At 42.4% G+C, this 72089-nt stretch overlaps 2 protein-coding genes across 2 annotated transcripts; both read right to left on the bottom strand.

Annotated features, from left to right (window-relative positions):
- Positions 1-52492: 52492 nt before the first annotated feature.
- LOC110737954 lies at positions 52493-53827 on the bottom strand. Its single transcript, XM_021918299.1, has 2 exons — positions 53093-53827; positions 52493-52936 (listed from the first exon to the last, which is right to left on the bottom strand). The coding sequence occupies exons 1-2, from the start codon at positions 53825-53827 to the stop codon at positions 52493-52495; spliced, it is 1179 nt and encodes a 392-aa protein (XP_021773991.1).
- A 1680-nt stretch (positions 53828-55507) lies between these two features.
- Positions 55508-56512, bottom strand: LOC110737953. The gene has a single exon (XM_021918298.1). It carries the CDS (start codon positions 56510-56512, stop codon positions 55508-55510), a length of 1005 nt encoding a protein of 334 aa, XP_021773990.1.
- Between the last annotated feature and the right edge of the window lie 15577 nt (positions 56513-72089).

Here is a 72089-nt window from a genome sequence, read left to right as displayed (position 1 = left end):
ATATGGGAGCAAGTGTGTAAGGACATGTGGCACAAGGAGAGTATTGAGTGGGGAGCAAGTATGGTCCCCTACTCTCCATGTGGTCCTCACCAACCCATTTCACATGGTAATGCCACTTGTAGATTTATTATTAGTTTGCAATTTTAATTTATTTTAGCTTTAAATTAATTTTTGGAATTTCATGATCCCTCATTGATGGGATAGAAATTCCCACTCATACTTTCCTCTATAAATACCAACCTTGGGATTTGGAGTAAAGTGCTTGAGTGGGAGTTAGAAAGAGCATTCCATATTTTGGAAAAACTCTTAAACGCCATTAACACTTGGGTTTTGGTCAGACCTTGCTAACTCCAAGGTAGCGGACTTAAAAAGTCGTGTTCGTCCTTTGTGGGTGGATATCTTTGGAGGCACGAAATTTGCGGTGCTCAAGGCTTTCAAGTAAGAGCCCGTTTTGAGAGGGCGAAGCTCGCTTCAAGGGTATGATTCGTTCTTCCTTTTCTTGTGTTTATTTATTTATGCTTCATGGTTTTATTAATTACGAGTGGTTCCTTGGGTCAGGGTTGTTTCCGCGGTGAGTCGGACTCACCAAACCCCAACAACCTGGCCGAAAGCCGCAATAGGCTGCTCCTCAGGAGAAGCACCTTGTGCCACTAACGCCTCAGATTCTGAAGCTGCTATTTGCGGGGCAGATCGAGTCTCGCGTCTACTCCAAACAGTGGAGTATGAAGGCTCAACTTCAGCACGGCTAGATGAAAGGGTAAAGTCGTATCCCCTAATCAAAAATAAATTTACCTAAGTCCTCTAACTAAAGTAGATAGGGAAGTAGGGTCGAACTCCACAGGGAAACAGGTCTTTTTATTCTTAATTAATTATTATGGTCTAAATTATCTAAGTAACCAATATTTTTGTGAATAAAATCTAAACTACGGAGAATAAGGTTGAAAGGAATAAAGTAGGGAGAAAATCAAATATTAAAAGGCCTAGGGCATAGGTTCACTAATAAAAAATATTCCAGGGAAAATCCTAATAAGCAATCATCAAGCATTGGTTAATCAGATTATAAAGGGCTTTCGCTACGTATTATAATCACAGAGTTAATTTACCGGTATTAAATCTCATCTGTCGAATCTCGACTTAACCATTTATAAATTAATCCGCCTATTGAAACTAAGCCTAAACATCAATTCTCATCTGTCGAATCTCGAATTAATATTGCTAAACTCATATAATTAAATCTGGCCAAATCTAATTGAATAGCATTAAATCAATCAATAGGAAATCAACCAAGCATTGATAATTAACAATCACAAAACTTACCCTTTCATATCATTTATTAGATCCCCATAAACCCTTGAAATAAAACTACTCACACATCATCATAACTAAACTAATCAAATAAATCAATAAAAGCATAAACAAAGAAGTAAGTAAAATAGCTTAAATTAAAAGAGAAGAAATTGTTACCAAAAAGAAATCTGGAATTAATGGAAATAATTAAGAACAAAAGTTGAGAGAGAATTCAAGAGTGAGAAAATATTCTAAGTAGAGAGAGAAAGTCTAAGAAAGAAGGTCCACTAAAATTCCGTACAAAATCGTACTTAAACGTTTTCTAAAACAAAAATTAAAACTAAACTAATCAGGCCTCATAAAAACACGCGCCCGATCAGGCGCGGGGCCGCCCGATCGGGCCGGCCTTTTTCTTCGTGTCCCTTCTCCGCAGCATCGCCCGATCGTGCTAGACGCTCGCAAGATCGGGCGCGCTATAAGCACGTATAGCACCAACGCCGCGCCACGCCCGATCGTGTAACCTCTTGCCCGATCGGGCCCTTGCTCCACTTTGAGGCTCAGACTTCGATTAGGCTTGATTTCTTGGCCCAATCCGGATTTCCTCTTCAGGTGTTGAATACTCGGTCCAAATGCCTCGGGATCCCAATTACCAAGCCCTTAATTACCGGCCTTGGGCTTCAAAGACGGTCGTGCACTTCTAATTCCCGTAGTCGCTCCATGAAAATCCCGAGAAATTGCTTCAAAGGCGCAATTTCCTACAAAACTCAATAAAGAATACGAAAACACTAGAAAACACAAATTAGTAATAAAAGTGGCTCGAAAGAGCCAAAAACACTACTAATTATGACCAAGGGACGGGGGTAAATTACTATATAAAATGGATACATCAAACTCCCCCAAGCCAAACCTTTGCTTGTCCCTAAGCAAAGAGCTCATCAATGAACATATAAAACATACATCACCCCAATAATCAAACCAAGTACCAACGATTCAAGGCCAATCTAAGGAACAGGCTTCAACATCAATCAATCTTATTCATCTAATCACCCTTCCTCTCCAAAAATTGTCAAGTAGGGCAAACCACAAGAGCATATAGAATTCAAGACTAGTGCTCACACACTCAACTCTCATTTATGTGGCATGTAAAAGATGTACTTGATCTCTCTCCAATCAACCCCTTTAATGTGAACAATGGCCTCCCAACTCACACTCTCGTGTGTATAAGTACAATGGACGCTCAACCTACTAGTCGACTCGAAATATGCCAAGTCATAACTTGCATTGATAAACAACACTTTCACATTTACATAACTTCTATGCACAAGGTCGGAAGGTCTTTAAAGCTTGTAATGTAAGGCTAGGGTAAAGGGTAGGATAAATTTGGGATTATGTGAGAGAAAAGCTATGCATTAAGGGAGCCAAATCCTAATAAACCCATGATCAAAATAAATGATGATCATACATCTCTAACACAACCAACTCTAACAAAAATCACCAAATACAACTCTAATCATCATAAACAATCCCAACACTTACAATATCACTCATAAGAAATAATAATGAAGAACTCGAGTGACAAAACAAATTTTGAACTCATTCTTTTTTTTTTCTTTTTCAACTTGAATTTTTTTTTCTTTTTTTTCCTTTGAACAACCTTCCAATAGAACATTTGAACATTAAATTTTTTTTCTTTTGCTCTTTTTTTTTTCTTTTTAACTCATATTGGAAAATTCAACTTTGAAACACAACATCAATATTTTCCAATCAAAAATCAAAGAACAATAACTCTTCTTTTATTCCCACATTGTGCAAATAATGTGCACACCACAACTCCCTCACCTCACCAACTAATAGCTCTCCCAAGCCAAGCTTGGGACTAGTAACCAATGGGGCTCATATAGGCTTGTAATGTGGCTAAATAAACAATAAAAGGGCACAAGCAACAACATGGGTAACAAGAAGGGAACAAATGTATCTAAATACTCTGAAGGCTACCTAAAAGAATGAACGCTTTCGTCCTCCACATGTGCATAATAATAAGTCATGAAACACTACTCATAGTTGCAAATCAATACTCAAATTCATTGACATACCAGGAATTATGTAACTATCACACATTTCCTAACCAAATCAACTAGTCAAGCACTATATTCACAAATAGTTGGCAAAATTGACTCATGTTTAGGAATCTAAGCAATTAAACTTCAAATCATGACCAACAAATCCACAATGCTCACTAACAATAACCAAGAATCAAAAAAAAATTTCTCATGTATGGGGCACAGGGAAGCATGATTTACAATTCATTGGAACGTATTTTTGAATTTTTGAATTTTTTTATTTTTCAATTTTTTTGTATTTTTCATACATAACAAAGCAATAAAAACTACACTAGGAAAGCAATAAAAACTATACTAGAAAGCAAATAAAAAGAGAAAAGGAAGAGAATTACCAAGCGAAAGAACACCCCCCCCAAGCCAAATAAAGCAATGCCCTCATTGACTTGGTAGTGTAGCCTACTCCTCATCCTCATCCATCCTCGAATAGCCCCCTCCGTGGCTAGAACCGGCCCCTCCATGGCTAGAGCCACCACCTCCTTAACCCGAACCACCTGCAAAGTAGTTAGGGTCCACATTCCCCCCAAGCCCACCAAAAGGTACATTAGTCCCATAACCATGGACCGATGAGTAGTCGACATAGGTACCGTAGGCACTTGGGTTTGTATATCCACCTTGCGGATATTGGAACCAATCGGGAAGAAGTGAATCGGGGGAATAGCCCCCCGACGGGCATAATCATCATACATGGGTTATAAACCCCTCCCTAGGTTCCTCTCCACATACCCCACCCTTCTATCTAGAGACCCTACTCTAGTGTCCAAGTTCCTAACCATACCCTCAACTTTCCCTTTCCCCCTCTCAATCCTATCTAATTGACTCCTAAAATCCGAGAAGTCATAAGGGGCATTGGGGTTAATGTTGTAGTTGGTTTAGGAAGGGGGAATATCATATGTAAAGGGTGGAGGTGGTGGATAGTGTGGTGAATGGTGATGAGGTAAGTGGTCTATGGGAGATTGGTGGGATTGAGGTGAAGGGTGAGGTGGTTGAACCTCACCTTGACCATTAATCTCGAAAGTGTAAGAAGGCTTTCCCTTCTCAAATTTGGTCTAGGTGGGGTTGGGTAAAGTGAAAGCATTATCCCTCCTACCCGATTCCCGTTGAATAACCCACCAAGTCTCCCCTCCCATGACATTAACCCAATTAAGGCCACCTAAATAGGGTAGGTCCATAATAGTTGGGCCAGCTACCTTACCGTTGTCGTTAGGGACAAAGCGAAGGTGTTTGATCGCTATGTGTGTAACTAGGCCACCGAAATAAATGGGTACCCTAGACCTACCCGCCGCGACCGCATTGGCCACCCATTGGAAGTGGTTGGCCATTTTGTGGACTATATTGAGATTTTCACTCCTAGGGATCATGTACGACCCTAGTAATTCAAGCTCATCCCGCCTAACATTGGCGGGTTCATGCCTTCCAAAAATGGTAAGGCCAACAAATCGTTGCCAAATCTTTGGCATGGGATGTTGTATCCAAGTGCCCTTGGCATGTTGGAGGTTCAAATTCAGATCCCCCGTAAGGGATTGATAGACAACGGCAATGTTGTCTTGGGGCAGTTCAAGGGGCCTATCCGATTTTAACTCAAAAAGTTTACCAAATTCTTTCAATGTCAATCTAACATCATTATTGAATAATCGAAATTGAACATGAGAAATTAAAGCATTAGACTTTATGACATTAAAACTAGAAACGAATTCTAAGGTTAAGTAATCATAAGTATCGTAATGCATGTTAAAGAAACCACTCATGCCAACTCCCTTGAACAACTTTTCTACATGCTTATCAATTCCTAATCTAATAAGGGTGGGGTGATGAATAAAACGAGTGGGAATTATCAGCCTCGAAGTGAGGTTGATCATCCTTTGTTTTTGCTCTTGTGTGGTGATAACCACCCTCTCCCATCCCGGAACTTGCAAATCCGGGTCAATTCTGGCCTCTTGGTGCCTTAAGCTTTCCCCCCTTACAGTTCTTGATCTCTTGAGAGCCATCTGTGAGCAGAAAAGATAGGATTTGAAGACTTTCTCTCTCTCAGAGTTTAGAGAAAATTGAGAGAAAGTGGTAGAAATTAGGTGTAGATTGTAGAGAAAGATGAAAGGATTAAAAATATGCAAAAAATTTTGAGTTTGGATGGAAGGATTGGAGAAGATCTTGAAAATAAGTGAGTTTGAAGGTGTAAAAATAGAGGTTTTAGAGAGAGAAAGTAATGGTGAAAAATATGAAAGAAGAAGAAAGTGAGGAAAGAAAGAAGAGAAAAGAATTAAAAGAGGACGGCTAAATAGGCGCGCCTGATCGGGCGAGCCTCGCCCGATCGGGCGGATAATGCTCACATCCTGAACCTTAGTTGCGCGCCCGATCGGGCGAGCTCTGCCCGATCGGGCGCGAACACGAACGAAGATTTTTGCCCTTTCAATCGCCTGATCGGCCGAGCTTCGCCCGACATTTCTTTTCCTTCACTCGATTTGCGCCTGATCGGGCAGCCTCGCCTGATCTGGCGAAATATGCTCGAGTTTCTGACTGCACTTGCGCGCCCGATCAGGCGAAATTTGCTCGACTTCCAGCTCTCCTTTCGCGCCCGATCGGGTAGCCACGCCTGATCGGGCGAAATTAAAGCTGAAAAATTCCCTTGGTTGCGCGCCCGATCGGGCCCGTGCCCAGTCAGATGTCCTAGCTTTTTCTTCGTCTTTAAAATTTTCTAAGTCTTTTTACCTCTTAAACCTATACCTGTACAAAAACACTTAAAAACGTTAAAATTTCACTGTCCTCGCCTCTCTAAAATTAAAAATAAAAATAAATAAAAAGGAAAACTAGTCTCGAAAGTAAGAAATACGGGTTGCCTCCCGCAAAGTGCTGGTTTATCAAGGTCCCGCACGACCCTCTTACCATAGTGAAACTTAGAGTGAATCGTAACCACTTAGGTGAAGTACATCAACTGCACCAATTGTAGCCCCCTCATGATATAGCTTGAGTCTTTGGCCATTAACCTTGAACTCGTTACCATGTTCATCGAAAACCTCCACAGAACCAAATTTGTTGGCCCTTTTTACGATAAAAGGACCCGACCACCTTGACCTTAACTTTCCTGGGAAAAGTTTAAGTCGTGAGTTGAATAGTAACACTTTATCACCCTCCTTGAATTCTCTCAGAAGGATCATCTTGTCGTGCCACTTCTTCGTCTTGTCTTTGTAGACTTGAGCACTATCATAGGCCGTCAACCTAAACTCATCGAGTTGATTAAGTTGAAGTAACCTCTTTTCTCCCGCTAGTTTGGCATCTAGATTGAGCTTCTTAATAACCCAATATGCCTTATATTCCAATTCGATCGGGAGATGACATGCTTTACCGTACACGAGTCTATACGAAGTAGTACCTATAGGGGTCTTGAATGCAGTTCTGTATGCCCAAAGAGTGTCGTCCAACTAGTCGCTCCAATCTTTCCTTGACTTTGCCACAACCTTTTCTATAATGGCCTTAATCTCACGGTTGGAAACCTCAACTTGGCCACTAGTTTGGGGGTGGTAGGATAAACCTGTCCTATGGTAGACACCATACTTTTTGAGGAAGGTGTCCAACTTCCGTTCATGAAAGTGAGATCCTCCGTCACTTATTATAGCTCTGGGTACACCAAATCTTGGAAAGATGATCTTCTTGAAAAGCTTGTGGGCGACCTTGGCGTCATTGGTAGGAGTGGCGATGGCCTCGACCCACTTGGATACATAATCTACGGCGACAAGAATATAACGGTTCCCTTTTGAAGAAGGGAACGGTCCCATGTAATCAACGCCCCAAACGTAAAAAATCTCAACTTCTAAAATTCCTGTTTGGGGCATCTCATGCCTCCGCGAGATGTTGCCAGTCCTCTGGCAAGAGTCACAAGCCTGCACAAAAATGTTAGCATCCTTAAACATCGTAGGCCAATGAAAACCTGACTCATTAATCTTGGCCACCGTTTTAGTGGGGCTATGATGTCCTCCATATGGTGAGGAGTGGAAACTAGTAAGCACACCGTGGACTTCCCATTCGGGAACACACCTGCGAAATAATCCATCTGCACACTCACGAAAAAAAAGGGTCATCCCAAAAATAATGTTTAACATCAGAAAGGAATTTCTTTTTTTGTTGGTAGGACAAGTCAAGAGGTAGAGTACCACCCACTAAATAATTAGCAAAATCCGCATACCATGGGTGTTACTCTACAACTGCATAAAGGTTGTCATCAGGGAAAGAATCATCTATAGGTAGAGAATCCTTACCCTCATCATACCTGATACGTGACAAGTGGTATGCCACTACGTTCTCTGCTCCCTTTTTATCTTTTATTTATATGTTGAAGTTTTGGAGCAAAAGAACCCATTGGAGTAGCCTTGGCTTTGATTCCGCCTTAGCTATCAAATACTTCAATGTTGCATGGTAAGTAAAAACAATGACTTTAGAACCAATAAGATATGATCTAGATTTTTATAAATAATAAATAACAGCAAGGAACTTGTTTAGGGTAATTTTAACCTGCCACGTGGTCCAATCAGAAGGTGACACGTGTCAGCCCCAGATTGGTCTAAAATGGACCAATCCCTGCTCGACACGTGTCATTCTCGAAATCAAGGGAAAAGGCGGCCTTCAGGCCCTAATCCCGAGAATGCCGCCAAACGGCGCAGCCCACCAATGATTAGGGTTCAGTAACCTAATCAGGGGCACAATTCCCAAAGACCCTATAAATAGGGAGATGTCCCTCATTTTGAGGGCACGTTTTATCATTTATTACACATTTACTCTTTGATAGAGACATCCTGAGCTTGGAATTCGAGCAGATCCCTACCTAAATTTCCGCACCTTTTTTCTCCCTTCAAGTTTCTAACTTGTGCGTCGGAGGCGGAGCACCACCCAACTGGTGTCTCCGTTTGTTTTGCAGGTACAGCTCACCCCGGATCAGTCTTCGTGTTGTAACTCTCCCAAGGGACAAAAACACCCAAAACATTTGGCGCCGTCTGTGGAGTGAGTACCTCGAAGATGGTTCAAGAGTTTTTACCCCCTAGCTGTCTGGGCGAAGACCCAGAAGTCTTTACAGACCATGAGGAGGATGAGGATCCTCAGGTCGAAACCTCCACAGCCGAAGACGGCTCTCTCAGAGTCAAGCGCATCCGGCCCAGAGAGACTCCGGAATGGGGCACCTCATAGGCTGGTCCGAGAAGACCCACTGGGCAGTCGGAAGCGGCAACCCAAACGGCAGCTGGATCAGCCCCTTTCACCCGAGACGAACTCATGAGGTTCATGACGAGTTTCAAGTGTGAAATTATAGAGCTAATCACCAAAAGCAGGGCTGGCCCAAGTAAAGGTCAGTCGGCGAAGTAGACTCCTCCAAAGAAGGGGAAGTCAGTCAGAAACTGGCAGCCCACTCCCCATCCAAAGGAGAAGACAGCCGGGACCATTGATTGGTCAAAAATTCTCATTCCTGGGAGGAACACCAATAATACTCGCCGGCCTCAGCAGCCGGTGAGAAAAAAAAAATCAACTCTTGATGCCCAGGAGATTATTAACCGGAAGAGAAACCAATCGATGTCTGAGTCTGCTTCAACGTCGAACTTTCCAGACAGCTTCAACATCTCTGCAGGGAGTGCACCCTCCTTGCATGAGAGCCAGACAGGCGGTAATACCGTCCATTCTGGCCCTCATATGATTGGAGTCGTCTCGTATGTGCCTACTTAGGCTTACTGGCGGTATCCTCCTCACTTCATGTAGCCGGCCTTCTTTGGGGGTCATGCGGCATATCCAAATGTCCAGCCATTGGACTGGCAGCTTCGTTTGCTGCGCCTGGGTGAACAACCTTCTACGTTCACTCGGGAGATAACCGAGGCGGCACAGCCGGCCAAGGTTAAGAATGTGTTGGTTGGTACCTATGATGGTACCACCAATCCGGAAGATCACCTCATGGCTTACACCAACCTCATATATCTGCAGGGTTTGGACGATGCCACTTGGTGTCGATGCTTCCCGGCTACATTGAAGGGCATTGCCCAATAATGGTTTGGCAATCTGCCAGCCGGGTCCATAGATAGCTTCAGGAAGCTTGCCTTCCTGTTTGCTTCCAACTTCTCAATGAACATCCCTGCTAAGAAAACAAGCCTTGATTTGAGCACTGTTAAGCAGGGAGAGAGAGAAGGGTTGCGCTCATATGTCAGGCGGTTCAACCTGATTAGAATTCAAATTCAGGGGTTGTTTGATGAGGTAGCCTTTACAGACTTTTTTAAAGGTCTTAGAGACGGGTCGACCTTTAAGTTCGACCTAGTCAAAAAAGGGGCTTTCATCCTACAGGCGGCCCTGAGGGAGGCGGAAAACTACATTCAAGCTACCGACCTCTGCTCGCCTGGTAGCCAGTCGGACTCCAAGAAGTCTGACAAATAGAAAGACAGCCGGTCAGCTCAGCCGGCTAAAAACAAAGAAGAGAGCAAGAAAAGAAAAGAAGTCTGGGCGGTTACTAACTCTGACCAGCTGTCCCAAAAGAAAAAGGAAGAATTTAAACCGTTCGTCCCCAAGTACGAATTTAATAAAGACTGCAACTCCATCCTCATGGAGGTAAAGGACCGGCTGTCCATTGAGAAGCCGAATCCTATGAAGAGTTCTGTCCAGTAACGGAACAAGAATAAATTCTGTCATTTCCATGAGGAGGTCGGACATGACACCAACGACTGCTTTAGTCTTCAGCATGCGTTGGACCGTTTGGATAACAAAGGGTTGTTGAAGTCCTACATTTCTAAGTCCCCAGCCAGGGAAAAAAAGAAAAACAAGGGTCAGTCCTCCAAGACTACCCCCAGCCTGCTAGTAGCTTGGATAACGATAAGGAGCCGGTCTACACTATAGCAGGCGGGTTCTCATGTGGTGGCCCTACCATCCGAGGCACCAAGAGCCATCTTCGAAAGATGGACAAAGACGATGATAAACAGGCGGAAGCTAGCTCCTCCTTCCCAGACGTCTTGATCACTGAGAAGGATAGGGGCAGCGTTCGCAGCCCGCATGATGACCCGGTGGTCATTGAATGTAAGGTTGCCAATCACCTGGTTGGACGGATTCTTATAGACACCGGCAGCTCATCAGACATCATCATTCTTCGGTGCCTGCAAAAGCTGAAATACAACGTCAGCAGCATGCATCCGGTCACCCACCCCTTGGTTGGTATTGGGGGTGGGATGGTCTACCCTGCCGGGAAAATTGAATTACCCATCCGGCTGGGAGAGAAAGGCCAGGGACGACATATTGTCGTCAGATTCTTTGTCGTTGAGGAGTTGACCGCCTATAACATCATTCTTGGCAGGCCAACCCTCAACGTAGCCAAGGCAGTAATCATCCCGTCCCTCATGCTCATCAAGTATGAGAGGGATGATGGCTTTGTTGGTTCCTTGAATGGGGATCAGAAGACGGCCCGAGAGTGCTATCTCTCAGCCGTCCAAGATACCGTGGCCCCAGGCGGTCAGGAACCAATAGACCTTGACAATGTCAAGGATGTCGACCCAGCTCCTGCCCCACCAGCAGCCGAAAAGAAAAGAAAGGCTCCTCTGCTGGTGGAGGTGAAAAAAGAGAAAAAATAGCAATCACTGACCGGTGAACGGTCAGATGAGCTCCGTCCCCAACCGGCTGGCAAAAGCATTGATCTCGTTCTAGACGACAGCCGTCCAGAACATACTGTTAAGGTTAGGACGGTTGCTCATGCTACCTTGGACGACAGGCGTCAGCCCGGATCTTGTTGTCCACAAGCTCGCCGTGGACCCCAAAAAGAAGCCCATCTGGTAAAAGAAAAGATATCACGGCGAGGAAAGAAGTCAGGCGGCAGCTGCCGAAGTCAAAAAGCTGCTAGACGCCAGGTTCATTAGGCCTTGTAATTTCCCCGACTGGGTGGCCAATGTGGTCCTTGTTAAGAAACCGAATGGGACCTGGCGCATGTGTGTTGATTACACAGACCTCAACAAGGCGTGTCCAAGGGAGAGTTATCCTGTTCCAAAGATCGACAGTCTGGTCGGTTCTACAGCCGGTCACGCCTTGATGAGTTTTATGGATGCCTACTCCGGCTTCCATCAGAAACCCCTGTGGAAAAAGGATCAAGAGAAGACGACCTTCGTCACTGATCAGGGGTTATTCTGTTATACGGTGATGCCGTTTGGCTTGAAAAATGCGCCTGCCACTTTCCAACGGATGATTAATACGGTCTTCATCAATCAGAGTGGGAGGAATGTGGAGGCGTACATTGATGACATGATAGTCAAATCCAAGCTACAGATTGATCACCTGGCTGATCTCCAAGAAACATTCACCACCCTCAGACGGCATAAGGTTATGTTAAATCCTAAGAAATGCGTCTTTGGTGTTGAGTCTGGGAAGTTTCTCGGATTTCTGATTGATCAAAGGGGGATTGAGGCTAACCCCGAAAAGATACAGGCGCTGATTGACATGAAGTCACCCTGCTCTGGCAAGGAAGTTCAGAGACTCACCGGTTGTCTGGCCACCCTGGGGGGTTCCTCAGCCGGTCAGGTGACAAATGCCTCTACTTCTTCCAAGAAATCAGGAAGAAGACCAGATTTGAATGGGGGGATGATGCTGAGGCGGGGTTCCAGAGGTTGAAAGAGCATTTACATTCTCTTCCTAGGTTGGTCAGTCCTTTGCCTAGGGAGATGTTGTACATGTATTTAGCCGTCTCAGACCATGCCCTCAGTGTTGTTCTCCTTGCTGAGCGAGACGGCGTGCAACTCCCGGTTTACTTCATTAGCCATGTTCTTAAAAATGCTGAACTCCGGTACCCCATGGTTGAAAAATTTGGCCTTGCTTTGTATATGGCATTCAAAAAATTGAAGCCTTACTTTTTGGCACATCCGGTGGTGATTTACACGAACCAGCCACTCAAGCGGCCAATGTCTACCTTGGACTCATCCGGGAGAATGTTGAAATAGGCTATTGAAATGCAGAGACTTGAAATCACTTACGAACCAAGAAAGGCAGTGAAAGGTCAGGCGTTTGCCGACTTCATTGTGGAAATGAATCGTCCGGTGGCTCCGGATAATCTTGATTAGGTTTGGAAAGTGTACGTAGACGGGAGCTCTACAAAGAACGGCTGTGGTGCAGGCGTAATTTATGAGTCTCCTGAAGGAGACAGATTTGAATATGCACTGCGCTTCAACTTTCAGGCCTCTAACAATAAGGCGGAATATGAAGCCCTGCTAGCCGGCATACGCATGTGTAAGGCGGCAGGGGCCATGAAAATTGACGCCTACTCTGATTCTCAATTGGTTGTTAGCCAGTATGAGGGAAGTTATGAGGCTACCCATCCGGCTATGATTAAATATCTTTAGGAAGTCAAAGAAGAGACCAAGGCACTTGAGGAATTCTGGCTGAATCAGGTGCCTAGGTCGGAAAACAACCAGGCGGATGCATTGTCAAAGCTGGCATCTTCCGCCTGCCATGATACGCCTCGGTCAGTCTTCTGGGAAGTTCTTGAAAAGAGAAGCATCTTTGAGGATCCCGTTGGAATTCTAGACAGAAGCTCTACCTGGATGGATGTCATCCGAACCTATCTCTCAGACGGCACACTTCCTGATTTTCCACAGGAAGCAGCCGTCCTAAAAAAGCAAGCTGCAAGATTCGAGTTGAAAAATGGAGAACTCTTCAAGGCGGGGTTTATGAAGCCTTTTTTGAAGTGTGTCACCCTAGAAAAGGGGAAAGAAGTTCTCGAAGACTTGCACTCGAGATTCTGCGCTTCTCACATAGGCGGCAGGTCCCTAGCCGTCAGAGCCAGACGACATTACTTTTGGCCCACTCTTGAGGCAGACGCCAAGGAGTTGGTGAAGAAATGTGACAAGTGCCAAAAATTTGGCAAACTCATTCACCGTCCGGCTACTGATCTGACGACCATCCACAGCCCAATCCCGTTTGCAAAATAGGGCATGGACATTCTAGGTTAGGCAAAAAATCGCCGCATGCTATTCATAAGATAGGCAAAATTCAAATGCAAAATGATCAAAACCGACTCAGTCGGTGCAATTCATAAAAGTCCATCCAACCAAACGGTTGTAATGGATCCATACAAATACTCAGCACGCAGGCCGGAAAAAGCAAGTTTTGGCATACAGCCGCTGAATAAAAAGGAATTAAAAAAGCAAAAACTGGCATACTGCCGCTTAGGGGTCACTTCTGGCTTACAGACGGAGCCTCCTGGTTCTCCCCCTTCTCCTCATCATCTGAGGGAATTTGGTGCGCTTCGCCGGGACCAGGATGCTCAGGCGCGGTTGGCTCATTGTTGCTGAGCCAGGCTTCATACACAAAGTACACCTGTCACGGTTGGCTCACCTTGCTCTCTCATGTACACCACGTACTCGGCATAGCTGTGTGCCATTGCCCAGATGCTATAATCAGCGTCTGGGTACAAGGAAGCCCAAGCAATCTTCATACGGGCGTCGTTGTCAGCATCACTCTCAGCAACAAGGCGGTTTTGCTCCGCCTCCAGGGTTGCTGCAAAGTTTTTCTGAACTTGAGCAGCATCCTTCTCCAGCCTCTCAACCTTGGATTTCAGTTTGCCAAGGTCCGCCTGGGTCTTCTTGAGCCCCTCTTCAGCCTGTTTGGCGCTCTCGTCTTCTTTCTTCTTGGCCTCCTCCGCCCCCTTCTTGGCCGTCTCAACATCCGTTACCCGCTGGTCGGCCGCCTTCAGATCTAGCTCCAGCTGATGGATTTTAGACGCCTATGTCATAATTATTGCTTTAGTTTCAAGTTCATTTACGATAGTTGAGTGGAAAGCAATATTATTAGCGTCTATGGCGGACTTCTTGGCCCTTTTTACCTCTTCCCGTTTGCGGAAATAAGGACGTTTGCGCCCGTCCACCCGCAGCATGGCCTGCAAAAAGCAGGCGGGATAATTACTTTGAAAAAATAACATTGAATTGACAAGTTTCTTACCTCAGCCAGAAGGGATAGAATGCGTTCAAGATTGAACGTCTCTATCCCAGGGATATTGTCCTTATCCTTCTTTCGGACGGCATCCAGCATGGCCTTGGCGTGCATCTGGACGTTTGGCCAGCGGGGAGATTGATATGCACCACAATCAATACGTGATGAGTGCGAAACTAAGGCAGCACCTATCTGTTGCCGACCGTTTGAGGATGACGTCTGTTGGGAGTGAGATTTCACCCGTAAAGGCCACGCCAGCTCAAGCGGGGATTCAAAAGGGTTCTTACCTTCATAGCCGGCCAAGCAGGAAACGTTTGCAGGCGTGGTGAACCCCGCGGCTGCTGAGGGGTTGGCAAGATTAAGGCACAGGCTGCCGCCTACCTTCTTGAGTCGCCCCGCTATCCGCATCGTCTTAGCCCCAGCTGAGGCGCCAGGAGTTGACGCAGAGACAGACTTTTTTATTTTATTGAGAACGGTTGGGGCCTCCTCTCTAGCCCGTTTGAGATTCCTCTTAAACGATTTCCCAACTTCTCCCCCCTGTGAAAATAAACAAGTAAAGGTTAGTATCCGGGCAAGACAGTTTATAAAATAAACTTAAGAAAGGGTCAGGCGCTTAATACCTTGGCCCTGAGCTCGGCCGCAGCTTTCTCCGCTAGATCTTTGCGGATGGTCGCAGAAGACCGCTTGGGAGTTTTCTCCGACTGCAACATGTTTAGCGCTTCTTCTGCAAAAAGAAAGAAATTGATCAGAATCATAAATCAATTCCGATAGAAAAACACTACAGACGGTGTGAACCCAGGCGCATACGTTTATTAAACATGTGCTCTAGCCCACAGGCAGCTAGGAAACATTCATCCCTGGACCAGGCGCTCTTGGGAATCCAATTCTTAGTGACTTTTATTGTCTCCCCGGTTGACAGAGTTGCGTCTGTGAGGCCGATTATTTTGTCAAAGTCTTCCTCTGGGATCCGGGGAAGAGCGCACTTCCTGCCCAACAAGTCGGGCTTCTTATTGTACAGACGGAATTCGTAATTTTCCCGTCTGGTTGGGGCTAACATCAGGTAGAACCTGTGCTTCCAGCCATCGAACTTGGAGACCTTGTACAAGGTCATCATGTATTGCGGCTGTGTGGTTAGAGTATACCACGCCCTCCAGCCGCCTGGGTTCCTGCTGAGGTAATGCATGCTTGCAAAGGCCTCCCAGCCGGGGTTAAGCCCTTGGAACTCGCAGGCGGCAACATACCCCAGAATGTTGGTCCAGGAGTTGGGGGTAAGTTGCCAGACCCCAAGGCCGTAGCCTCTCAAAATTGCCTTCACTGCCCGGTGAAAGGGGAAGCGAAGGTCGGCTTTGAACGCCGCCTCATATCAGCCAAAATAGCTGTAGGCGTTCTCTTGATCATCCCCCCAAGCGATGGTACCCAGCTCAGGCGGCACCCGGATCTTATACCCGTCTCCAAGCGGGTGCATTTTCTTAAAGTTCTCTAAGTTCTCCCCAATCTTGATTCGGTCCTTGGAGGAGACGTGGATGCTGAAGGGATCGTCCTTCTCACTCCACTTTTTCCTTTCTTCCACCTCGCTATCCGGAAGAGGGGGCAAGTCATCGCTGCTCTCGGAGGTAGAGGTGGAGCTGTCGCTCTCTGTCTCCCCCTCGCTTTGGTCCATGGGGGCAGAGGCGGCCTCGTCGCCTCCTTGGTCACACGCTTCCAAGAAAGAGTTAGCAGGGGTTGAAGGGGCGCGCGGAGGGGATCTCTCTAGAGCCGTCTGGTCTCCCTGACCAGACGATTCTCCCTAAGGCGTTTGGCCGCCTGAGCCTTCGCTTCTATAATTTGGATCGGTGGCCGTCTGCATTGTCTGAGCCATGGTGTCTTGCACAGACACATAACTGGTCGGAATCCATGGAAAAGGGTGGTCCCAACACCCCCAGCCGGCACTCCCAGTCCTAGACTCAGCCGTCCCTGGTGACCGGCTGGACTCTAACCTAGGTTGTGTCGTGTGTGTTGGTGATGCATCCATTTATTGCAAGAAATATGTACAAGCGGTGAAAAAAGAAAAGAGTTGAGAGAGACAGAGACGGTACCTTTTGATTTGGTATCTGAACGTAGGCGGGACCGGCTGTATTGCTGAAGAACAAACTTTCTTGCTCACGTCTGACTCAAACAAGTGACTTCTGCACTCTCAAAGTTTTTCTCTCCAAGAAATTTTTGTAAACGTAGAAAATTATGAGGGTAAAACGGCTATATATAGAAGGTAAATATGGTGGCATTTCCGTAATTTACCCAGAAGGTGAACGGTTACTCTGTAACGGTAAAATTACCTCCAACCGGAGCGTGACATGTGTCACAGATGCCATGTGGCGTGCCACGTCACATTTGTGAGGGGCAAATGTTTAGGGTAATTTTACCCTGCCACGTGGTCCAATCAGAAGGTGACACGTGTCAGCCCCAGATTGGTCTAAAATGGACCAATCCCTGCTCGACACGTGTCATTCTCGAAATCAAGGGAAAAGGCGGCCTTCAGGCCCTAATCCCGAGAATGCCGCCAAACGGCGCAGCCCACCAACGATTAGGGTTCAGTAACCTAATCAGGGGCACAATTCCCAAAGACCCTATAAATAGGGAGATGTCCCTCATTTTGAGGGCACGTTTTATCATTTATTACACATTTACTCTTTGATAGAGACATCCTGAGCTTGGAATTCGAGCAGATCCCTACCTAAATTTCCGCTCCTTTTTTCTCCCTTCAAATTTCTAACTTGTGCGTCGGAGGCGGAGCACCACCCAACTGGTGTCTCCGTTTGTTTTGTAGGTACATCTCACCCCGGATCAGTCTTCGTGTTGTAACTCTCCCGAGGGACAAAAACACCCAAAACAGAACTCCTTTTCCGTAGTGGCATAGTTAACTTGAGCTTCATCCAAGGTTTTGATTGCATAATAAATAGCATGCAAAACCTTGTTCTTCCTCTGTCCGAGCACGGCTCCTAGCGCAAAGTCACTTGCATCACACATAATCTCGAAAGGAAGGTTCCAATTGGGAGCACATATGATGGGTGCTAATATCAAAGCCTGCTTAATCCAGTTGAAAGCCTCAAGACACTCGTAAGTAAAAATAAAGGGGGCATCCTGAGCAAAAGTTGTGTCAGTGGTTTAGCAATTTTAGAAAAATCTTTGACAAACGGCGATAAAACCCCGCATGACCCAAGAAACTTCTCACTCCCTTAACATTAACTGGGGGAGGTAATTGCTCAATCACTGATATTTTATCTTTGTCTACTTGTATGCCCTTATCAGATACAATATGACCTAGGATCACTCCCTCTGTCACCATAAAGTGAAATTTTTCCCAATTAAGAACTAAGTTGCACTCTTCACATCTTTTCAAAATTTTAGCGAGATTAATTAAGCATGAATCATATGAAGAACCATATACTCTAAAATCATCCATAAAGACCTCCATAATAGACTCTATGAAATCAGAAAAAATGTTCATCATATAACGTTGAAAGGTAGCGGGTGCATTACATAAACCAAAGGGTATTCTACGGTATGCAAAAGTGCCATAAGGGCATGTAAAAGTAGTCTTTTCCTGATCTTCAGGTTGTATCGGAATTCGGAAAAACCTCGAATACCCATCCAAATAGCAAAAAAATTTATGATTGGCTAACATCTCAAGCATTTGATCTATAAAGGGAAGAGGGAAGTGGTCCTTTTTAGTGGCGATATTTAATCTACGATAGTCTATGGACATACGCCACCCTGTTACAATTCTAGTGGGAATTAATTCATTCTTTTCATTTGTTATCACAGTCATCCCACTCTTCTTTGGCACTACCTGCACAGGACTTACCCATTTGGATTCAGAAATAGGATAGATAATACCTGCATCAAGTAATTTCATAACCTCCTTATTGACTACTTCCTGCATGTTGGGATTTAATCTTCATTGGGGTTGAATGCAGGGCTTGTAATTTTCGTCTAGATGTATCCTGTGCATATAAAAGTCAGGGCTAATACCCTTGAGATCATAAATACTGTACCCAATATCCTTCTTATGGGTTTTGAGAACCCCTAGAAGTTGGGAAGTTTGTAGGTCAGTAAATGCAGTAATGATGATCACGGGGTGTAGTTCCTGTTCATCCAGAAAAATATATTTCAATTGAGAAGGGAGAGGTTTTAGCTCAGGTTTCTTGACCTCTGCAGGTTTTGATTCCTGAACTAAATTTACTACCTTCATTGTTTCCTTGGGGCTTAACTCTTTTAAGGAAAGAGCTTTTTCAATATCTTGTACCTCATTACCCCAAACGCTTGCATTGTCTCTAGATAAATTCCCGCAGAGAACTTCCTCTAGGGGATCCTTCGCTAGAACCTGTGGCAAGCTATCATCACAAATATCATCCATTATATCAATTAGATCAATGTAGCAACAATTTTCCTCTAGCATAGGCCCTTTCAAAACCTTCCCTAAATTAAAAAGTAACATTATCGTCACCTACAGAAAGGGTTAGTTTACCCTTTTTAACATCAATGATTGCTCCTGCAGTATGGAGAAAAGGCCTACCTAATATAATGGGTATTTATGTGTCCTCTTCCATGTCTAGAACAACAAAATCAACAGGAATAAAAAATTTACCAACTCTGACAGGTACTTCCTCTAAAATACCTAAGGGGTATTTTACCGAACGATCTGCCATTTTCAAAGTTATATTAGTAACTTTTAATTCTCCCACATTAAGTTTAGCGCAGACAGACGATGGCATGACACTGACACTAGCACCCAAATCACAGAAAGCTTTATCAATAAAAATTTCCCAATATGACAAGGTATAGAAAAACTACCGGGATCCTTTAATTTAGGAGGGGATTTGTTTTACAATAAAGCGCTACACTCCTCTCTGAAAGCTACAGTTTCTACTTCATTAAAGGCCCTTTTCCTAGTCAGAAAGTCTTTCATAAATTTAGCATAAGCAGGAACTTGAGTGATTAAGTCAGTAAAAGGAACTGTTACCTGCAGGTTTTTCACAACCTCTAAAAACTTACCGAATTGTTTATCAAACTTACTCTTCAGTTGTCTATTAGGTAATGGAAGGTTGATAACCGAGCTCTTCACATCTCCTCCCTTATATTGCGATTTACCCTACACGGAAACATTAGTAGGGTTAGTATTTATTTATAGCCCTGCAGGGCTAACAGAATTAACGTTTGGTATAGAGGAATCTAGATCAGGAACTTGTCTATCTTCCTTTGGCATAGGAGGTCCATCATAGTGTGAACCACTCCTTAGAGTGATTGCATTGGCATGATGATCGGCCCCCTAGGTGTCGTTAGTTCCTAAAGGTCGAGTCAAGAATAAAAAGAAAACCCACGTCCTAAACTAACCAAAGGTAGCATAGTGGAAGAGGGGTCGAATCCTCAGGGAAGGTCAAACGTCTCTTGCTTAGATCACTTATAAGTCAATTGAAAAGGGAGAAATAAATTTTTGATGGATTTATCTATAGCTACTAGGGAAACAAATAAACTAAGAACTAAATTAACAAGCAACAAGCAGAGGTATAAAACTTCGAAAATCAAGGAATAGCAAACACTAGGGGATAGGGGAGAATTCCTAACTAACAATGATTTCAACAATTAGAGGCAACAAGAATGGTTCAATCGGTCAACCAAACAATTGGGGCCTATGGTCCAACATCTAGGATTCCCTCTCGGGCTCACCTAAACACCGCCTACCCAACCCCGCCTCGGTGGTCGAGGTCATCCCTAACCTAGTCATCATCACATACAAGCTCACTCTCGCGCAACTAGCATGCAACACAAAATAGGGTCTTAGAGGTGATCAATCTCTAATTCCTAACAACTAAAACCTAGGTTGGAATCAATTGCAAAACTTCTCAATCTACCCAATCTTGCACCACATATCATTCATTTCATCATTAGTTCATCATTTCCCCCTCCCCTAGCTAGAAACCTAGCCTAGAGAAGGAAGGGTCATACCAAAGCACACAAGAACATTAACAAAAGCAAAAACTAAGTTTAATGAGAGAAACATGGCTAAAACCAGAAAATAGGATGATTAAACTTTACTAAAGAAGTTAACTTTGAAGAGAATATGTTAAGTCTACTTGTAATCTATTCTAAATAGCATGAAATCTAAGCAAATAAGGATAATATTATACTAATAGCAAGAAAATAAAGGATCAAAACCAGAAATTGCAAGTTTAAACAAGGAGGCAACTAAGACATTAAACTATTCTATTGACTTGAAATAACAACTAAAGATAAGCTAAAACTAATTAAAATAGATAAATAAAGCAATAAATAAAGAGTAGGGATAGAAATAATACCAAAAGATTTAATCTTGGATTGAAAATGAAAGAGAGTAACAAAGAGTAGTGTTTTAGATCTAATGAGGAACTAAACCCTAACTAATCTAAAGTGCAAAAGAAAGAAAGAAAAACAATAAGCTGAAATCTGATTTTCTAATATTTCTCTCTCTACATACCTCCCTCCAATTACAAGGAAGAGAGGTATTTATACCCTCCTCTAAAACCTAACCCAAATCAAGGCCCAAAATTTTAGGCATCACGTGCAGAGTAAAATAATTAGAGCCGTCGGCCTACGCGTGTAGCAGAGTTCAAATCGGTCAGGGGAACACGGAGCGCCCGCTCTAAAGCCAGAGCGCCCGCTCTGAAGTCTCGCAAAAAATGCTCTGATTATTCTGGGAGCAAGAGCGCCCGCTTCAACATTAGAGCGCCCGCTCTGAGGGTTGGGTACTTGGTTTTTCTGCAGCAAGGAATACAGAGCGCCCGCTCCATATCTAGAGCGCCCGCTCTGAACTCTTCTTTCCTTCATATTTTGGGCTCCAATGCTCCAATCCCTTTGACTCCAAAGCATGCCTAATCCTTGCATCCAATCCTTGCTTTCTTAGCCACGGGAGGACCTGTAAGATGGAAAACACAAATCATAGGAAAGGTTCTAATAGGAGCAAATTGAAATGGGTTAAAGGAGAGGGAATAAAACCTTAGGAAATGAGCCAAAAATGACTCAAAACAACTCCAAGTAACAAATATGCTCAATATTAACAAAACTAAGCTAAAATAGAGGAAAAAGGGCAAACAAAGGGCTCAATCGGGGAAGAAACGAAGTAGAAAAGTGGGCCAAATGGCCACTGATCAAATTCCCCCCAACTAAGTCCTTTGCTCGTCCTCGAGCGAAGTAAAATAAGCAAACAAAAATAACCAAAAGCATAAGTCTATACACTAACTCACTTTCGTAGGAATCACGGTTGTTTTTAGCGTAAACGACAAGCCATTTAAACCCCCAAGTCACTTAGGAGGACGAGTATGCTCTCGTGAGGGTTTTCGAGAGAGATTGACCCACAACTTCGCACTAAATCAAGGCAAGGTTTTTAGAGACAAATAGAAAAATAGAAAAATAGAAAAATAAAAAAGGAAAGAAACACAAACATGAATGGTTGAACTTTCACTACAATGCAATCACAAGGATGCGCAAGCTTCTTGACAGGATAGGTGGACAAGCTAGCTAATGCTCCTGGTTGAAGGCCACATAGCTCATGCTCAAAAGCTTGGACTATAAAGATCCTATCCTCCAATTGTCCCTCACCAAGGCAACCTTCCTCATCTCGATCATGTACACTAGGCGGCTAGTCGTCTCGAATTCCACAAGAGAATTAGGAGAACAACAAGGAGGTGGGCAAGGTAGGATTGCCCTAACTTAGTAAATGCAAATCCAATCTAAAAGCTCGACCCATGACTCTCTCCACCGACATTGACTCAATCACTCAAGGTCCAAAGGGCTTTTAAGGTGCAATGAAATGGCTTGGGGTAAGGGTTGGAATAAATTTGGCTAGTGGTGTAAGCTCCTAAGAGTGAAACATTAATGAACCGAGCAAAACCATGGCCAACTAACCTTAGTTGGTGGGTATTACACCCCCAACTAACTCTAAACTATATACAAGATCGATGCCTTACTTATGCATTCTTATTCCAACTTTTTTTTTTTTTTTTTTTTTTTTTTTTTTTTTTTTTATACCAAAAGATTTAATTGGGGAAACAAACACGTCCCTTGCAATTTACATTATAGACATCCACTATGCCAAACTTTTAACTTAGATACAAAGCCAAGCTCGAGTTTCACTCATTTCTATAAAGGTGAAAATAAAATTAGGTTCATAAGGCTTGTAATGCGGGTAGACAAAAAGTGGAAGGCTCAAGGGGGTACGCAAAAGGTGAATGTAAACCCAAAAACCTGAAATTTGAAAGTAAAGGTGTCCTAGGAAATAAAAAAAAGATCTAAAAAGAACGAAAAATTATGCCCTTATCCCGAAATGAATGCCTTTATCATCCTATGAGTCGATTCGGTCGCGGTCTCAAGAGTCAAATGGAGCGAGTTTTAGATCAAGTAGCAAAACACTAAGTCTCCAAATTTCTAGCCACCTAGCTTTCATTCACAAGATGAGCTACGCCCACAACCACAAACCGAGGACAAAAGGGATCAAGGCCTAAATAGCCCAAGATATGTCCAATAGGAGTCATTTGAGCAATGAAGCTATGTGATTTTCAACCAAAACATTAAAGACCTTGTAAACCTATCAAACCAAGGAACCAACTCATATATGTTCATACATTGTAGCTACTAATTCAGCCAAACACAAAACAAAGTTTTAACACTTGCCTTGGATAACACTAAGAGAAAGAAAAAGAAAAAGAAAACATTGAAGAGCAACAAGAGAAGTAGGACTTCGTTTGGAATAAATTCCATAAGTGGGGGCGGTAGAAGGTACGTGAATTGAATGCACGTCCTCCTAGGCATAAAGCCGGGCGCCTTTCACGAGGTGTGAACCTCGCCCCGTTGCTACTCTTCAACAAAAATAGAAAGGAAGGGATAGAAGGATAGAAGAGGAACTCAAGAATGAAAGCATCAATTCACACAATTCTCAGTACACAATTCCAAGTATGCAAACATCCATGAATCAATCAACTTAATCCTAACTCCGCTCCTAGGAACTAAGCAAGATAAAATAAATAGAAGAGAGTTTGGAAAGATCTCACCGGAGCCATGCCAATCCAAAACATAAAAAGAATGATGGGTTCCAAGTCAACCAACCTTGGCTCCTTCCAAAAGTAGTATACAACCTGCCAAAAAGTGAGAAATACCAGAACTCCAAAGCAAAAAGATTAGAAAACAAAATAAAGAAGAAAAAGGAAAAGTGATCATGTATAATACAAACCAACAGATACAAGCCAACAGATTATTAAGCACAAGCAAGCATAGGAAAGGCTGCTCATCCCCAAAATGATCTTTTCATTTGCCCCTAGATATGAAAATGCTAAGGCACCCCCCCAACTAAAACCAGGCACCGTCTCGGTGCGATAAAACATGTAATAGTCAAGGGTGGGGGGGGGGGGTCAAAAGAAATGATCATCTATTCCTCAGAGTCTTCCTCTTCCTCTCCCTCTACAACTACAGGGGGCGCCCAATCATAATCAACATCGCATGGCGGCCCATATGGCTCCCACCCACCGTAATAACCGGGGGGAAAGCCGTCGCCCTGATAAGGATAGGCGGGATCACCGAGGTAATCACACCCACCTGGGCGCTGGTAGTTGTAGGGGGGGAAGGAGTGGGGAGGGTCATGCAGGGTACCGGGGCCTTGCCAATAGGGGTATTGGCCGCCGGTACGAGGAATGGGGTTCCCATTGTCATCTACCTGAGGGGGCTCCCAATTCGGGACAGGCCCGTGTTGCGGAGGGTAGTAAAGGTAGTTGACACATGGGCTAAAATGTCCCTGGTCCACATGGTAATCATAAATATGGTTTTGATAAATATCAAAAGTGGGACCAGGAGACTGAGCAGGGGCCTCCTCTCTTTCCCTAGGCCGGGTTTGAGCAAGGTTCCTAACCTCCAGAGTGAGGCTAGCGAAAGCTTGCTCAATATTAAATGCAGAAGAGGAAGAGAACTCACCTCCCCCCGGAAACTGGGGGGGCTGCTGAAGATGCTGCTGTGCCTGAGAAATAAATTGTTGAAATTGCTCTTGTTGCTGCTGCTAAAACTGTTGCTGCTGTTGCTCTTGATGTTGCTGGAATTGTTGTTGTTGCCGCCTCGCTTGCCTTCTTTCAACAACAATATAGAAATTTTCCAAAGCAACACACCACAACAACCCAACAATTTCCAACAATTCTACACAATGACCACAAAAACAAAACTCTCCAAAACTTTGCACAACCACCAATTCTAAAATCAAAACTTTCTACAAACCAAAACCTAGCAAAAATCCACAATAATTTTCCCTTGCCAAAGCACCACAACAAACAACACACTACAATTCACAACAAATTTTCACCACATAAAACACAAAACCCATTCATTCACCATCAATTCTCCAATTAAGCCAACCTTAATAAGCAAATATCCAAAGAAATAGGGAAAATTAACTTAGTAAGAGTAGGATTATACCAACAATTGGAGACAAATTAGCCTAGAGTTGAAATTGAAGAAGAACCCGACTTGGCCCGACGCGAACCCGGTAGAACCCGCTTCAATTCTTGATGAAATCCGGACTAGGTGCTGAATTCTTGATGGAGATGTATGATTTTTGGAGATAGGGGATGAATAATTTGTGAATTTTAGAGGAATTCGTAGTTGGAAGGTGGAGATTTGGAGGAGATGAAGGTTTGGTTATGGAGGAAGAAGTTGAGGGAGTTTGAGGTGAGAGTTTGGGTGCTCAAAATTAAAAGGGGATAAAACGCAAAGTCTGAAATGAGGGTCGGAGCGGGCGCTCTAAGGGTAGAGCGGCCGCTCTAACATTTCGCTGAAAAATCAGGTTTCTGGGTTGAGAATCAAAGCGCCCGCTCTAAGACCAGGGCGCCCGCTCTAAAGCTGCGCAATTTTCCCACGCTTAGTCAATTTTTCACCCAAAACTCAGAGCTCCCGCTCTCTGACCAGAGCGCCCGCTCTAGCTTCTCGGATTTTAGCACCAAAAATGTAGAATTTCTGAGGGACCTTCAAAGCGCCCGCTCTACACACAGAGCGCCCGCTCTAAATTCTCGAAATTTTGGCCTCAAGTATTCTGAATAATTCCCAATGATGCAGAGCGCCCGCCCTCTGTTTAGAGCGCCCGCTCTAGACTGTCGGATTTTTGGCTTTAAAAGCATTATTTCCCAAACCTGCAAACACTCAAATATCACTCAAACCAAAATCGTTAGTACTTCTATAGGATGCGACCTAAGTACCCGACTCAACCATTGATTGGTTGATCCAAGAGGTCGTGCCCTTCGGTTTGTAGCATTTTGGCTAACGATAACCAACATAAACCATCCCCTCTTTGGGGAAAAATCCTCCGGATTTTTGCAAAGTACTTAAAACAAAAAGTAACTAAAGAGATAGTTCAAATACAAATATTCACAATATACTACAAAGCATGCTAGTTTAACGTCCCTAGCTTGACGTTACCTCACGAGCAATAAAGTTAAGGAGGGGGAACGGTGTGGACCGTCTCAAGCATTAGGCAACCGATCTTTCCAATATCTCCTTCATCATAGTATCTTTTGATCCGTTGCCCATTCACCATGAACCGGCTCCCATCTTCATGATTTTCCAATTCCAACATTTGATCGATAAATGGCAAGGGGAAATGATCTTTTCTAGTGGCTTTATTAAGCCTCCTATAGTCAATGCACATTCTCCACCCCGTGACAGTGCGGGTGGAGATATCATTCCCCTTGTCATCTTGTATGATGGTCATGCCTCCCTTTTTGGGAACCACATGAACCGGGCTCACCCATTTGCTATCGGAGATAGCATAAATGATCCCCGCTTCACGTAGTTTGAGGATTTCCTTCTTAACCACTTCTTTCAAAGTCGGATTCAACCGCCTTTGAGGTTCAATGGAAGAGGCATGATCATCCTCAAGATGAATGCGATGCATACACAAGCTAGGGCTAATCCCCTTAATATCATCAATGCTATACCCGATAACACTCCTATATTTTTTTAAAATCTCAATTAATTTTTGCAATGAGGTGTCATCGAGGTTAGCATTGACAATAATAGGATATAAGCAATCATCATCCAAATAAGCATATTTGAGAGAAGGAGGGAGGGGTTTTAGTTCTACCTTGGGAGGAGGCGTGGAACTCTCCTCCTTAGACTCACTTTGGATCGATGGGAGCTCATCCACGGCTCCTTGAGTCTCGGGATGAGTTTCACCTTCAAGGCTTTCAACTTCCAAGGCACACAAAGATTCTCCTTCACCCACCTCCTCACATGGGAGGTCTTCATCACCCTCGTACTTAATTAGCTCATGAGACTTCACCATTTCATCAAGTTCGGAGTCCACCAAGTCCACCCGCCAAATCTTCTCTACCATAGGTTGCTTCAAAGTCTTTGAGAATTCAAACTTGTACTTCTCATTGGCCACCTCACATGTAATGGTATTATCTTTGCAATTGACGACCGCTCCCATGGTCTTGAGTGCCTCTCTTCCAAGGATAAGAGGAGTATGAGGGTCCTCCTCCATATCCATCACCACAAAATCGCAAGGCACAAACAAATTCCCAATCTTGATAGGAACGTCTTCTAACTCACCGCATGGGAATTTTGTGGACCGGTCGGCTAATTGAATCACCTTTCTTGAAGGTATCATCTCAAACTTGAGCTTCTTTGCAATGGATAGTGGCATGAGGCTCACACTTGCCCCAAGATCGGCTAGTGCACCCGTGGTCTCCATATCACCAATCTTGACCGGAAGAATGAAGCTTCCCGGATCACATTGCTTGGTAGGCAAGGTTCTTTGCACTAGGGCACTAACTTGATGAGGAAGAGTGATACACTCATCACTTAGCTTCTTTTTGTTGGAGAGGAGTTCCTTGAGGAATTTTGCATAGGATGGCATTTGAGTCATGGCTTCAAGGAACGGAATGTTGATGTGAAGGGACTTGAGCATGGCCATAAACTTGTTGTACTTGTCATTCAATCTCCTCTCAACAATCCTCTCGGGATAAGGCGGTGGTGGTTCAAACCTTGATGGTTGATAAGATGATGATGGTTGCTTGTCTCTCCCAACTTCCTTGCTTTTTTCACTACCTTCACCCTTCTTCTTCTCAATGCCTCCTTCAACACTATTCTCAATTCTTTGACCTTGGTTATCTCCATGGACCTCCTCAACCTCTTGCTCTTCACCCTCCTTGTTGTGCTCCGATTGATCACTCCTAGGCCCCTCATAAGACTTTCCGGACCTAAGAGAGATAGCTTTGATATGATGGGTGGTAGCCGGGTTGGTAGTAGGTTGGCCCGGGAGCTTCTCATTGGCTAGATTGGTCACCCTCTCGGCGAGTTGAGCCACTTGATTATCCATCATCTTTTGATGTGCGGTGACCTCTTGATGCCTTTGATCCGCTTTTCGCTCACTATTGGTTATTCTTTGATCCATGGCGGATAGGCTTGATTGGATTCTATTGAGAGTTTCCATGAGCATTTGTTGATTAGGATCATTTTGCATGGAAGGGTTGGGTTGGAAATTCTGAAATTGGTTGGGTGGTCCTTGCTTGAATGGTGCTCTAGGGTGATTGCTAGCATTTGGATTTGGAAAGGGAGCCATTTGACCCGTGTTGTGGCTTGGGCCACTTGCATCTTGAAATCTATTACCATAATTGGCATTGGGGGCTCTCCAATTATCACGTTGATTGTTCATGTACCCCATTGCCGCTACATGTTCGGGGTCTCGACCACCACAATATGATATATCATGGTTGGTACCCCCACAATTCTCACAAGAGAAAGAGTGTACTTGATTGGTGGAGGAAGATGAAGACCCTTGGCTATTTCCCAGCTTCTTGTCAATGACTTGTTCCATAAGAGCCTTGAGTGAACCTTGATCAAGCTCGAATTTGCCCGAAGCTCTCTCTTCACCTCTTCTTCTTCCACCACTCGTAGAATAGTACCTCACAACTTCCTCTATGGTGTCCTCCAATTGAGCTTGAGGCACCTTGCTAATATGTCCACCACATCCGGAATTCAAATTTTGCTTGGGTATGTCGTCAAGACCATCATAGAAGAACTTGATGAGAAGTTGCTTGTCAAACTCATGGTGTGGGCAAGCTCTCACATACTCTTTAAACCGGTCCCAAGCTTCCCCCAAAGATTCATACCTTTCTTGCCTAAATGATGAAATTTTCTGCCTCAATTCGGTTGATTTGTCTTCGGGAATGAACTTGTTCAAGAAAGCTTTGGCCGTGTCTCTCCATGTGGCCAACGAGCCGGGCTTTAGGTTTTTGAGCCACCTATAAGCTTTGCCCGTGAGCGAATACCGAAAAAGGTGCATCCGGATGTGTTCTTGAGTGACTTGGTTGGTTTGGATTAAAGCACATGTCTCGAGAAATTTGTCCAAATGCTCTATCGGATCTTCATGAGCTGCTCCAGAAAATTGATCTCCACGCACCATTTGAGTGTAGTGCGGGTGGATAGTGAAATTTGTTTCCGTTGTAGGAAGTAGAATCCCAGATTGCAATTCATGACTACCCGGATTACCAAAGTCACCAAAAAGAGCGCCATTGGCATCCCCCATGTCTGAAGAAATATCACTAGAAGAATCAAAGAACTCCTCCTCCTCACCCGTTTGTTCAACAAATAGTCTCCTCACTCGCCTTAGAGTGCGGTCAATGTCGAGATCGAGGTCGTGAGTAGGTGGTCCCTGTGATCTTCTAAGCATTCAACACAGCTAAGCAGACAATTAGCGAATGACAACAACGGAGAAATAAATGAAAAATAGAAGGATAGAAGTAGAAAACAATTGAAAAACAAGATAACTAAGCAATAAACAATGTTGCCACTTCCCCGGCAACGGCGCCAAAACTTGATCGGCCCCCTAGGTGTCGTTAGTTCCTAAAGGTCGAGTCAAGAATAAAAAGAAAACCCACGTCCTAAACTAACCAAAGGTAGCATAGTGGAAGAGGGGTCGAATCCTCAGGGAAGGTCAAACGTCTCTTGCTTAGATCACTTATAAGTCAATTGAAAAGGGAGAAATAAATTTTTGATGGATTTATCTATAGCTACTAGGGAAACAAATAAACTAAGAACTAAATTAACAAGCAACAAGCAGAGGTATAAAACTTCGAAAATCAAGGAATAGCAAACACTAGGGGATAGGGGAGAATTCCTAACTAACAATGATTTCAACAATTAGAGGCAACAAGAATGATTCAATCGGTCAACCAAACAATTGGGGCCTATGGTCCAACATCTAGGATTCCCTCTCGGGCTCACCTAAACACCGCCTACCCAACCCCGCCTCGGTGGTCGAGGTCATCCCTAACCTAGTCATCATCACATACAAGCTCACTCTCGCGCAACTAGCATGCAACACAAAATAGGGTCTTAGAGGTGATCAATCTCTAATTCCTAACAACTAAAACCTAGGTTGGAATCAATTGCAAAACTTCTCAATCTACCCAATCTTGCACCACATATCATTCATTTCATCATTAGTTCATCATTTCCCCCTCCCCTAGCTAGAAACCTAGCCTAGAGAAGGAAGGGTCATACCAAAGCACACAAGAACATTAACAAAAGCAAAAACTAAGTTTAATGAGAGAAACATGGCTAAAACCAGAAAATAGGATGATTAAACTTTACTAAAGAAGTTAACTTTGAAGAGAATATGTTAAGTCTACTTGTAATCTATTCTAAATAGCATGAAATCTAAGCAAATAAGGATAATATTATACTAATAGCAAGAAAATAAAGGATCAAAACCAGAAATTGCAAGTTTAAACAAGGAGGCAACTAAGACATTAAACTATTCTATTGACTTGAAATAACAACTAAAGATAAGCTAAAACTAATTAAAATAGATAAATAAAGCAATAAATAAAGAGTAGGGATAGAAATAATACCAAAAGATTTAATCTTGGATTGAAAATGAAAGAGAGTAACAAAGAGTAGTGTTTTAGATCTAATGAGGAACTAAACCCTAACTAATCTAAAGTGCAAAAGAAAGAAAGAAAAACAATAAGCTGAAATCTGATTTTCTAATATTTCTCTCTCTACATACCTCCCTCCAATTACAAGGAAGAGAGGTATTTATACCCTCCTCTAAAACCTAACCCAAATCAAGGCCCAAAATTTTAGGCATCACGTGCAGAGTAAAATAATTAGAGCCGTCGGCCTACGCGTGTAGCAGAGTTCAAATCGGTCAGGGGAACACGGAGCGCCCGCTCTAAAGCCAGAGCGCCCGCTCTGAAGTCTCGCAAAAAATGCTCTGATTATTCTGGGAGCTAGAGCGCCCGCTTCAACATTAGAGCGCCCGCTCTGAGGGTTGGGTACTTGGTTTTTCTGCAGCAAGGAATACAGAGCGCCCGCTCCATATCTAGAGCGCCCGCTCTGAACTCTTCTTTCCTTCATATTTTGGGCTCCAATGCTCCAATCCCTTTGACTCCAAAGCATGCCTAATCCTTGCATCCAATCCTTGCTTTCTTAGCCACGGGAGGACCTGTAAGATGGAAAACACAAATCATAGGAAAGGTTCTAATAGGAGCAAATTGAAATGGGTTAAAGGAGAGGGAATAAAACCTTAGGAAATGAGCCAAAAATGACTCAAAACAACTCCAAGTAACAAATATGCTCAATAATAACAAAACTAAGCTAAAATAGAGGAAAAAGGGCAAACAAAGGGCTCAATCGGGGAAGAAACGAAGTAGAAAAGTGGGCCAAATGGCCACTGGCATGACCTGTAGGATGGATAGGTTGTGATGGTAGAGCCCCCTGCTGACGCGATTGTAGGGTAGATGAAAGTTGTGCAATTTGATTGTCCATGATTTTATTATGGGCTAGGATAGAATCAATTTGCGCGTCCCTACTCTCCATGTGCTTTTGCATATTTGCAAGTATTGCTCTAACTTCTGTCATGGCAGGGTCGGAAGATGATGAGGGTGATACTTGGCTTTTCTGGCCGGAATTAGGATGATAATATTTTTGCTGTGGTGGGGTTTTCTATTGTGGTTGTTGTGGAGGTTGAGGGTTTTGTACATTGGTGTTCCGGTATGAAAGATAAGGATTATTTTTATAACCGGCAATGTAAGAATTGGAATAGGGGTTATCTGCCTATAGGTTTGAAAAGCATTAACTTGTTCCATAGAGCTCCTACAATCTTGCTCCGAATGACCTACAATTCCACAATTTTCACAAAAAGCTTCATTGTTAGTAACAGCAGAAACATTAGCTACAGAGTTAGGAGTAGCAGTAAGATTATCCAATTTTTGACAAATAGATGTTAATTGAGCTTGCAAAAAGGATACATAATCGACATTATGTTTTCCTTTATTTGCAAACCCTCTCGGATTCCCATATTTTGGGAAATGTGTATTTCCATGTCTTTGATAACCTGTCCTGCATCGTCCACATTTAAATTCATGAACCTCCCACTAGCTGCCGAATCTAGCACTGATCTAGAAGAATTTCCAAGACCATTATAGAATGCTTGGATTAATAGCCATTTTGCTAGATTGTGGTGGGGGAACTTTCTCTGTAGATCCTTGAACCTGTACCAAGCCTCATATAACGTTTCGTCAGCTTCTTGAGCGAAGTTTTGAAAATCACTCTTTAGCACCACTGTTCTCTCTGCAGGATAGTATTTATTATAGAATTCAAAGCAAGAGTTTCCCAGTCAATAATACCAAGTGCAGTTCTATTCAAACCATTAAAAGATAATTTAACTTTGCCACACAATGAAAAAGGAAAAAGAATCTCCCTGATTTGGTCTTGCGTGACCCCGGCTTGTCTAATGGTGTTACAATATTGGCAGAAGTCTGCGATGTGAAGATTAGGATCTTCGCCCTTAGCTCTACTGAATTGCTTCCTCTCTATCATAGTGATAAATTGGGGCTTGATCTCAAATTGAACTCCATCTAGAGTCGAGTGGGAGTAAGGTGCGGGAAATATGTGAGCTTCGGTTGCGAGTAGTCACTGAGTTTCTTTTGGGCCATCATCTCTGATTCTGAATTTGAAGGAATATTTGTATCACTAGAATCAGAGGGAGGATATCTTTGACTGTTGTCCTCCTCAGAACCCGCCAGAATTTGTCTATAGAGTTTCCTTTGCCTATGAAAAGAGCGCTTGATCTTAGGGTCGAATGGGATGTAACCTTATCTGGAACACCTAGGCATAAACAAAGAACTAAAAGACAAATATGAGAATTGCCTCAAAGAACTAACGAAAAGGGGATAATCTAGACTACAAAAATAAAATCAGAAAACAAAAATAGAACCGTTTCCCCGGCAACGGCGCCAAATTTTGACAGGGTAAAGTCGTATCCCCTAATAAAAAATAATTACCTAAGTCCTCTAACTAAAGTAGATAGGGAAGTAGGGTCGAACTCCACAGGGAAACAGGTCTTTCTATTACTAATCAATTATTATAGTCTAAATTATCTAAGTAACCAATATTTTTGTGAATAAAATCTAAACTACGAAGAATAAGGTTGAAAGGAATAAAGTAGGGAGAAAATCAAATATTAAAAGGCCTAGGGCATAGGTTCACTAATAAACAATATTTTAGGGAAAATCATAATAAGCAATCATCAAGCATTGGTTAATCAGATTATAAAGGACTCTCGCTACGTATTATAATCACAGAGTTAATTTACCGGTATTAAATCTCATCTGTCGAATCTCGACTTAACCATTTATAAATTAATCAACCTATTGAAACTAAGCCAAAACATCAATTCTCATTTGTCGAATCTCGAATTAATATTGCTAAACTCATATAATTAAATCTGGCCAAATCTAATTTCATAGCATTAAATCAATCAATAGGAAATCAACCAAGCATTGATAATTAACAATCACAAAATTACCCTTTTATATCATTTATTAGATCCCCATAAACCCTAGAAATAAAACTACTCACACATCGTCATAACTAAACCAATCAAATAAATCAATAAAAGCATAAACAAAGAAGTAAGTAAAATAGCTGAAATTAAAAGAGAAGAAATTGTTACCAAAAAGAAATCTGGAATTAATGGAAATAATTAAGAACAAAAGTTGAGAGAAAATTTAAAAGAGAGAAAATATTCTAAGTAGAGAGAGAAAGTCTAAGAAAGAAGGTCCACTAAAATTTCGTACAAAATCGTACTTACACGTTTTCTAAAACAAAAATTAAAACTAAACTAATCAGGCCTCATAAAAACACGCGCCCGATCGGGCCCGCCTTTTTCTTCGCGTCCCTTCTCCGCAGCATCGCCCGATCGTGCTAGACGCTCGTAAGATCGGGCACGCTATAAGCACGCACAACACCAACGCCGCGCCACGCCCGATCGTGCAACCTCTTGCCCGATCGGGCCCTTCCTCCTCTTTGAGGCTCGGACTTCGATTGGGCTTGATTTCTCGGCCCAATCTGGATTTCCTTTTCGGGTCTTGAATACTCGGTCCAAATACCTCGGGATCCCAATTACCAAGCCCTTAATCACCGGCTCGATGACTCTAACCGGTCTTCGGCTTCAAAGATGGTCGTGCACTTCTTATTCCCGTAGTCGCTCCATGAAAATCCCGAGAAATTGCTCCAAAGGCGCAATTTCCTACAAAACTCAACAAAGACTACGAAAATACTAGAAAACACAAATTAGTAATAAAAGTGGCTCGAAAGAGCCAAAAACACTACTAATTATGACCAAGGGACGGGGGTAAATTACTATATAGAATGGATACATCACTAGACCTTGCGCGGTCAGAAGCCGTCGTGGTGCCAAAAACAACCCACAGCTCAGCCGGAGCCAAACACACCTCATTCTTCAAGGAGCCAGCATACACCTCTAGTGTGTCGAAGAGCTCAGGGGGATTGTTAGGAATATCAGTTAAAGGGTCCATCCAATTATCAGCCAGCCCAAGGATGCACTTGTCCAACTTGTCATAACCTGAAAAGGAGAAGACAAGAAAATAAAACAACATAAGGACCAAGGCATCGGAGGATAAAGAGAAAGGAAAAATGAAAGAAGGCCAAAACTTACAAGACTCATGCTTATAGCACAAACGCATGGTAGAGAGCTGCTCGTTGCCCACAATGTATATGGAATTGGGCAGCCAGATCTTGGGAAACTTGGAGTCACCAGCCCCGCTCCCTGCAGAGCATCAAAAGCCTCTGTCTCACGGGCAAACTCGAAGGGGAGATAGTAACTCCAGCCATGTTAGTACGAATCTCCCTGAAGTTGCACGGTGCAACTAAAGTAGAGGACACCTTCACCCAGAAAAACGTGTCAGTCTAGTCCCTAAAGCGACCAAGCTTTAAGTAAGACAGAACCCTACCCTCCTTGGCAGCAACATAGTACCACCGAGACTCAGTCCTAGAAGCAGACCTCTTTAGGCTCATTAAGGACTTGAACAGTTGTAGAGACTCAGGGTACCTCCAAAACCACAGTAACCATAGCAGGAAAATCAATGTATAAAGAGAAGTGGAATGTAGCAAGGATATGCAAATATTGAAGGCACGGAACACCTTCTCCAGGGTAGGGTCAAGGGGAAACCTCATACCCAAATCAAGCAGAGACGCAAACATGGCAATATGCCCATCAGGGGAGCAGATAGTTTGCACCATCAGCGACCAAGACCAACTCATAGCCCTCACCAAAACCGTAAAACTTCTGCCCAAAAGAAGCAAGGTTCAACTTTTTGGCGTCCTTGCGCGAACTGGAATCCAGCACGTAGTTCTTGGGCCCAAAACACTTGTCATCCAAAAAGAACTCAATCTTGCCTTCGTCTACAAGCTCCGCAACATAAGTAGGCTAACAGTCGAAAAGAGAGCGATCACCTAGTGACTCAGTCATCCTGCCCGATTGGACAGCTGGAGAGGGAGAGGGTGATGAAGTCTCAACACTGCCACCCTACACTGCATAATGATCAAACCTATTCATATCAGCCATGTCATCAAGCCAAGCAAAACTGTTTAAGGGCTGAACATGGGGAATGCAGCTAACAAGAGACACGTCAGGGGGATTAGCCTTAACGGCATCAGCTAACATCTTATGGAGCATTGCGCGCAGCCTTAAACGGGTGAGGTGGGACAAAGGAATCTCATCCTTAACAAGAACCCGCTCGTAGTAGGGATCAAAGAAATCAAGGCGAGGCTTGCGCCGAAAAGGGCGAAAGGCACTACCCTCAACGGGACGACTACTGCCTGACCTAGATGCAGCAGTAGGTGTCACAACAGTACCCGTCCCGTTTGTAGCGGGGGGACAGTCAAAAGTCATAACCATTTATACAAGAGTGGGTGAAGAAGAACGAGAAACAGGAGGAGTGTGCGCAGGGCGCTCACCTGAAGAAGATGATCGGGAAGGAGAATCCGATTCAGTGGCCACATGAGCCTCACTTATGTTCTGACTATCTGAAACGTCAGATATTATGAAATCTACAAAGACAAAAAGCCCACAAAGAGAACAAAAAGCAATATGGCACCGAAAATCAAAGATCAGTTTAGGGAGACAAGAACAATGAAGGAATAAAGGAAAAGAACCATGAACGCAATTACAATAACAAAAAAGGGGGGAACAATTGGACAATGACAATTAGGATGAATCAAAAGATACAATCTAAGGAAAAAATACGCAAAAAGAAGCAAAATTGGGAAAATACGTACTATAAAAAAAGTACAAAGTAAGTACCTTTAAGAGAAAAAGTTGCAGAAGCAACAAAGTACAACAATAATGGCGAACGCAAGAACTTGAATAGAACAAAGTTCAAAACTACAGTCAATAAAGAAAAAAAGAAAAAGCAATTAGTAAGGAAATTTGAGGCAAAAATAAAGTCGAAGAAAGCTGAAACTTACCATAACAATGGAAGAACACAGACGTCTGAAGAAGGAAACAAAAAATACGAAATCTTTGAAATGAAAGTAAAAAAGAGCGGAAGATGAAAAATAAAGAAGGTAAAAAGAAGTGGGGGACAGTGAAATTTATACGGAATCAATGGGCGGTTGGGCATGAAGTAAAACCACACTGTCATGTCACTTCGGTAAAATCAAAACTGCAGGATTGGATGATCGACACGTGTGCTATCCATACAAATTCTATTCCCGCCTACGAAAAATAATAAAGTAAAATAAAAAAAAAAGCAGACTTCAGCGGGAGTGATCGAAAATCCTCTCTGCCTGATCGTCATTTCTTATAATTCAGTGGGAGTAATAAAAAATCCTCTCCGCAAGATCGTCATTTCTCAGACTTTAGTGGGAGTGATCCAAAATCCTCTTCACAAGATCGTCATTTCTCAGACTTCAGCGGGAATGATCGAAAATCCTCTCAGCATGATCGTCATTTCTTAGACTTCGGCGGGAGTGATCGAAAATCCTCTCTACAAGATTGTAATTTCTCTGATTTCACCGGGAATGATCGAAATTACTCTCCGCAGAATCGTAATTTCTCAGACTTTAGCGGGAGTGATCAAAATTACTCCTTGTAGATTTAGCAAGCAGCGACCTAGTGCGCACCCAACAGGTAGAAATAAAGCCACCTTTAACACTCAGTACTATGATAGAGTCGTCTCAAGATTCCAACCTGCCCACTCAAGTATCTTGATCGCGTCCCCAACACAGAGACTGGAGGAGCTAGGAGTGTGTAAGGTAATTTGGCTGGACGACCCGTTCAGCCATGGTCGATAAGGCTAAATGCTCAGAACATTTGGCATGAATAACCTCATTGTAGACACCCATTTGTGTCTCCCCAAAACCAAACCCGGTGATGAGTACTTTTCACGTCGAATAATAATTAAATGAAGTGAAACTGTGGAAAGTCTAGTGTTGCGAATAGTTTTAATTTCTTTTCTTGTCTCTCTGTGTTTTAAAATCTATTTTAAGAAAACAGCCAGTCCAATTTGGTTGATCCATAATATGGGTCCAATAGTAGTGTAGTTGGATGGGGCTTGAAAATAGCTTCCTAACGATATATTATAAGCCCCATTCCGGTGAATATTGAGGAAGTTATGGCAAGATTACTAACCTGGGCCAGGTTTGAACATTATATGCGGCCCAACGATCTAAGGGAGGGCCTAATATGGATTTATTATTCCTAATGAAATTAGTAATGGTTTTAGTCTTCTAGATTCTTCTAGAAGGTTCTTTTCATTCCTAATTCAATAAGTAGTGATAAATTCACTTTTGTTGACTTTTTAGAGTTTTAATCAAAATAAAAGATTGTTTTTAAGGAAAATACGATTTTATCCTCTTGTACGGTTAATTTCTATCTGATTTTAGAAAACGCGTCAAAAACTTGGTTAGCGCCTAACGTTAGCATTAGCGCCTGGCGCTAAACTTGGGGCCTGGCACTAGCATTAGCTTCTGGCGCTAATGTCAGCGTCTGGCGCTAACTTTGTTTTTTTATGTCAGAACTCCGGTTCGATTTTCTATCTTTTTGGCTGATTTTCTCTATAAATAGCCTCCTAAAAACTCCGTTTTCAATCATCTAGAATCATCAATTCTTATTCTCTCTAATTCTTTCTCTCTCTAAACTTATTCTTTTTCTACAAAATTTCGCATTCACAAGACCTAGAAACACCTAGCATTATTCGAAGTTGCCTTTGCGCTAGACGTGAAAGGTTTTAATTTCTGAGGGTTTGGTCCCAAATCTCTCTTTCAATTATTTAATTTAATTGTTTGATTATTATTTTCCTTGAATTTACTAACATGTGTATTTTGTTATTAGAAAGAGGTACGAGGCATTCAAGTAAGTGATTTAATTGTTTAATTGATATTATGATGTAGAAAACATGGTTAGATTGTTATTATGATTCCTAGTATCATGTTAGGATGTTTTTCTTAATTTGATGTTTAGGGTGACAATAATAAATTCTTAGTATCATGTTTAGGGTAAATAATATAATGTCAATTATGATTTTTATGATGCCTTTCATTGTATTTCCAAATATTCATGTTAGTATCATGTTAGGGTTTAATATTTGATTTTCAATGCTTAGTAACATGCTAGGATTCGTTATTAATCTTGTTAGTATCATGCCTAGGATCTTGCTATTATTATGCCTTAACATGATTAGTAATATTGATTTATATAATTATTATTGTGATTGTTATAATTATTATTATTATGATTATTACAATTGTTATAATGAATGTTTTGATTATTATTATGTTGATATTTATTGTTATTGCTTGATCACGCCTTTTATGCATGTTTAAAGGAAATTAGTACTTGTAATCACGCTTAATAAGATAATTAATAATCTTGTTTAGGGATAATTTGATTATAATTCAAGTGATCGCCAATAATAGTTTTATTTGTGCATTAAATTCAACCAACATAGAAAAACAGGTTTAGGGTTAATCCTATTGATTTCATGTTAGTCAGAAAGCGCACATGAATACGATCAGAATAAAGTACATGCCTATTATTAGGGCAGGTTCAATCTCTTTTAGGTTGGATTTGTACCTTCATCCCCGAACTACCAGTCATGGTTCAAGACCTATTGGTGTTGACAATCTCCTAGATCGTTAAGGGGTGTAACCTTCACCCTGTGAACGGTTTACATGTTCCAAAAACTTGTTAGCGACTCTTTTGCTCTATCTTCTTTCCCTTTGGACACCACCGAACTTTAGTGTATGATCCCAGTGGGGTTCAAGCTAGGGATAATGCTTAAAATATTTCCTACAGTTTTTGGCGACTCCACAGGGGAGGATTTCTATTTTAATTCCTGAATTTGTTTCGGCAATGATTTAGAATGAGTGGATGAGACTCGAAAAGTTCTAAGTATTTCATGTGCGTAATTTTGATTAACATTATTGTCATATGAATAAAAAATATCTCATTAGAAAGACCATTTGTAATGAGTTAAAATATAGGATTTTTACACGTAGGAAATTTGAGGAATATCTTTCACAACTAGGATCGAAATAATGCTGCGCGAAACTGGAAAATTTTATCGAGCACAGAAAACTGCTGAAGAATGTAGGAACTAGCGTCACTGAACAAAGATTAGCACCAACGTTTTGACTTTAGCGCCAGACGACAACCTCTGTCTCTTGGCGTTAAAGCCAAAGAGTGGCGCTGGCCTCTGTTTGCTGGCGCCAAGTTCTTCCAATACCACGCCAGAAATATGCGTTCTAATTTTGACTAATTTTTAATACTGTTTGCTCGATCCTACTTCCTGATTAAGTTTTTCTCACTTTTCTGAAACCCATATGTGTTATTACATATGGACATAACCCTCAGGGAATTCATGCTCCATATACCTGATTGAAAACTCTGATCAACAAAGGGTACATCCAAGAATGTTGAATTCGCCAAACCATGAAAGCGAGTTTTTCTAAACTCGCGGTGTCCCATCCACTCGCGCCAACCCTTCACGGTTAGGCTTCCGTGCGGTGCATCCGGACAATTAACCATGGACCATCTATGGACTAACCCATATCCAGAACTTTAGAGAACTATAGTCATGGTTAGGTTGCAAACTCATTGCATCATGATGTGTCTACTTGACTAATTGTGCATTATTGGTTGTACATTCTCTATGTGTTTTTCCTAACCGTTTGCTTGACTTGTGCTAAGATTAAATAAATTAATTCATAACTAAAAGAACTTTGCCTAATTAATTAATTAATTAATTATTTTGAGTAAATAAAGTCTAATTTTTAATCGTAATTGACTTAGTACGATTTTAGGCATACCCCTGTTGAGTAATAATACTGAAAACAGTTTCAGATCGACGCTCCAGCAATGGCGCCAAAGTTTGAACTGTAGCGCCACTCTATGGAGTGTAGCGCCTGGCGACAATCCTGTCGTCTGGCGCTACACTACAAAGAGAGGCGCTAGTCCTGTCGTTTTGACGACAGTTTAGTTTATTGCTCGAGTCATCACCTTGTGTCTAATTAAATAGTTTGTTAATTAATTCGGTTAATTTGTACTATTAATTATATCTCGTTAAGTCATTAATTGAGTCTAGGCACTAAGTCCCATGGTCTTACACAAAAGTTAAAGTATGTCACTTACACTCACCACATAACGCACACACTAATACACACTTTTGACCATGTCTAAGAGAGTCTTGTATGCGCGTTTTTTTCGTCATTTTTTATAGGGGGTAAGTTGGATATTAATCCTCCAATTTAAACCATTTGCTTAAATACCATACTTGATTCCCAAAAATATATACCTTATTTTCGCCAAAAATATGCACCTATTTTTTTTTTACTATTCCCCTTTAAAATCATAAAGTCAAGGTCGATTTGAGTGAAATAATTAAAATAAAAAATGGTTTAATTTACAGCGCGTGGTCATGAAAAGAAGGGTGTTTAATCAAGGACACCTTTTTATACAAGTCCAACTTTTCGACAAACCCATCGCTCGTAAGAGGAAAGCTAGGACAATAATGGCAACTCAAGAAGAAGTCAATGAGCTCAGGAACCAACTGATGACCGTGACAAAGGCGCTAAAGGTTCTAACCCTCTCAAGATTGATGATCTTGTGAAACAACAACAGATGGACCTCATTCAAGAGAGTTTGAGCAAGCTATCTAGCGACTACAAGTTTCAAGGGATTAGCTCACAAGGGGTCTCGGTGGACAGGGATTTTCTTCCGCGGAAGTTCAATGCGAACGACATCCCGAAATTCAAAGCAACTGATATCAGAATAATCTCCATACCTTCAAAACAATAATTAGTATTAAGGGTATCGAAAAGAAAGTGTTTCCCTCTCTATTCTCAGCAATGGTTCTTTTCTCTCGAGACAGAAAAAACCTCCACCTGGGAGTCCATAGTAAATGCTTTCATTGATAGATACAAATGCAATATTCAAGTTGAGACCGACTATAGGGAACTTTAAATCCTCAAGAAGAAAGAGAATGAAGGCTTCACCTCCTTCTTTAACAAATGGAGAGAAACCTCGGCTAAGATGATTGAGGTGCCCAGTGAAAAAGAGTCCGTAAGGTTATTCATTAAAACCCTTCAAGAAAAGTACTTCAAGCATCTCAAATATCAGAATAATCTCCATACCTTCAAGGCCGTCTATGACATTAGAATTCATATTGAAGACGACATGGCTAAGTTGAAAGCTGCCAACAATAACTCCAACAGAGGCTGGAAAAGCAAGAAGAATGACAATCCTTCTTCTTCCAAAACCACCCACTCAAACAATGTTAGCACTTTTAACCTAAGTGAAGTCCTTGCTATGAATAATCAAGGACAAAAGAAACCATTTAGGAGGAACTTTACACCTATGGGTATGAGTTATGACACCGCATTTGACCGATTAAATGAAAAAGGTCTCATAACTCCTATTGGACCATTTGAGGACACACTAGTCGAGAAGAGGACGGCTAACTGGAACCCCAATGCACATTGCAAGTATCACCAAGGTAGGGGCCATCTTACTGAGAGCTGTTGGAAGCTTAAAGAAGCTATCCAAGACTTAATCGACAACAACAAGCTACCATTGCCCCCTTCCAATAAGAAGCCAAGTATTGATAATGCGCCTCTCGCTCACTCCTTGGCCATCTCTGATGAGGAAAACGAGGTTGATCCCTCATCTCTCATCAAACCTGTCAAAGAAATCCATGCTATCAAAGAAGAGGAGGAGATCTTTTTTTACGCCATGGATAACCTTCCAGAACTAGCAAGTAAGGAGGACATACAATTGCTTAAACTGTCTATGATGGAAGGATCAAACTTTTTACGTGAAGCCCTCGAAGTTGTTAAAGAAATTCAGAAGAAGTATGACGAGGTTCCACCCTCGAAAAAAAAACCTATGAAAGAGATCACACCCATGGGAACGACTTATGATGCGAAACGCTTTCCTTTACAAGTCACCGATAAACCCAAGAAGAGTAATAGACTCTACACTCCAATCGGGATCCCATATAAACAAATGTTCAAAATGCTCTCCGAGAGTGGCGAGATCAAACCTCTCAAACCGAGACCATTTGAATCATTAAAAAGGACAGATAGATTTTACTGTCAATATCATCAATTAGGGGGTCACATATTGAAAATTGTTTTAAATTTAAGGATTTAAATCAGAAAATGATTGATGATAAGAAGCTAGTCCAAGTTCCAAAAGAAGAGGATGCAAATATTAATGGAGTTTGGGACAGCGACGAAGAAGACGTTTATTTGAAAGACATGGTAGGACCTCCACCTTCGGTGTCATATGCCATGGATGAATTTTGGGTTGAAGAAGATTCATCAATAGACTTCCTCACAAGATTCGGTGCATGTAACCTCCTATTTCGACACAACCCATTCCAACCACATAGCAGGTTCCCATACCTATCAAAGAAGAAAATGTCATCGTCAAAAGTTCAAGAAAACCAAAGTTGAAATGAACGTATGGAAGCTTCTGGCAACGTCTCGAGAACATAGGTTGGCCGTAATGAATGCCTTGGATAAAATAGAGATAGCATCTGACACCAATCCTGAGGGGTTGGCTAATTTCCTCACGAGTGATCTCCATAGTCCCATCAACTTGATCACCTTGGCTTCATGACCTAAAGGTCGTCCCCTCATCTCTCCATCAACAAGTAAAAGCTATAGTTGGAGGAATTCCAATTACGATCGATGCTTTGCCTATGAGAATTAAAGCTATAGAAAATCCAATAATTAATGTGGAGCATGATGAAGACGATGAAGATTTGTGGGGCTTTAATGAAGAGGTCTCCTTAATCGAGGAGGAATAAAGGACCCCTCTCTGCTACGACCCCCACTCCAATATGATTGTTAAAGCTATTCTGAAGAAGCAAGGACATTTTCCTGGGATGGCCCTAGGAAAGAAGAAAGGAATAGAAAAACCGCTAGAATCACTTGGCGAAATTAGACACTTTCGGACTTGGTTTTGAACCGACTCGGAAAGATCTCAAGCGAGCCCAGGAAAAGTCGAAGGCACGTAGGGATGCTCGCATCTAAAAGAAAGCAATCCCAATGGATCAGTATCCTCTTACCCTTAACAGACAATTTATAAAAGAAGGAGAGGACTATCCATGCTATGAATTTCCCAAACCATTTGTCGTAAATGGCATAAGGCAACCGGGATTTGAAATTTTCTTAAATTGCTACTTCATAGACGAAATCCCAACTCTTGTCAATAAGGAGAAAGCACTACCATGCTTTGACTTTAATGTCATGGGATTACTATTTTGGCGAGAAAAGGATGAGCCAACATACAAAGGGGATAACTCCTCGCTCATTCAGACAATCCTTCAAAGCAAAAGCTTCGATCCCTCGAAGCTAGTCACTCCAGCGGAAGGATCACTACAAGGGTGGCGCAAGACCGTCAAGGTGACTACTCCAAGTGGAAGGAAGATCTCCATCCCAACGGGGCAAGGTCCGATGTTCAAAGAGTCGTCTGAGTCAGAGTTAGAGTCAGAGTCTCTCCCTATAGAGTCATCTAAGTCCTTAGTTATAGCACCTCCTCCTTCTATCCCTTCCCCTAGAATAGTTAGTGATCAAGTCCGTGAGGACATATCACTCTTTGATGTAATGATCTCAGAGTTTAATAATATGGCTTCTTCACCTTACTCCTTGTGTTCTTCTTTCACCCAAGATGACGAGCTTTGCTTAACTAACAACGAAAAAAACAAAGAACTTATTAAAGCAATGGAAACACTTGAAGAGAAAACACCGATAATTGAAGAAACTGAGACGGTTGATATCTCAAATGATTCAACCAATAAAAGAGTAGTTAAAATCGGACTAACACTTAATGAATAAGAAAGAACCGATTTAATTAACTTGCTTAAAGAATTCATCGATGTATTCGCTTGGTCATACGAAGATATGCTAGGCATTAATAGAGAAATAGCTCAACACACCATACCACTAATCCCAGGAATGAAACTTGTAAAACAAAAGTTACGTTGAATGAAACCCAACGTAGCTCTTAAAATAAAAGAGGAAGTTCATGAAGGTTTCATCGTCGTCCTAGTTCCGAAAATGGATGGAAAAGTAAGAATGTGTGTCGACTATCGAGATCTAAATAAGGCAAGTCCAAAGGACGACTTCCCTTTACCACACATCGATATTCTGGTGGATAACACAGCAAATCATGCACTTCTCTGGTTCATGGATGGATACGCGGGCTATAATCAGATTCTCATGGTAGAAGAAGTCATGGAGAAAACAACCTTCATAACACCATGGGGTACTGCCAACGGGCAGCGACTACCTTGCTCCATGACATGATGCATAAAGAAGTTGAAATATACGTTGATGATATGATTGTAAAGTCAAAAGATCGCCCAAGCCATCACGTAGCCTTAAGAAAATTCTTCGAAAGGCTAAGAAAATACAATATGAGGTTGAACCCATCTAAATATTCTTTTGGAGTCACCTCATGAAAGGTTTTGGGTTATGTCATAAGCTCTATAGGAATAAACATAGACCCAACCAAGATCAAGGCAATCATGTCAATTCCACCGCCCAAAATCGAGAAGCAGGTTCGAGGATTTATTGGCCGGTTGCAATACATAAGCAGGTTCATATCAAAATTGACAACAATATGTGAACCAGTCTTTAAAAAGCTTAAAAAGAATGTACCAATGATATGGGATGACGAGTGTCAAAAAGCCTTTGAAAAGATCAAAGCCTATCTCGCAAATCCTCCCGTATTAGCACCAGCACTTTCGGGAATACCTCTTAGGCTGTACTTAACAGTTACCAAAGAGACAATGGGAGCCATGCTAGCACAAGAAGTAGAAGGCAAAGAAAATTTTATCTACTATCTGAGAAAGAAGATGCTCGAATATGAAGCACGCTATACACCACTTGAGAAATTGTGCCTCGCATTGGTGTGGGCCACAACCAAATTCAGACATTACATGCTCGTGCATACAGTCTTCGTAGTTTCCCGATTAGATCCACCCAAGTATTTATTCGAAAAATCTACACTCAACGGGCGTATATCATGATGGATAGTCAACTTAGCCCAGTTCTATGTAAGGTTCATGCAACAAAAAGCTATCAAAGGATCTGTGGTATCGGATTTTCTAGCAGACTTTCCAATAGAAGACTCGACGCCAATACACGACAATGAATTTCTAGATGAAGACTTGATGGTCACTGAAGATGATACTTGGACTTTGTAATTTGATGGAGCCTCAAACCAAAAGGGATGTGGCGTTGGAGTATAACTAGTATTACCTAAAGCAGAGCATGTACCAATCTCTATAAAGCTTGATTTCGACGTTACCAACAACGCTGCTGAATACGAAGCATGCGTGGTAAGCCTTCAAACAACTTTGGCACTGGGAGTAAAAAGGCTATGGATATTCGGAGACTCTTCATTGATTATCAACTAAATCTCCAAGAGGTGGAATGTAAGGAGTGAAAGTCTAGCCCCTTACCAAACCTATCTAGAAACCCTTACTAATCAATTAGAAAAGGTAGAATACACATATCTACCTAGTGAAGAAAATCAATTTGTTGATGCCTTAGCAAGACTAGCCTCAATTGTTAGTATTCCTACGGAAATATTTCAAGCATTATCCCTAGCTTGAACTCCACTGTGATTATTCACTAAAGTACGGTGGCGTCCAAAGAGAAGGAAGCTAGAGCTAAAGAGTCGCTAACAAGTTTTAGGAAATATTCCCTACAGTTCGCATTATGGGGTTATCGCACGTCAATTCGCACATCAATAGGAAATACGTCATTTTCCTTGGTTTATGGAATGGATGCCGTACAAACTGTCGAGCTAGAGATTCCATCTCTACTCATCGCATTAGAGAGCAAACTCGATGAAGTTGAATGGACTAGGGTAAGATATGAAGAGCTAATTCTACTTGATGAAAAACGACAAGAAGCTCTACATCACACTCAATGCTACCAAACTTGTATGGCTAGGAATTTTAATAAAAGCATTAAGGAAAAATGTTTTAGATTCAGACCTAATTGGTTTGGACCCTACATTGTCAAAACAATCCTGTCAGGAGGCGCAGCAAAATTAACTGACATGGATGGCAATGAGTTCTCGAACATGACAAATCTTGACCAACTTAAAAAATACTATTGTTCCAGGTATGAATCCAAGGGTTCTCTGTGGTGAGCTGGGTCCCGTCAACAACCTACACACGGCAGCACACATAAGCTGCCCTCGTGGGTGGATCGAGGAACCCCCCTCCGAAGCTTAAGTTAAAGAGTGTTTAGAGAGAGAAAGTGTACTTAGAGAGATATAGAAAGTGTAATAACATGAGTGTCTAACCTCCTTTTCGTTGTACTTTACCCACTATTTATAATCGTACTATCTCCTTCGTGGAGAGTTTAGCCTGGTCAGCCCTGCGGGCTAACTCTGCCGGGCTAATGAGCCCTCCTTTAGTTGCTTATTCGGCGGTGAGTGTGCACCCTGGGGGATGGGCGATAGTTCAGCGGGAGATGTCCTATACAGCTAGCCCCTCAAGAGGTGGTATGAGGTCACTCATGCCGACTCTTTTCCTGTAAGAACGTTCTTCTCAACTGAGCCTAGCTGGAAGGAATAGCTCATCAGGAGCTATCCTCTACAACTAGCCCCTCAAGAGATGGCGTGAAGTTCTTTCATGCCATCTGTTCTGAACGTGTAGCCTTATCGTCCCTGACTCAACGGGTCGTCTAACTAAAATAACCTGCACACTCCTAGCCCCTCAAGTCTTTAAGGTGTTGAGGCGCCTTGGAGACTTAGGAGGTCAGGCAATTCTATTGCTGAGTCCGTTGCCTTATTTCTTGTATGGTGACATTGGTTCCAGACTTAAGAAGTGATGAGCTCACAGAGAGGAATTTCGATCACTCCCGGTGAAGTTTGAGAAATGACGAGCTTGCTGAGAGGATTTTCGATCACTCCCGCTGAAGTCTAAGAAATGACGAGCTTGTAGAGAGGATTCTCGATCACTCCCGCTGAAGTCTATGAAATGACGAGCTCGTAGAGAGGAATTTCGATCACTCCCGCCGAAGTCTAAGAAATGACGAGCTTGCAGAGAGAATTTTCGATCACTCCCGCTAAAGTCTGAGAAATGACGATCTTGCAGAGAGGATTTCGATCACTCCCACTGAAGTCTGAGAAATGACGAGCTTGTAGAGAGGATTTTCGATCACTCCCGCTGAAGTGCTCTCTTCGAATTTTTTCATTTGCATGAGTGGGACACGTGTTGGCAATCCGGGCTGTCAGTTTTATTTTACTGAAGTGACATGGCGGTTTGGCTTTGCCTTGTGTCTAAATGCCCATTTACTCCATATTAATTTCATTGTCCCCCTCTTTCACATATTTATTTTACGCCTTCCAATTTTTCATCTTCCCTCTTCGTTACTTTGGCATTTTGAAATTTTCGCTCTTTGCTCTTCCTCTGTCAAGCGTCTCTAAACCTCCATTGTTGTGGTAAGTTCTTGCTTCTTCGTCTTTATTTTTGTCCTGACTTTCGCTTTACTTGCTTTTTCTCCTTTAATTCTTGCTCTTTTGTTAACTTTTTCCTTCTTTGTTCTTCTTAATTGCAGATTTGGACTTTTGTCTTGCTTGGGCTTTTATCTCTGCCATTGTTGTTGTACTCTGTTGCTTCTGCAACTTTTTTCCTTAAAGGTACTTACTTTTTGTACCTTTTATTGTTTGTATTTTCCCAATTTTGCTTCTTTTTACTTTTTCTTCGCAAGATTGTGCCTTTTGATTTCCCAATTGTCGCTATTCCCATTTCTTCTCTTTTGTTGTTGTATTTGCATTCTTGGCTTTTTTCTACATATTCCTTCATTGTTTCTAAACAGATTCTTTGATTTTCTCGTGCCCCATTGCTTTTTCCTTCCTTTGCAGGCCTATATTCCTTTGTAGACTTCATAATGTTTGACGCCTCTGATAGTCAGAATACGAGTGAGCCTCAAACGGCGACAGGATCGGATTCCTCCTCTTCCCGATCTTCTTCTTCAGGTGAGCGTCCTGCGCACACTTCTTCTAATTCTCCTACTTCTTTACAAACTTTTATGCCTCCTGACCATCCCCCCACTGCGAGCGGGATGGGTACTATTGTGACTCCTGCTGCTTTGTCTGGGCCAAGCAGTAGTCGTCCCGGTGAGGGTAGTGCATTTCGCCCTTTCCAGCGTAAACCCCGTCCTGATTTCTTTGATCCTTACTGTGAGCGAGTGCTTACGCTGGTTGGGATTCCCTTATCCCATCTTACTCGCCTGAGGTTGCGCGCAATGCGCCATAAAATGTTGGCTGATGTTGTTAAGGCCAATCCCCCTGATGTGTCTCTTGTTAGCCCCATTCCCCATGTTCAGCCTTTAAACAGTTTTTCTTGGCTTGATGACATGGCTGACATGCATCGGTTTGATCATTATGTAGTGGGCGGTGGGAATACTAAGACTCCATCACCTTCTCCTTCCCCAGCAATTCAATCAAGTAGAATGGTTGAGTCTCCTGGTGACCGCTCATACTTCGACTGTCAACCCACTTATGTTGTTGAGCCCGTAGAGGAGGGCAAGACTGAATTCTTCCTTGATGACAAGTGTTATGGGCCTAAGAACTGTGTGCTAGATTCCAGTTGGCGTAAAGACGCTGAGAGATTGGGCTTGGCTGCTGTTAGGCAGAAGTTTTACAGTTTTGGGGAGGGCTACGAGCTGGTTCTGCCTGCTAACGGTGCGAAGTTATCAACCCCTCCTGCAGGTTATATTGCTGTGGTTGCCTCGCAGCTAGACTTGGGCTTGAGGTTCCCCTTGGACCCTACCTTAGAGAAGCTGCTATGTGTTTTTAACATCTGCATATCTCTGGTGCACCCTGCCTCCCTTTATACCCTGATTTGTCTATTGTGGTTTTTGAGGTTTCGAAGGTACCCTGAGTCCCTGCATTTGTTCAAGTCTCTCATGAGCCTGAAAAGATCAGCCTCTGGGACTGAGTCATGGTGGTACTATGTCGCTCCCAAAGAGAGTAGAGTCTTGTCCTACCAAAAACTTAGGCGTTTCAGGGACTGGATTGGCAAGTTCTTCTAGGTGAGGGTGCCTTCCAATTTTGCTGCTCCGTTCAACTTTAGAGACATTCACACCAACATAGCTGGGGTCACAGTTTCTCCCTCTTAACCTGCTCGTGAGACAAAAGCTTTTGAGGCTCTGTAGGGAGCGGGGACAAGTGAATCCAAGTTTCCCAAAGTCTGGCTGCCCAACTCTATTTACATCGTGGGTAATGAGCAGCTTTCGGCCATGCGTTTGTGCCGTACACATGAGTCTAGTAAGCTCTTTCTACCTTCTGCCTTTTTTCTGTCTTTTCTGCCTTATTTGACTTTTTGTCATTTTGTGTTTTTAGGCTATGACAAGTTGGACAAACGCATGCTCGGGATGGCCAATAATTGGAAGGAACCCTCCTCAGCTCTTTGATACGCTGGAGGTGTTTGCGGGTTCCCTGAAGGGCGAGGTGCGAATGGCTCCTGCTGAGCTGCGGGCACTCTCCAGCAGGATCGTCCAGTGATTGACCTGGAGGACGATCATGTGTCTTTTGCCCCTGCTAGGGATGAGCCAGAGGCGAAAAAAGGCTCACACTTCTCCTGGCCCAGACCCTCTTCCTTCCACGTCTGCCTACACTGGACTTCCAGGTGGGGACGTTGGTGGGGGAGACATTCAGAACTCCAGTGAGCTTAACCGCTGCGTTCATCAGTTCTGGGTGATGCCTTTGAGAATCCTCTTTCTGCGTCCTCACTCTCTGCATGAGGGACTTTTCTCCCTACTAGGACAATTGAGTTTGGTGAGGTCCCTATTGACATTCATCTTCGCCCAATACTCTATCCTTCTGGAGCGGAGAACACTCCCTTTCGGCCATTGATGAATGTGAGGGCTGATGAGTCTTTATTTGTAAACAACCCTCAGAAGGGTGGTACTCTAGGATACCGCCTGACTTAGGAGGTTCGTCTCCCTGCGGATTCTACGCGCAGCTTAGTCTGCCTTGTAGCAGCTACTGCTCAGTCAGTCCTTGCTTTTAGCTTTTCTTTTTCTCGTTTCAGCTTTTCTCTGCTTATTTTGTCACTCCTGTCTTGTTTTACTTATTATTATACTTTTTTTTTTATCGTTAACTTCTTTTGTTAACTCACACTTTGGCTAACTCTTCTTTTCTACTTTTCTTGCAGCTTGTTATGTTTGTGGGAGATTTGTCCAATGCCTTGCTGTCAGTGCAGAAGGAATATCAGAACCAGGGTATAACTCTTTCCCAGAAGACTCTGGAGGTTCAGCAGGCTCAAGCTAAGAGGGATGCTATGGCCAATGAGGTGACTCCGCTGAGGGAGAAGGCGGATGCCTTGCAGCTCCAATAGAGAGAATATCAGCTCACTCAGACCAAGCTGATGGACTGCGAGGAGCAGTTGGGGACTTCTCAGGCCAGGGTGAAGACGTTAGAGGCGGATGTGGAAGATTTACAGGCTGCGCATGCTGTTGCGCTGAAGGCTGCTAGGAGAGAGGCTCTCAAGTCTTTTGCGCTCTCTCCTGCTTTTGCTAAGCTCCTGGCTGATCGCCATGATGCAGGATGGGAAGCTGCGGCTCGATGCGTTAGCAGCTTGTATGGTGAGGGTGAAGAGCAGCAGGCTCGCTTTAATGCCTTCTGGGCTAAGGTTGAAGCTGCAAGTGAGGATGGTTTGTTCGATCTTCCCGCTGATCACCCTCGCGCTGCTGGCTGCAAGATCCCCGACCAGGTCGTGCTGAAGTTGGAGGTGCCTCTCTCCCCTGACGTTGCTACAGCTATTGGAGTAGAGTCTCTGACTGATGATCAATAAAGGTTATGACGGCTGTCACCCTCCTACTCCAGCGGTTCCTCTGAGTTTCCCTCACCCAGATCTGTTGTAACTAGGTAGTGTTTGTTACTATCTTTGGGATGTATAGCTGCCAAAGATTATATTTCTCTGTGTATTTTCAGAATACTTTTTCTTTTGTTGCTGGATCTGTCCAGCTTAACTTGAATTTGTGATCTTCTAACTTTACCCGCTGAGTGTTTCGTTGTCCTGGTGGATGAGGGCTCAGCTTTATTTGTTCTGTGACTGACTTGCTGAATTTTTACTCTACCTTGGTGGGCAGGGGTTCAGCCTTATAACGTATGTTCCTTATGATCTCCTCTTGCTGCTTTTCTTGATTTTTACTTCATTGTTTGCATGCTTGCTCCTTATTACGTTTGGTGAGGCCTCGTAGGTTGGGCCTTCCTGTCTTTTTAATTTAGCTGCCTAGTGCATTTCTGTTTCTTTTGCGCTCTGCTGTGCTTCAACAGGGACTTTGTTACATTTTGCCCTTCCTGCTTTATCTACTTCAAGTGTTTGCGCGTTGTGTACTTCGCTTGGCTTTTACCAAAGGCTTCGTCTGCGTGTTTGTTAACATATTTGATTGAGCGTTATTTGACTTATCCTTGCTGAGACTTGTTTGTGTCGATCAGCTTTTTGCTTATTTCGTCTGTGTCATCAGCTTTCTTTGCTGTGACTTATTTGTGTCGTTCAGCTTATCTATGCTGCGACTTGTTTATGTCGTTCAGCTTGTTTACGCTGCGACTTATTTATGTCATTCAGCTTGTTTATGCTGCGACTTATTTATGTCATTCAGCTTGTTTATGCTGCGACTTATTTATGTCATTCAGCTTGTTTATGCTGCGACTTATTTATGTCATTCAGCTTATTTACTACCTGCTTACTTCTTTTTGTAAGGGCTTACTGCTTGACTGTCTTCTCCTTTCCTCTCCCCCTCGAAGAGATGGGCATAATGGGACTAAGAGAACCTTAGTGTTGCCCATGTAGCTCATCCTCTTCTTTTCCTCTCTTTCCCCTACTCAAACGGAACGTGTCAGGCTCCCTCTCTGGTGTTCCCGAGCTGGTGCCCTGTTTTGCTTTTTGCAAGTGAAGTGAGGTTTTAAGGAGGGATGCTTTCACTTTGTCATTTTGCGCTAGAGTGCTTCTTGCCTCTAACACTTTATTATTATTCTTTTTTTATTTCTACATGTTATTATATAATGCTTGGGCATACTATATTAAACAAATTTATGCGACATACTCCTCACGCAGAGGCTTGTATTTCATTGAATAAAAATGGATCAAATGCCTTAGTTAACATAACATGGACTGAATAAAGGTTTATCGACTCTAAACGGCTATGTTTCAGGCTATTTAAACAAAATATTTCTTTAACACATCAGTATTGAAACTATTTCTTAATACCTGACCTTCTTGATCTGCAAGGAGGAACGTGCCTGGTCCAACCTGCTCGTTAATGATGAAAGGGCCTTCCTAGTTTGCTAACAGCTTTCCATGCTGATTTCCTCTTCCATCTCCTACTGTCCTCCTAAGGACTAAGTCTCCTCGCAAGAGCTCCCTGTGCTTGACCCTTTTGTTGAAAGCTTTTGAGATCCTGCTCTTTTGGGCTGCCAGCTTAAGGGCTGCTTTTAGCCTTACTTCTGGCAAGAAGTCTAGCTCTTCAATCATGCGCTTTTCATTTCCTTGCTGCTCATAGTGATGTATCCTCAGGCTGGGGATTTGCACTTCCACAAGGACAACTGCATCAACCCCGTAGGCCAGGGTGAAAGGGCTTTTACTAGTTGACTCCTTCTCAGTGGTCCTATTATCCCACAAGACCTCTGGGACTAAGTCTGCCCACATGCCCTTGTACTCCTCCACCTTCTTTTGTAGGGCTGTCAAGATCAGCTTGTTTGTTGCTTCTTCTTGGCCATTGCTCTACGGGTGGTAGACTAAGGCACTTGCATACTTGGTGCCCATATCCCCCAGGTAGTCCTGTATGGTGTCACAGTCAAATTGGCACCCGTGATCAAAGACTATGCAATGTGGCACCCCGAATCTAGTGATGATGCTCTTCCATATAAATTTTCTGACCTGGGTTGCCTTTATGTACTTGGTGGGCTCAGCTTCTATCCACTTTGTAAAGTAATCTATTGCCACAACAAGATACTTCCTGCCTGCTGACCTAGTGGTGAAATGTCCCAATATGTCCATTCCCCACTGAGCGAAGGGGATTGGGCTGAGGATTGGAGTCAGATAGTTTGCTGGCTGATTTATGACTGGTAAATATTTTTGACACTTGTTGCATTTTTTAACATATGCTAGTGCGTCTTGCGCGAGAGTTGGCCAATATGCCCCTCTTCTAAGGACCTCTACTCCCAATGCTTTTCCGCCAATATGGTTGGCACATATTCCGGAGTGGGCTTCTTCCATAATTCCCTCCTGCTCCGATTCTTGAATACGCCTCAGCAGTGGCTTTGAGAAGCCTTTCTTGTTGAGCTCTCCATTCATCACTACATACCAATTTGCGTCTTTCTTCACCATTTTAGCCCGTACTTTATCATCGGGCAGCGAGCCATGAAGTTTGTACGCCAAGATGTCTAAGAACCAGGCTCTCTGACTCCCAACGTAGTTTACCTGCCCCTTTTGAGCAATGCTGCTTTCCATTAACACTTCGACCATCACTGTTCTTGTGAGGCTTTGTAAGGTGGAGCTGGCTAACTTAGATAACGCGTCAGCCTGAGAGTTTCCTGCTATAGAGACCAAGTCTATCTGGAAATGGACTAGCTGGGCTGCCAGTTCTTTCACTTTGGTTACATATTTAATCATAATAGCTTCCCTTATCTAATACGCCGCCTGCAGTTGGCTTGCAACGAGCTGAGAATCAGTTTGCAGGTGTACTTTGCGGGCTTCGGCTGCGAGGCTCATACGCTGGCCTGCCAGCGTCGCCTTGTACTTTGCTTCATTATTAGACGCTTTGAACTTGAACTTGATGGCATACTCAAATACGTTTCCTTGTAGAGACGTCATTATGACTCTTGCCCCAATCCCCGTTTGGGCTGAGGATCCATCCACTTCCACCTTCCAGACCCTTATCTCATCCTCTTTCTCCTCATAGGAGGCTTCCACTATAAAGTCTGTTAAAGCTTGTGCCTTGATGGCTGCTCTAGGATTGACCTTGAATTCATACTCAGAAAGCTCGATTGCCCACTTTAAGAGTCTACCCGATGCATCCATCTTTTGTAATGCTTTCTGCAGCGGGTGGTTTGTTAAGACCTCTATTATATGCACGTCAAAATATGGTTTTAGCTTTCTCGCTGCTGTTACCACTGCGAAGGCTAACTTCTCTACCAGGGGTATCTTTGCTCTGCCTCAGTCAGCACGTGGCTCACGAAATATGTCCTGCTTGCGTGATGCTCTTAACAATTGAGTCGTCAACGTATACTTCCACATTTCTTCCCTTCTTGTGAAGGAACACTCTATCCATTGCCTTCCAAAAAGTTGCTCCAGCGTTCTTCAGCCCGAAGGGCATAGCTATGTAATTATTCACTCCCCTTTCGGTAATGAATCAGTGTTCTGCCAATCTGGCTCGTGCACGCTGATCTGATGGTACCCTGATAAGGCGTCCATGAAGCTTAGCAGGGCGTGCCCGCTGGTTGAGTCTACCAGTTAATCTATCCCCGGCAGTGGGTAACAGTCCTTCGGGCAGGCCTTATTAAGATCCGTGAAATCAACACACATTCTCTATTGGCCATTTGCCTTCTTCACCATGACCACGTTGGCTAACCATTCTGGAGAGTCACAGGGTTCAATAAATCCTGCTTCCAAGAGTTTTTCCACCTCTTCCTGGATTGCCTGGTTTTTCTCCGTGGAGAAGCTTTGCTTTTTCTGCCTGACTGGCCTAATATCCTCCTTCACATTCAACCTATGCACCATGATTGGTGGGTCAATTCTGGGCATCTCATCTGCGGAAAAGGCAAAGAAGTCTTTATTCTTTCTAAGCAGCTCTATGAGGTGCACCCCTACTCCTGGATCAATGTCTTTCCCAATTTTCACTGTCCTCGAGGGATCACCTTCTGTGAGCTCGACTGTGACATGCTCCCCGCTGGGAAGTGGTCTGGCCATTTCTTCTTTTGCAGGCTCAAAGTTTTCCATTGCCAACTTCTGTTTATCTTTTTCCCTGTGATACTCTGTTTCCTTTTCCTCGACTTCCTCTCAGGCTGCTCAGGGAGCCTTCTCTTGGAACCGGACTGCTGTGTGGTTTTTGCAGGCTGCTTTAAGGCAGTTATGTAACATTGTTGGGCTGTCTTCTGGCTTCTCCTGAGCTTTGCTAACCGACCCTCATTAGTTGTGTAAGTCATGGCCAGGTGGTAAGTGGATACCACCCCGCCTATCTTGGGGATGAGCGGTCTTCCCATGATTACATTGTAGGGTGAAGGGGAGTATATCACGAGAAATTCTTCTCGGATATCACGCTTTCTTGACATCTCTCCTACCCGGACTGAGAGTTCAATTATGCCTTCTGGGGTGAGCCCCGAGCCTAATAATGACATCGTAGTTTACTCTCTTCAGGTCTTTTCTGTCCAACTTCAGCTCATTGAACGCACTGATGTATATGATGTTGGCTGAGTTGCCTCCATCTATCAGTATTCTATCCACCACCCAGTTTGAAATTCTCATTGTCACCACCAGCGGGTCATCATGAGGGTAAATTATGCCCTTCTGTTCATACTCGTCAAACGTGGCTTGTGGCTGCGGGGGAAGAGGTGGCCATCTACGCTTAACATTTTCGTTTATTTGATGTATCATTGCCGGCAGGTCAGCCCGTGCTCTATTAACTTTCCCCCCATGTACTGGACCCCCGCTGATCACGTACACCCTGCCCTTTGGCTTGCCATCTCTATCCTTGTCTCTAGCTGGGCCCCTATAGCCTCCTCTGGGGTCAGCTTGGCCCGCTCTATCCTCCTCCCTTCTTCTGGGAGGGTCATCACGTTGCTTAAATTGACTCAAGTATCCTCTCCTGACTAAGTCCTCTATGTTGTCCTTCAAGTGCGTGCATTCTTCAGTGGTGTGGCCATAGTCCCTGTGAAAGTCACACCACTTACTAGTATCGCGACTCCGGTTTACCATCCTTGGAGGCCTCTTCCACTTATCATCAGCCTTATTTACGCTGAATATGTGAGATCTGGAATGGGTTAGTGGGGTATACTGATCAAACTTCCCATGCCTTGGCCCTCTCCTTGTATCGGACCTTCTCAGTCCCACTGCCCTGTCCGCTTCTCTATGGTTTTGCTCAGCCCTGCTCGGCTGTTCCATCCTGGGTGTGTTCTCTGCTCGGGTAACCTCTGCCCACTTAACTGAGTCACTTGTTGCTTTCCTACCCAGCATTGCTCTGTTAGTCTCGTCTACTTTGATGAACTTATGCGCTTTACCCAGCGCTTCAGCGAGCGTTTTGAGGCTCTTACGCCCCATATATGCTCTGAATGGTGACCCTGGCAGTAGGCCACTCTGCATTGCTAACAGCGCTACCTCCTAGCTCATATTTGGAATGGTTGTTGCCTCCTTGTTGAATCTGGTGATGAACTCCCTCAGGGGCTCATCCTTTCCCTGAACCAAGGACATCAGCTCAGTTGTCATCTTGGTTCTGTCCACCAAGATTATGAAATGCTCCATGAACATTCTCTTCAGCTGGTTGTACGTGTATACAGAACATTTGGGGATGGCGCTGTACCATTCCACTGCCAGCCCCTCCAGAGTTCGTGGGAAAGCCTTACACCAGACTGAGTCTTTCATGGTGTAGAGTACCATATGATTCTCGAAAGTTGATATATGGCTTTTGGGTGTTGTGGTTCCATTGTACTTGCAGCTCGACATCTTCACCTTCTCCATGGGCTCTTCCAGAATCTCCCGGCAAAATGGGGAATCATCTAGAACAACCTGGATTCGCGCTCGTTTGTCTCTCTCCGGGCTGGGTCCTTGCTTTTTGCCCGGTGACCTACTGCGAGGTACCCGCTTCTCTGGGCTGATTCCAGCGGGGGTTATTTCCTCCAAACTCCATTCTCGATTTAGATTGCGAGTTTCCAGCTCCAATACCTTTTTCCCTCAGCTAAATGAGCTCTTTCTGCTCGGGGGTGAGAGTTGAGACTTCCGGCTTTTTTGCTGCGGGCTCCAATACCTTTTTCCTCAGCTAAATGAGCTCGCTCCCTTACCCATATTGGTAAGGACTTCCGTCATTGTTGCCAGCTGTTCCTTATTGCACTTAAAGAGGTTCTGCAAGATGGCTGACATGTTTACGGGTTGCGGTTTCTGGGATACAAGTGCTGAAACAATGGGCTCATTGTTCGCGCCTGTTAACGGCATTCCATATTTGAAAATGGAACTGGATCCTTTCGGATCGACTGGTTTCGACGCCGCTTTAGCTGCAGCTAATGTCAATCCGATGGGGTTGGATTTCTGTTAGATGGTCGATTTGGGATTTTCGGTGGATCCTTTTGGATCGTGGGTTACTGAGGGTGTTTTTTGTGGTTTTTGGTTGGTCTCATTGGCTTTGGATATGGGTGTTTGTACAGTTTCTTCTCCAGCCATGGTGGTTAATTCACTAGTCCCTAGCTTAGTTGGTGAACCTCAGGTTAGATGATCCTGCCCCCTCCTTCTAGCGCCAATTGTTCCAGGTATGGATCCAAGGGTTCTGCTGGGTGAGCTGGGTCCCGTCAATAACCTACACACGGAAGCACACGTAAGCTACCCTCGGGGGTGGCTCGAGGAACCCCCTTTCGAAGCTTAAGTTAGACAGTATTTAGAGAGAGAAAGTGTACTTAGAGAGATATAGAAAGTTTAATAACTTGAGTGTCTAACCTTCTTTTCGTTGTACTTTACCCTCTATTTATAGGCGTACTATCTCCTTCGTGGAGAGTTTAGCTTGCGGGCTGACTCTGCCGGGCTGATGAGCCCTCCTTTAATTGCTTATTCAGCGGTGAGTGTGCACCCTAGGGGCTGGGCGATAGTTCAGCGGGAGCTATCCTATACAACTACCCATAATCACTTGAGTAGGGCACTCAAGAGAGCTACGTTTGGCCTGATTCCTTAAGAAAGGATACGTAGGCAACCCTTTACGGGTGCGGCCACTTTATTTTTTTCAAATCTCGCATCCCAGGCTTAATAAAAAATTCAAAAGATATCGACGAAACATCGGCATCACAGAAAAAATTCTTGCGCCAGCCGATGAACATTAGCGTCAGACGACAACCTTCGTCGCCTGACGCCAGACTGCCGTAGCAGGCGCTAGTCGTAGAATAGTGGCGCCAATTTAGTGTAAAATATCGGGGAATATTTCGGTGTTTTTCGGAAAATTTTCGACTTCTGTACTCGAAAAAATTTATGGAAAATTAATTTTTTGGTTTTCATTGCTTTAATAAATTAAATTTAAAGTAAATAATTTAATTAAAAAGCTGAAATTTCAATAATAAAATAAATTACATTATTGATGAAATTTAAATAAAGCTTAAATAAATTAACTTTGAATTTAAAAACTAAGTCTAATAATTGAAAATTAAGCAATGCTCTTAATCTTCATTCTCTTTCTTAGTCCTCTTCCAATTCTTATCTACGTCTTCTTTCTCATCCATAACCTTATCTAGTAGGCATCCTTTAGAGGACCTACATTCAATCTTTGAGTAAATAGTCTCTCCCTTGTCTAGGACCCTATGCTTCTTTTCTACCCAAGCTTTCTTCTCTATGGTGTCAGCTTTCCTTTTTCCTTTATCTTTCGCATAATTTTCTTCTTAGGCATTGTAGGTGTTTTGAACTCAAATCTTTCACCCAAGAGTTCCTTAATAGGAATCACTTTGTCACCTAGATGACTCTTCACATCAGTTTTACTCTGATTTTTCTTCACGTCCTTTGAAGGTTTCTTCAGAAGCCACTTTTTCACATCATTGGGCAAAGAAGGAGGAACCTTTTGGGTAATCACTTCCCATAAAGGTCTAGCGCTCCAATAAGCATCAACTTTGTCTACTTCCTGAGAGACAGGGAACTTGTAGGGACGATGAAGATTGCCGTAAGGAATTGTCTGAAGTAGGTCGTACTGTCTTTTTACCCTGCTGGGATAATAAAAAGTCATTCGGGAAAAGCTTGGAAGACGGGAGAAAGGCTGCTTGTTGACACCAACCATCTTTTCTATTTTCCACCAAGGAATGACCCACTTAATGGCAAAATTGTAAGACTCGAAGAGCATCTTCCATTCGTGGCGCCCCATCTTAGAGAAGTGTTTCTTCCTTCTCACGAAGCATTTTGGAGTATACTTCTCAATATTGTCCGGAGGGCTAATTAATTCCAATCTTTCCATTAGCCACATATGTAAAATAATTTCAATACAAATAAATTATTATTACTATACAATAATATATTTTTGAATTCATTGATTAAAAGTGTTATTTTTCTACCTGTAATAAAATAGGAGAGCCCCGGAAAGGTACTTTTGGATTCTTCTTTAATTCATCAAGACTAAGCATAGTCTCTCCAACTATTAAGGGCATTGGATTTCTCCCAGATTCAATCTACTCTAAAACAGTGGATATAATTGCTTGACCCTCATTATTTTTACCACTAGTGAAAAAATATTGATTATGCATGCAAAAGAGAAAAGCCCTTCTTCTATAAACATGGAAAGATTCGGAATAAGGTCTATCAAAATAATGACGGGCAAATTCTTTCAAATTAACTATGCTACCATCTACTATTTTTGTTAGATCTTTGTCTTTTAAGTTGAAGAAGCGTTCAAAATCCTTATCATAATATTCGTTTATTCTAGGGATTACTACAAGATCTAGTGCAGGGAAGCCTAAAATAGCACCGAATTCTTCCAGCAAAGGGCTAATTTCATCATACCCTAATCTAAAGCAATGAGTATCTACATCCCAATATTCTAGAGCGGTATGAATAAAATCTAAATCAAGATCTAACCCTTTGACACCATAAACACCCCCAAGGTGAAACACATCTAACTCTTTTCTCTCCTTGGCATTAAGAGACCGGCACCATTCATAAGTGAAGTTGGTAAATCTTTTAGGGACTAGAGACATGTTTTTTATTTTTTTTAAGGGCTAAGAAAACATTTAATCTGCTAAACTTGTGAAGAAAATCGGTTGGGCAGGGGGCTATTTATACACAAAGTCGGCCCAGTTTTAATCCGGGAAGGATTCGAAGTCAGCGCTCATTAGCGCCAGACGTCAAACATTGGCGCCTGGCGCCAAACGCTAAGCGTAGCGCCTTTCTCTACACCAAAACGTGTGGCGCCAGGTGGCACTAACGTGTCTTATTGTACGAGCTCTCCAAAAACCGCGTTGTTAGACATGATTTGAGTCCGACCAGTGACTTTACGATTTGTTTTATTATTCCTTTTTTTTACCTTTAATTTAATTCTTCTTCTTAATTAATATAACTATTATATTACCTATATTATTTTTCGGATTTTTAAATTTTTACAACTCCAATCTTTTTTTACTTTTATTTTTTTCTTTTTTCTTTTTTAGGGTAGAAAGTCGGATACCCTCCATCAGTAATAAATATGGCAGAATTTTTGCGCAAAATTAATTTTCAAAATTCTTTGCACACACAATAACACACATAAAAATAAATAAAATATGAAAAAACGATAAATGATTAATAAACTCATAATAGTATGTATATACAAACCATGTTCAAATAATTAGTCTAATTAAAGGCAAAGTTCTATACAAAGTCCAATTAAAATAATAAAAAGCAAAGGAACAACTACGGTGCCGAGGGATGTACACCCATGATATCATAAAACTACGCCGTACGAGGAGTAACCTCTCCACCAGCTCCAGCTCCGGTCTCCTCGGGAGGTGGAAAACTCAGCACAGGACCCGTCCACCCTAGATCAACCTGAGGCTGAGGCTGCTGCGATGTCGAGCCGACCTCGTACATCCCACCACCTATAAGAGCCGAGGTAGCCTCTCCCTGGCCTACCGGCACAACATGTGCACCGTCAAATGAAGAGCCTGAGCCCTCTACCACCTCGGTACGGGTAGCCTTAGAACGACCGGCCCGATCTCCCAAACCAGTGCGGCGATGTCTCGAGCTAGACCTCACCGGTTCCCTCCGCACCTTAGGTCTCGTATGGGTACGAGAAGGAATGGGCTGACCCTGCAAAAGAAACAAAAATTATATGCAAAAAAAAGCGGTAATGCAAAAACATAAGAAGAGAAGCTACATCCTGAACGGCGTCGTCTCGACGACATGTATCCACGTTCCTCATCCGGACGAGCTGGCTCCGGAAGGCATCTATGCATCATGCCATCGCCGAGACCACCTCGCGTGAGAGTTGCCATGAAGTAAGTTAGTAACATGCATAACATATATAAACAAAAGTCGCAAATAAATAAGCTTACCTGAGTCTGGTGACGAGGAATCGACCGCTCCACAAAGCGCTCGCCCTTAGGAGCCGAAGGAATCATCTCCTCAATCGGCCCGTATGTCCCCATATAGTGGATGGACATACGAGGTGGCACAAACTCAGCAGGTCCACCCTGACAACGCAGGTCAAAATCAGTAAAGCATTACTTGGGGGCTGGAGCTAGAAATGGCAGTAGCTCCTCCTCATAGCACCACTTCCTCATCAGGTACGGGAACTGGAGCTAGAAATGGCAGTAGCTCCTCCTCATAGCACCGCCCAACGATCGTATAAGACCACCAAGGGGTACTGGTGAAGGATAATTAGGTCGTTGGACTAACTACCCTCAACCAAACAATATTTATAAATCTACACCTACACTAAACAAGTTTAGTGGTAAGTAGAGGGTCGAACCACGGAGACGACATAAACACTATCAACACCACCACCAATTAAGCTAGGTCAAAGAGATAGGATGGATAAAACAATAAACAAAAATGAGATTAATATTAAGTAAAACTAACACCAAGGGAGAGGGTCAAACATGAAAATGATCTTCAATAAAGTTAGGCAATGGAAATGAGTTTACATGCAAACCAAATATCTCATATAAGGCAATACCAGCAATACCATCTAACCACCTATCGGGGTCAAAGGCTTTCCCAACTTAACACATGCTCATACTATCGTCATAAGCTGTGAAAGTTAAGGTTTTTGCATAGAATCGATCACCTAATGGATATCCCTAAGTTACACTATCGTCATAACTTAGTTCAATTCACCCAATTACAACACATGATTGGCCATTCACATGGAGTAATTAGTAAAACATGGTTACAAGGTATATTTAATCACATATAACCAACATTTGTCTAGCCTAATACATTCAAGATTCACCACCTGCTATCACCAATCCCTTAGTAAAGGGAATTACGCACTAATCATGAACAACTAACACAAAACCCAACAAGAAGAACAAAGAGAAGAAATTAAACTAAACAACTACTCTAATCATGCAAGAAATTAAGAAAGAACAATAAATGAGATAGAGTTTAGAATTCTCATTGAAGTATTGAAAAGGAATCCAAAACAATGTCACTTTGCATCTTCATCTTCTTCAATCCACCATTGAAGCTCTTCACTTTCTCTCTCTAAAATACCCTAAATTACTCTTAATCTACATTACAAATTATAAAAAAGATTAAAACTAAATCTAAGCCTAATTTATGTAAAGATTGATGGAGAGATGTTAGGGTTTAACCCCTCAAAGAGGAGAGATAAAACCCCAAAGAAACCCACCATCAAAACTTGGCCAAAAGGAGGAGAGGAAGAAGCATTTAAAAGACCCGTAGCTGCTCGTGCGCGCCCGCGATAGAGGCCTGCGCGGCCGCGCACTGGGATTGGCCTGACAACAACATTCATTTTCAAACGGCCATAACTTCTGTTCTAAGAGGCTTTTTTGGGCGTGCAACCTATCGTTGGAAAGCTCTTTAAGTCTAGTTTCCAATGAAACTTGAATCACCTCAATTCAATTTGAAGATCAAAAGTTATGGCCAAAAGAGTGAACAAAGGTTAGTTTTGGAGTTCAGGCCCTTGAGCGCCCGCACCTATCTTAGGAGCGCCCGCGCCTAAGCCGCGCCCAAATCGCGCCTACATTCTGCCTCCAATATTTTCGACCCCAATGTTAGGCATGCCTGCGCTGGGTTTGGCGCGCCTGCGCCATTCTGAAAGCGCCACCCGCGCTGTCCGCATGGCCTTGCTTGCTTGCTCCTTAACTTCCTTTGTAGCTCTTCAAATGAACTCCAATTCTCCAAGCTCTTCATTCTCTCAAAATCAACTCCAAAAGCCTAAAAAATACAAGGAAAAGCACAAAAACATAATAAAGAGAGAAACAGAGCAAAAGGGGTACAAACAAGGGACAAACGTAGAAAAATACCGCGATTAGAGGATCTAAATAGTGGCATAAATGCCACTTATTAGGTACCAGCTCCATTTGACATGCTCACCAACCTCGCAGCATTAAACATGTGATGCGGTGGAGGAGCAGGAACGACGAAAATGTCTGAGGAAACCTGAATAACAACCCTCTCCCCAAGATACGCGATAGCTCCATAGGTCCCGAAGAAATAGCGACGCTCAGCAGAATAACTTTGCCAAGTCGACCCACGGTCGGTACAGCACGTTAGGATCATGCAAAGAACGTCTATCAGACAAGAATCTATCAAAGGTATCACAAAATGTTCAAATATGTAAAGAACCACACCGTGATGATCAATCTCGGACATAAGCAGTGGACATCCCCACACGGCGACTTCCCAAGGAAGCACTCACTACAAACCTGCGCGGCGACAGTCTCGCCGGCGCAGCTGAGGGAAAGTACTCGTGACCCCCGCTAGAGGCAATGATGGCCTCTAAGGTCTCAAAGAGTGCAGTCACTCCGCAAGACTCCCATAGAAGTCTCGCCTCGTCGTCATTGGTGATGTACATGGTACCAACCAAAGTGTCACAACCGGAACCATGGTACCGCGTCCTCCCAACTGTGATGCCCCGTCTCACCCTCGCAAAGATTTGGTCGACGAGAGAGAAGTACAAAGTCCGCTCATCCCACTCACGGAGTCGGCCGAATGAAGTGGACGGATCAGCGTCGTCCTCTACAGGCTCATGCTCCTGTCGAACGTCTCGGGACCGTGAACCCGAACCTCGCTGTCTTGCCATGCTACATTGTGAAAAATCATCATAAATTAAGGTTCTACAGTATCTAAGGTTTGCCTAGCCACATGATACTATGTTCACAAAAAAAGTGTACGTAGTACAAAAATAGAGCGCAAATTCATATTGAGCATATACGACATTTTTCAAGCATCCAAACAATTTCATACAATAATATGGTAATTATTGTGACAAATTGGACAAAAATTGCTAACAAAAACGTAAAACAAGCCACATTGTCTTCCCAACCTTAAGAGGTCTAACAATGGTGATTCGTTCATTTCTTCACCAAATTGAGTTAAACAAGTCTCGAATTACTCCCAAAGCAATATAAAACATAATCAAGCAATTTCATGGCATAAAATTTGATAAACAAAGAGAATTTAGTAATTTAAATTTCAAATTTTTAAAAAAATCGTAAACAAATGCGTGCAAAATTCATTAAAACCGGGGTGTGTTTGGAGGAAACTTACATAGATTGGGAAAATGGATGGATTAAGCTTTTATTTGCAACAAATTTAAGCGAATTCGGTTGAGAAACGAGTAAGAACGAGCCAAATGAAGTTCTAAGCAATTTTGGAGCAAAAACGCGAAGCAGCAGCATCGGAAATGAAGAAGAGAAGGGTATTTATGGAAAACCCGACTATAGCGCCAAGCGTCAGACCTTGGCGTCAGTGGATAAGGCTTAGTGCTTGGCGCTAGTACCAGCGTCTGCGCTACAGCCAAATAAGTGCCGCTAGCATTATTTTAGTGGCGCCAGAACGCTCAGCCACTCAGTGTGGGTTTTGCAGCCTCTTGCAATATATTTTAAACTCCTTGGTACGCCAGTTAGTCCCTTTGAGAAATTGACATGATTTTAGTAATCGGCTTGATTACAATTACATAAAGTGATCGACCTGATTAATGATCGTCTCACTTAGCTTAAAGCGCCTAAGCATTGGCTCATTGTAAAGCACCGACATATTCGTTCATTCAGCGAAAGGCACCAACATATTGGTTCATTCAGCAAAAGGCACCGACATACTGGTTCATTCGGCGAAAGGCACCGACATACAGGAAAAAAAACAGCAAAAGTGCCAACGTACAAGCATAACGGAAGCAAAGTTCAAGCGAGCTTTTAAAGATCGATAAGCGTAGGTCTTCGTTAATTTTCTTTGGAATATTATCACAACGAATGAGGATAGCTTCAAGCGAGGACATCTTCGTCAGCATTCCCTATCTTGTGGATAGTTGTCACAAACAACTGGAGGTGATTTCAAGCGAAGTTATCTTCGATCGTGTTCCCTGGCTTGCGGAAGATGATCACAAAGTGCTAGAAGGTCGTTTCAAGCGAAGCAATCTTTAATGGGGTTCCCTAGCTTACAGAAGTCTATCATGGCGGAATTGGAGACAGTTACAAGCGTAGCAGTCTTTAGGCGGCATTCTCTAGCTTGAAGGAGGTGGTTAAAAATACAGAAATGCAGCAACAAATCGGTTATTTTCAGAGACGTGTACTCGATGGTGCAAAGTATGCGTTTCTTAACTCTTTTATCTTTTTAACTAACACTAGTTTTTAGGTATTGGCGTTGTAAATCGCTCAACAGAATGTTCTGAATCATTCTCCATCCCTATCGCTACTTTGACTTTTGTTTTCAAAACTGGCATTTCTCCAAAATCAATCAAAATGGTGGCTTCTGTAGACACCCATTTGTGTCTCCCCAAAACCAAACCCGGTGATGAGTACCTTTCACGTCGAATCATAATCGAATGAAGTGAAAGTGTGGAAAGTCTAGTCTTGCGGATAGTTTTAATTTCTTATCTTTTCTCTCTGTTTTTTGAAAATCTATTTTAAGAAAACAGATAATCTAGTTTGGTTTGTCCATGATATGGGTCCAATAGTAGTATAGTTGGATGGAGTTTGAAAAGAGCTTTCCAACGATATATTATAAGCCCAATTCCGATGAATATTGAGGAAGTTATGGCCAGATTACTAAATTGGGCCCGGTTTGAACATTATATACGGCCCAATGATCTAAGGGAGGGCCTAATATGGATTTATCATTCCTAATGCAATTAGGAATAGTTTTATTTTTCTAGATTCTTCTAGAAGGTTCTTTTCATTCCTAATTCAATTAGCATTGATAAATTGACTTTTGTTGACTTTTTAGAGTTTTAATCAGAATAAAAGAGTGTTTTTTAGGAAAATACGATTTTATCCTCCAGTACGGTTAATTTCTATCTGATTCTAGAAAATGCGTCAAAAACTTGATTAGCGCCTAACGCCAGCATTAGCGAATGGCGCTAGCATTAGCGTCTGACGCTAACTCTATTTTTTCACGTGAGAACTCTAGTTCGATTTTCTATCTTTTTAGCTGATTTTCTCTATAAATAGCCTCCTAAAACTCCATTTTCAATCATCTAGAATCATCAATTCTTATTTCTCTATTTTTTTCTCTCTCTAAACTTATTTTTTCTCTCTCTCTTTTCTAAACTTACCCTCTTTTCTACAAAATTCCGCATTCACAAGACCTAGACACACCTAGTATTATTTGAAGTTGCCTTTGCGCTAGACGTGAAAGGTTTTAATTTCTGAGGGTTTGGTCCCAAATCTCTCTTTCAATTATTTAATTTAATTGTTTGATTATTATTTTCCTTGAAGTTACTAACGTGTGTATTTTGTTATTAGAAAGAGGTATGAGGCATCCAAGTAAGTGCTTTAATTGTTTAATTGATATTATGATGTAGAAATCATGCTTAGATTGTTATTATGATTCCTAGTATCATGTTAGGATGTTTTTCTTAATTTGATGTTTAGGGTGACAACAATAAATTCTTAGTATCATGTTTAGGGTAAATAATATAATGTCAATTATGATTTTATGATACCTTTCATTGTCTTTCTATATATTCATGTTAGTATCATGTTAGGGTTTAATATTTGATTTTCAATTCTTAGTAACATGCTAGGATTCGTTATTAATCTTGTTAGTATTATGCCTAGGATCTTGCTATTATTATGCCTTAACATGATTATTAATATTGATTTATATAATTATTGTTGTGATTGTTATAATTGTTATTATTATTATGATTATTACAATTGTTATAATGAATGTTTTGATTATTATTATGATGATATTTATTGTTATTGCTTGATCACACCTTTTATGCATGTTTAAAGGGAATTAGTACTTGTAATCACGCTTAATAAGATAATTAATAATCTTGTTTAGGGACAATTTGATTATAATTCAAGTGATCGCCAATAATAGTTTTATTTGTGCATTAAATTCAACCAACGTAGATAAAGAGGTTTAGGGCTAATCCTATTAATTTCATGTTACTCCGAATGCGTACATAAATACGAGCAGAATAAGAAGAGGCCTATTATTAGGGCAGGTTCAATCTCTTATAGGTTGGATTTGTACCTTCATCCCCGAACTTCCAGTCATGGTTCCAGACCTATTGGAGTTAACGATCTCCTGGATCATTAAGGGGTGTAACATTCACCCTGTGAACGGTTTAGAAGTTCCTAAAACTTGTTGGCGACTCTTTTACTCTATCTTCCTTCCCTTTGGACGCCACCATGCTTAAGTGTATGATCACAGTGGGGTTCAAGTTTGGGGTAATCCTTGAAATATTCCCTTCAGTTTTTTCGCGACTCCGCTGGGGAGGATTTCTATTTTAATTTCTGAAATTCATTTCTGCAATGATTTAGAATGAGTGAATAGGAATCGAAAAGTTTTTAGTATTTTATGTGTGTAATTTTGATTAACATTATTGTCATTTGCATAATAAAGATCTCATTGGAAAAGACCATCCGTAATGAGTTAAAACATAGGATTTTTACACGTAGGAAATTTGAGGAATATCTTTCACAACTAGGATCGAAATAATGCTGCGCGAAATTGGAAAATTTTATCGAGCACAGAATGCTGTTGAGGCATGTAGGAACTAGCGTCAGCGAACAAAGATTAGCGCCAACGTTTTGACTTTAGCGCCAGACTACAGCCTCTGTCTCCAGGCGCTAAAGCCAAAAAGTGGCGCTGATCTCTGCCATAAATATACGTTCTAATTTTGACTAATTTTTAGTACTCTTTGCCCGATCCTACTTCCTGATTGAGTTTTTCTCACTTTTCTGAAACCCATATGTGTTCTACATATGGACATAACCCTCTGGGAATTCATGCTCCATCTACCTAATTGAACGCTTTGAGAAACAAAGGGTACATCCTAGAATGTTGAATTCACCAAAACATGGAAGCGAGTTTTTCTTAACTCGCGGTGTCCCATCCACTCGCGCCAACTCTTCACGGTTAGGCTTCCTCGCGGTGCAACTGGACAATTAACCATGGACCCTCTATTGGCTAACCCATATCCATAATTTAAAGAACTAGAGCCATGGTTAGGTTGCAAACTCATTGCATCATGATGTGTCTACTTGACTAATTGTGCATTATTGGTTGTACATTCTCTATGTGGTTTTCCTAACCGTTTGCTTAACTTGTGCTAAGATTAAATAAATCAATTCATTACTAAAAGAACCTTGCCTAATTAATTAATTAATTTGAGTAAATAAAGTCTAATTTTTAATCAAAATTAACTTAGTACGACTTTAGGCATACCCCTGTTGAGTAATAATATTTAAAACAGTTACAGATCGACGCTCCAGCAATGGCGCCAAAGTTTGAACTGTAGCGCCACTCTGTGGAGTGTAGCGCATGGCGACAATCCTGTCGTCTGGCGCTACACTACAAAGAGAGGCGCCAGTCCTGTCGTTTTGACGATAGTTCAGTTTATTGCTCGAGTCATCACCTTGTGTCTAATTAAACAGTTAGTTAATTAATTCGGTTAATTTTTACTATTAATTATATCTCGTTAAGTCATTAATTGAGTCTAGGCATTAAGTCCCATGGTCTTACACAAAAGTTAAAGCATGTCACTTACACTCACCACCTAACGCACACGCTAATACACACTTTTGACCATGTCTAAGAGAGTCTTGTATGCGCATTTTTTCGTCATTTTTTTAGGGGGTAAGTCGGATATTAATCCTCCAATTTAAACCATTTGATTAAATACCATACTTGATTCCCAAAAATATATATACCTTATTTTTGCAAAAAATATGCACCTATTTTTTTTTTTACTATTCCCCCTTAAAACTGTAAAGTCAAGGTCGATTTGAGTCAAATAATTAAAACAAAAATTGGTTTAATTTACAACGTGTGGTCATGAAAAGAAGGGCGTTTAATCAAAGAAAACCTTTTTATACAAGTCCAACTTTTCGACAAACTCATCGCTCGTAAGAGGAAAGCTAGGACAATAATGGAAACTCAAGAAGAAGTCAATGAGCTCAAGAACCAACTGATTACCGTGACTGAGGCGTTAAAGGTTCTAACCCTCAAGATTGATGATCCTGTGAAACAACAACAGATGGACCTCATGCAAGAGAGTCTGAGCAAGCTATCTAGCGACTACAAGTTTCAAGGGATTAGCTCACAAGGGGTCTCGGTGGACAGGGATTTTCTTCCGCAAAATTTCAGTGCCAACAACATCCCGAAATTCAAAAAAACTGATAACCCTTACATTCATTTAAGAGACTTCGAAACATTAATGAGTGTTAAGGGTATCGACAAGAAAGTGTTTCCCTCTTTGTTCTCACGATCTCTCGAAACCGTTTGCCAGCAATGGTTCTTTTCTCTGGAGAAAGAAAAAACCTCCACCTGGGAGTCCATAGTAAACGCTTTCATTGATAGATACAAATGCAATATTCAAGTTGAGACCGAATATAGTGAACTTGAAATCCTCAAGAAGAAGGAGAATGAAGGCTTCACCTCCTTCTTTAATAAATGGAGAGAAACCTCGGCTAAGATCATTGAAGTGCCTAGTGAAAAAGTGTCTGTAAGGTTATTCATTAAAAACCTTAAAGAAAAGTACTCCAAGCATCTCAAATATCACAATAATCTCCATACCTTCAAGGCCGTCTATGACATTGGAATTAATATTGAAGACGACATGGCTAAGTTGAAAGCTGCCAACAATAACTCCAATAGTGGCTGGAAAAGTAAGAAGAACGACAAACCTTCTTCTTCCAAAACCACCCACTCAAACAATGTTAGAACTTTTAACCTAAGTGAAGTCCTTGCTATGAATAATAAAGGACAAAAGAAACCATTTAGGAGGAACTTTACTCCTATTGGTATGAGTTATCACATCGCATTTGACCGACTAAATGCAAAAGGTCTCATAACTCCCATTGGACTATTAGGGGACCCACTAGTCGAGAAGAGGACGGCTAACTAGAACCCGAATGCACATTGCAAGTATCACCAAGGTAGGGGCCATCTTACTGAGAACTGTTAGAAGCTTAAAGAAGCTATCCAAGACTTAATCGACAACAATAAGCTACCATTGCCCCCTGCTAGTAAGAAGCCAAGTATTGATAATGCGCCTCTCGCTCACTCCATGGCCATCTCTGATGAGGAAAACAAGGTTGATCCCTCATCTCTCATCAAACCTGTCAAAGATATCCATGTTATCAAAGAAGAGGAGGAGATCTTTTTTGACGCCATGGATAACCTTCCAGAACTAGCAAGTAAAGAGGACATATATTTGCCTACACTGTCTATGATGGAAGGATCAAACTTTTTACGTGAAGCCCTCGAAGTTATAAAAGAACTTCAAAAGAAGTATGACGATGTTCCACCCTCCAAAAATAAACCTAGGAAAGAGATCACACCCATGGGAACGACTTATGATGCGAAACGCTTTCCTTTACAAGTCACCGATAAACCCAAGAAGAGTAAATAATCTACACTCCAATTGGGATCCCATATGCACAAATGTTCAAAATGCTCTCCGAGAGTGGCGAGATCAAACCTCTCGAACCGAGACCATTTAAATCATTAAAAAGGACACATAGATTTTACTTTCAATATCATCAATTAGGGGGTCACACTATTGAAAACTGTTTTAAATTTAAGGATTTAATTCAGAAAATGATTTATGATAAGAAGCTAGTCCAAGTTCCACAAGAAGAGGATGCAAATATTAATGGAGTTTGGGACAGCGAAGAAGAAGACGTTTATTTGAAAGACATGGTAGGACCTCCACCTTCGGTGTCATATGCCATGGATGACTTTTGGGTTGAAGAAGATTCATCAATAGACGTCCTCACAAGATCCGGGAGAATGCAACCTCCTATTTCGACACAACCCATGCCAACCACACAGCAAGTTCCCATACCTATCATAGAATATAATGACATTGTCAAAGAGTTCTAGAAAACCAAAGTTGAAATGAACGTATGGAAGCTTCTGGAAACGTCTCGAGAACATAGGTTGGCCGTAATGAATGCCTTGGATAAAATAGGGATAGATTCAAACACCAATCCTGAGGGGTTGGCTAATTTCCTCACAAGTGATCTCCCTAGTCCCATCAACTTGATCACCTTTTCCGACAAGGATTTGCGCCCAAAAGGTGACAATCATTATAAGGGATTTTCCCCCATTTGCAAGAGAATGAACATCCCTATGACTCTTGTAGACAAAGGAATCACCTGGCCTCCCTAAATTAGACACTTTCGGACTTGGTTTTGAACCGACTGAGAAAGATCTCAAGCAAGCCCAGGAAAAGTCGAAGGCACGTAGGGACGCTCGCATTCAAAAGAAAGCAATCCCAATGGATCAGTATCCTCTTACCCTTAACTGACAATTTATAAAAGAAGGAGAGGACTATAGATTCTATGAATTTCCTAAACCATTTGTCGTAAATGGCATAAGGCAACCGGGATTTGAAATTTTCTTAGATTGCTACTTCATAGACGAAATCCCAACTCTTGTCAATAAGGAGAAAGCACCACCATGCTTTGACTTTAATCATGGGACTAATAATTGGGCGAGAAAAGGATGAGCCAACATACAAAGGGGATAACTGCTCGCTCATTCAGACAATCCTTGAAAGCGAAAGCTTCGATCCCTCGAAGCT

This window comes from Chenopodium quinoa, unplaced genomic scaffold (assembly GCF_001683475.1).
Source record: "Chenopodium quinoa cultivar QQ74 unplaced genomic scaffold, ASM168347v1, whole genome shotgun sequence".
NCBI lineage: Eukaryota > Viridiplantae > Streptophyta > Magnoliopsida > Caryophyllales > Amaranthaceae > Chenopodium > Chenopodium quinoa.
This window is presented reverse-complemented; position numbering and strand designations above follow the sequence as displayed.

Bases quoted from the DNA above. Each gene is read 5' to 3' on its own strand.
- LOC110737954 (XM_021918299.1), bottom strand. From the start codon at position 53,827: ATGATTAAATATGTAACCAAAGTGAAAGAACTGGCAGCCCAGCTAGTC. The intron at 52,937-53,092 runs GTCAGAAAATTT...TACCACCCGTAG, and splicing joins AGTACATAAAGGCAACCCAG to AGCAATGGCCAAGAAGAAGC.
- LOC110737953 (XM_021918298.1), bottom strand. From the start codon at position 56,512: ATGCAGAGTGGCCTACTGCCAGGGTCACCATTCAGAGCATATATGGGG.